Here is a 72,089-nt window from a genome sequence, read left to right as displayed (position 1 = left end):
TTTAACAAGGCCAGGTCACAGTGCATAAGTGTATGTGTGCATTGGACGTACATACTTTCCAAACATATTTCATGTCCCGACACACATTGTGAACATGCATTGTTTTGTTACATATATATTGTATGTGTGAATTGCACGAGTGTACATTCTAAGCCTGATGCATGTGTTTGTACAAGTAGTTTTCCTGTGTGTGTTTCAAGCAAGAATAAATGTATACATATTTCAAACATCTCATCTGTGGTTTTCAAGATGAAAAGCATAGTAAATATGCATATTGCTTGGTGTCTGTGCATATGTGCAATAACGTCATATGGTTTGTATTTATTCTGTGTTTCCCAATCATGTATATGCATACGCATGTTCTCGCCATGTAATCTGCACTTACCTGCTTTCCAAATGCAATGTAGTTGAGTATTGCATGTTGACTGTGGGTATTGCGACGAATCTGGACTTTTTGTCCATTGTCCACAGGAGGCAGCCACCACCTTTGAGGCTAGGGAGGGGAGCCCGCTCACCATGACCCTCCTTAGGGGTCTGAGAAAGTAGCACTCACTTGGAGTGACTCCCATGTTTGGGACAAGGACTCCCATTCTGGTAAGGAACTCTCAGTCCAGCGTACGTTATCTGCCTACGGGGCAATTGGAAAGACTGTTGGTACATGTGTTTTGAATGCAGCAAACATTGACATTTTCTTAAACTCTTTGGCTTCAGGTAAAGCTGAACCTCACCTGAACTCCACAGTCAAAGAGCTGGAACACACCTCTTTTGTTTAGGATGACGTTCATAAAACCAAGAGAAACTTTGCATTAGGGAATGAGAATCCACCGCAGAGGCAAGCCTCTGTTGGGGAGACGTCCTGTAGCGGCAGAGCTACGGTAAACCGCAGAGCCGGTGATAGCGTAGTGAGTGAACAAATCTTTAGCCAGAAGCAAAACACAGGTCGGGAGAGAGACTGAGACGCTGGAGCGGCCAACCCATCTGTTGGTCTGACCACAAGGAAGTCGTTGTGGCCTGAGGCGTGTTGACTAATGCTGATATCAGACTGCAGAGCAGACACTGGATCCCCAATCTCCACATGAGAAGGGTAACAACTGCCAAGCCGGGCAGCATAGGAGAATCATCCACTCACAAAGGGATAAAGCTGCTGAGAGGAGCAAGCTAGGGTTATGGGAACCAAGAAAACCCAAACTCTGTAAGAGGGCAGACACCTAACCAAGGTCCAATAAAAACAAACCTTGCCGATGGTGAAAAGGCATTGGAGAGCCCAAGAGAGTCAAGAGAAATGGATAGTAGAGTATGGGAAAGCCAGCATGGTTGCAGGAACCAAGAAAACATGCACGCTACATCCAGGCAGACGCCCCACCAAGGTCATGAAGGAAACCTACTAGAGAGCCGAGGTCTCCAGTGTTTAACAAGACAAGGACATTGTCAATCACAAAAAAAATGTGCTGTTGTTTTTCAGACTTGTTTATGTGAAGGAAACAGTATGAAGACTGAATGAAGACTAAAACTTGACCTACTGAGCCTGAAGAAAGACTGAGGACTGTAATGCAAGAAACTGGTGAACTTTGTATAGAGAAATACAGAATGTGATGAACCTTTAAATCATCTTTCTGGAAAAAAGGAAACAAGTGTTGGCCCAGGCAAAAAATAACGATAGAGATGATTGATCCAGCCTCCTTATTTTTGTTAAGTTTTCTAAAGTGGTAGGGCCAGTTAGTGATTAGGGTTTGGACAAAGGACTATTTTATTTTGTACTTGGGAGAGCCCCGTTTCTTTTCGTTTGTTAGATAGGGACCTCCCTCATAGCGATGGTGCTAGATAGGTGTTTTCTTCTTATTTTGAATAGTCTGACTCCTGCTTCTGGTTTGTCACAGTATGCATATTATGTGTTTATTGCGTGCATGTAATGTGCTTACAGTTATTCAGAGGATGTGTCATTTTGTCTGCATAGTCAGAGAGATACTTGTGTGTGATGTGTATGTGTCGGTGAGGCTATACGTTTATGTGAGGGAGTCGGAACATCTATCTAGTGTGCATTTTACGGGTGGGTGTACATATGTGGGTGTTGGAGCTTGTTTATGTAGATTGTATAAGTAGTGTGTGTGTTTGTGAGAGAGAGAGGATTTGTCATTCCATTCATTGTTTTTCCACTTGCATTGGTAATGCATGCTCTGGCATATTACCTATGCATGAATGCTTCCTGTGCTTAGAGTGCGCTCTTGGATAATGATGGCATTGGCAGTGCACAGATTTATTTTGAGGGAGCTGTTGGTGGTTTTTGTGAGGGTTTGTATGTTATGCCATCCATCCCTTTCAAAAAAAGTTAGAAATTTCACAGGAACCTTAAACCACGTGAATATTGCTGTTTTGCAATGGTTAGGTTGGACTACCAAAAGGAAGTGAATGTATTCTGAGGATATACATTTTCTCATTGTTCGAAGAATCTTCATGAGACTTTTCCAAAAAAGACCTGACTGATTTTTTAGGATGGTTTTACACGTGTTTAAAGTTATAGGTCCAGTCCAAAAACTTTGTTTTTCTTCCATTAATTTCCCATAGAAAACATTGTTTTAGCTCACCTACAGTAGGAACTGCTGTATGGATTGCTTTTAAACATTCACAAGGAATGGGTATCTGATCCCGAAAGCATGATTTTGCAAATTCTGCAGTTTCCTTTAAATCTGACAAAAAATGACCAAAAACAAATGTACTATATCTGGGTTAGATCAGAACATCCTGTCGACCCACATACTATTTTGATCTACCAGTTTCTCTTCAGGAGCACCCAGACTCGAGCGTGAAGACTAAACAAGTGACAACCAGATTGACAAATGAAAGAGATCGCTTGTGGTTGGTTGCATAGTAGGGCAAACCATTTGTGGTAGCAGACATGGTGACCTCTGGACTTCTGGCAGACTATGGCCAGAACTGCACTGTAAAAATTGAAAAATGGGATTATATTGGAGCCAGTTTTATTATTTATCCGACCCTCCAAGACTCAGATCTGAAGGGGCAAAGGAAGCTGCCTGCTAAGTGACGCAGCCCCTGGAGATGGTACATGAGGAATCCACCAGCGCCATTCTGTGAAGGAGAGCAATTTTGAATGGCGTAGGAGCACTGGCAACTTGAACCCTGCTACATTAGTATCCTGATCTTCAGCAACTGCTCTCCAGTGGCACAGAGGAGGATTAGAGGTTTAGAGGTCACAGGTGCCCTCTTGACAATGACAGCTAAGTAACTTCAGCACAAGGACTGCATTTTTCAAATAATCACCCCTGTTCCCAAAATACATAATTATAAGAATTCATCATTGTGGGGCAGTCATAATCTTTAAACATAAGCCATTATTGAGTTAGGGTATGTTGGATGGTATTTCATTTAATTATTAAATCCATATCCGATCATTATCATATTTGTCAGCCCCATGAGCCCAACCCAGCCATGGACATGCTAAGTGTGTTCTCCCTAGGCTGGATATCTTGCTGCACCCAGCAGAACAGGAGGCAATGGGAGTTGCCTCTCTTTTGAAAGACAGCCCCTCAGGAAGAGTTGCCCTGGGAAAAGGGAATCAAAGGGTACACCCTACACAACAAAATAACCTCACAGCAGGGTGCTGCATACCAAAGGACCTGAGATGCTATGCGTCTGAGAAGGGAAAGGGTGACTGTAGAGAGAGGGAGCTCCACACAGTTAGGACAGGGTTCCACCATCTTGTTTATCTCTATACCTCTCTTTCCTTCCTTTCCCCTCCAGTTCCTTTAGCACAAAACAATTTTGGTTATGATGCAAGAAGGCAAGACCCCTTTACCCCAAGGCAAGGATTGAACCCATTAAAGCATGGTTGCTTTTGTTGAGTCACCTGTGGACTTCTCCCTAAAAAGGAGGGGGGTCTCCCACTCCTTTTTGATTCACTTTTGGAACATCCAGGACATAATAAAGAAAACATTAATGTGGACCTCCTTTGAGAGAATCTGACCTTTCCAAAGCATTCAGCCATTGAGGTGAAGTAGGGTTCCAAGACAGAGGGAAGCCCTGCTGCCTATCCATTCCCAGGGTGACTCTTGATGCATACTTCAGTTGGCTTGGAGAACAGAGACTGAAAGGACTCACCTTGTCCAAGAGCCAAGCAGTGGGTTTCATATCCTCCTGAGATCCAGGGCAACCAGGATCCCTGTTTTCACCTTTGAACCGCCTCAAGAAACCTTTATGCCACCAAGCCAAAAGGAACCACCAGTGATGCCTTTGGCACTCACTCAACTTTGAACCACTGTACTCACACCTTCAAACCGGCTCAAAGTCATAGCACCCCAGAAGAGTCTCTGCACCTGGCCAGTTTGAGCACCTGTACACCACACACTCTACTTCGAATTGCCACAGCAGACACAGAATCAGAACAGGACTTTGCATTGCAGCTTGACTCGAAGTGCTGGACCATTGTGTCACTCCTCAATCCGAACCAGTGATACTCAACCAGTTCTGGGATCCATTTGACTTGCACTGCTTAACGCTACTCAAGAACGACATTGGAGCAACTGCTTGAACCGGACTCTAAACTGACTCACTGCCTGGATCAAGGAGACTCAATGCCTTCAAAGACAATTTGACCTGTAATCACAACGGCTTGAAGCCCGGCTCTGTGCCATCGATTGCCGAACAGTGGATTAAGGTACTTTGAGCTGACCCTTTACCTCAGTACATCCTTTGGGGACCTAGAGGCTGGCTTTTGCACCTTTTTACCACCAAGAACACACCCTTTTTAAATTCTGTATTACATTTCTTGCCTGATTTTCCTTCCTGCTGAATATCCAGAGTACTTCACCATTACATATTGCATATCTCTGTCTTTTTTTTATAGGTGTGGGTTTTGGTACACTGTTTTTTTATGGTTATTGGTACATTGGTGTGTTTAATTAAAGTATATTTATATTTGTATAGAACCTTGTTCGGGCCTTCCTTTAATTTTGGACTGGATTACTGTGCAGTTTGGGTTGCTACTGGATCACATTCAGAACCCGTCTGAGAATATAGCATTCCTTTAGCCCACATCACCACAAAAGGCAAAGGAGGATATCACTTGGCTCTGCCTGTTTTACTTTTATGATTGGTATCACTGTTGGTTGGGGCTGAGTAGGCAGCTCAGTTTGTCCTCATTCATGTACTGTATGAGAAGGGAAAATGAGAGTCCATTTGGGAAAACAACCTCAAGAAATTTAGCCAGTGAAGGTGTTACATTTAGTCATGGCACGTGATTGATTTGACATATTGTTTAGCTTCCATTCGCAGATCCATCTACAGAGAATGTTTGTGTTATCTAATATAAGGAAGTATTCTGTGATCTCTTTATCAGAATCCCGATTGAGAGGGACCACTTAATGCAATTTGTATCATAATTAAAATATTTAGCTTTGGGTATAAATTTACTCAGGAACACAAGCCTTATCATACCCATTATTCCACCTTTATACATTGTAAAACATGCAATCATCAGTGGAGGAAGACAATTAGGGAAAATGAAGATTACTGTTAAACATATTCCCAGGATTTGAAATGTATAATAACTGAATTGGAAAAATGAATGAGCAACTGCCTGCATTATTTATAAAAATGTTAGTTGGTGACTTATGACCTTAAGGAAATGAGACAAGAAATCGGTACACTGCCACAGAAAAAAATAAGGAAAATGCTATTGGTAGAATCCACTATGTGAAAGTTAGTGTTATGTTATGTGAACTTATACAGCACAAGGCAGGCCCAGTGGCATCTGTAGGATATTTTGTGTAAATTTGGGGTCTGGCTGTATTTTCTTACCCCCAAAAGAAGAGTGGTAGTTTAGAAATACTTATCCTTGTGTTTAGACTGGGTTTGTTCTCACATCATCCTATAGACCATACCTTATTATATTATATTTTTGAATCCAGTAATATGTATTGGTGGCGGTATTTGGTGGTAATAGATTTCTTAGTGGTGAGCATAATTTTCCTTCCCTCCATTATAGCCTCATCACACACAAAACTTTCCTTACTATTATAATACTCTTAGTGATCTATACAGGGCCTTGGACCTACATTCAGAGACACCACACTTTTACATAGAGTGCCACCTACAACCTGTGGCCGGTATCACTGATTTATTTACAACAGTGAACTATGCGTCCGTAGGCCTCATTACTGGTTCATAGACCCCCAGTAATCTGCATATTGTATTAGATTTCTCCAGACAACATGCACTGGGGAACACACGTATACACCTATTTATGACCGCTAAGTCTATCTGCATGAACAAATTGGCAGCTGTATTACCAAAGAACACGAATCTTCCCCACATCCGCATAGGCAAACCCAAAACAATGAAAACTCAGAAGCATATATATATATATATATATATATATATATATATATATATATATATATATATATATATATATATATTATATTGTAAACAATTTCAATGTCATGATACAGTTCTTACCATTTACATTTCAGCACTACCTGTAACAAAATGAGAAGAGAAAAACAAAACCACAGATGCAGTGCAAATAAATCCTTTTGAAACTAGGCGTCACATTTTATGATTCACCACATGACAAATAAAAATGCAAGGGATTTTCTTTTGCTTTGCTACTCTAACTGCCTGTTATTTTTAGATCACATTTGTCAAACAATCGCATCAGAATAACCTCACTTCGACTTGGATGCTCACCAAAGATTTGCTGTTCCCTCTCCCACACGATTTCCTTTTGTTCGCTTCAGAAGGACAAGCCCAGTCAGCATGGATTGCCTCTGTTATCTCGGATGTTTGAAGTGTGTGGTGAAAACAGAGAGTTCTCAAGCCAGCGCTAAGTAAGACTAGGCACGTCTGTCTGAGAGCCCAGTCATTATCTGAACTAACTCTCCCTCTGCCCTTGTTCCCCCAGCAAAGTTCTGCACCTTCCCATTTTGCTTATGTAGCAAAACTGCATATACACTGCTCCAATCAAATTCAAGTCAGCATCACCCTTCCTTTAGCACAATAGGCCAGTTACACAGTGTAATTGTATCTACTATCATTTCCTGGTATGCAGGCTCTCTGCTTACTGCAAACACAGAACAATAAGGGAGAGAAAAATAAATTCAGTGCGCGTTTGAAAAACGAATTTCAGAATTCGCACATAGAGATTACATTATAATGTTAATAAGTTAGCTCTAGTAATTAGTCATTGTTAATTAAGTCAGTTAGTTAGATGAATAATGTAGTCTCCTATGTATGAGGTATTTCAAAGAAGAGAGAAAAAAAAAAATCACTTTTAAACCTGCAGCTTCACATTGTGTTTTGCTGTCTTATAAATCCTGTCTCCAGCCACATACTCACATATTATGCTGGCAACATAGACTAGCTATATGTGTATGCCACATTATTGCTGGCAACAAAATGCCATTACATCCAGTGAGGCGCTATACACTCCAAGGCGCTATAAAGAGCTATTTTTTGCATTGAGTTACACACTCCAAGGTGCTATAAAGCGCTATATAGTACTACATTATCCCTCCTTTTCTGACAATTTGGCAGTGTTCCAAGCCACAATTGGAGGAAACCCAACTTGCACTCCTCCTTTTTCTTTCTATTATGGCAACTCAATAATAAAAATTCAAATTTTTCACAATAAATCACTGCTTAACCACCAAAAAACCAAATTTCATCTCAAATGAGTCCATCAGTTCTTACAAAATATTATACATATTTCTTCCCAACTGAAGAGTCCATAGTCCAATGTCCAATAGACATCCGTTTAAGTGTAGATCAACATTTTAAGTTCAATAACAAAATAATAAAATAAAATAATTAATTAAAACAAATTAACATAACTAATTAAAATAATTAAATAAAACAATATAGTTGTGGGACTCCATCGCCCATCCTTCCAGTATGCATCGTAAACAATGTATTCACAACGCTGCATGTTCAGTTCAATATTGTTTCATAAATAATGTCCACCTCTGAGACGTCCCGACCAGCAACATCACAACATCTGGTTCATTTGATGTATTCTTTCATTCTGGCACTCTTGGATGCTTTCTATAGGAGTCATCTCTTTTGGCGTCTCGGTTACTTTGTCTTCACCTCCATCCGGAGGCATTACTTGATCTTCATCCCGCGGACTCCAGGACTCCACCATCTTCCGTGTTCTCCGGTCCTGTGTTTTGCTGAGGACAAAAACTGAACTATTGTCCCATATTGCCCTAGGTAGTAATCCAGAAAAAATTACTTTCGCATTTGGAAGGATCTTCATTACGGCTTGAACCAAGCGTTCTAAATCAGCCAACAAAGTAGGGGCACTGACGTTGCCCAAATGGAAAGCACCATAGTGCAAAACTACCACATGCGGACTGTTCATCGTGGCCATATCCTCACAAACTTGTACAATTCCCTGTACATTGCAATCAGGCACAGTGCTCCACACCACCTCCACTCCTTTCACATCAAAGTTCTTTGCAACATGCCTGCATTCAGCGTACTGCTGTAAACCATGCACAAACATATCTCCGAGCACCAACACCCTGACTTTCTCCACTTCTGCCATCTTCACCATACACAGTCTCTTTCAACACAAATCCACAACCTCGACATCTGATTGGCTGATCCGTACAGTCTTCTTTCCATGTTGGATTTCCTGGAAAAACCTGGATGTAGCACACACTGTCCACGAACAGCCGCGGTGTCCGCGGACGGGTCCACTTTACTCTCTGTGCCATTCCCTCATTGCATACAGCTAAGCAATCACACAATACGAATAGCGTCCTCAGAACACCCCCATTTTGTGAATTTTCGAACATTTCAGGACAATTATCATTTCATTATTCAACATATTAACATTACAAATATTATACTTTCATCTTGTACTCTGCACACAATGCTATGTTTCTCCATTAGTAGCTCAGTATACTAGATAGAATCCCATAACACAATGCTATTTATATCAATGCATCGTTCAAAGCACTAATAACGGTATGATATTTATTGCAATATCCTTGACACTTTTTTCGCAACAATATAATAAAAATCCCTAGTACACAAATTCCATGAAAAGTACATACACATGTGATGTCATCAGTGATTTCATCAATGACATTTGCGATGTCATCTTTGAGGTCCTGGGTGTTAGTCTTAGCAGTGCACTGTGGTGTTGTGAGTTATTTTTCATAGCTTACCATAACTTGCGATTTTCAGGGGTCTTTCGGCTGTACTTAAAACCATAACGTCCTTTAAACAAACTTTTTTTAATATCACGCAAAAATTATACAAACATGGCATGCAAAAACCAACTTCTACAGATGGCTTTACACAGAATGTTGCAAAGTAAGAATTTATGCTCGTTTAGAGTGAAGGTCAGCTGCTTCCATTTTTTTCTCGGGCCCCGGAGAGGCTCACGAAGCGGACTATAAGGTTGTATTGTGTTTTGACCTTGACAGAGATTGTGATGAAAGACTTCTCTTGAAGGAGTGTTGCTAAAACGTAAGAGAAGATAAGGATGAAATTTATGAAACGAAACCACTTTTATATATTATATCACTATGCAAAAGATCGTTGGCACACGCGGAGTCGTATTTTGGGACTGCACCACTCGTAGACAATGGAAATTGCAATTGTACTGTAAGTAACCCTTTAGATTATTTTATACCAAATATAATTACAATAGCGTAGCATTAAAGACCGCTCAAGTTGAACTTGTTCGTTGAAAGTGGCATAATGTTTTCTACCGCGCACTATCACCGCCGAATTGATCCCCTGTTGTTTAGAGGGCTCTGAAAAAGGCAGACGACACAGGGTGGGTTAATACAAATAATTTAACCGGTCTATAGGCGGTCAAGCGCTCTACTCGCTGTGCCACTTCACTGTAGCCTGTCAAATGGCACAGCGAGTACAACGCTCGCTTTGACATCCGTGCACAGCTTGCTAACGTAAGTTCGAATCCCAGCAAGGCCAAACTCAGCCTTTCATCCTTCCGTGGTCGATAAATGAGCACCACACACCGTGGTTAATAATAAGCACTGCTTAGATACCTCACGGTTTTTAGCGCTATATGAATGGGAAAATATTATTATTTTATTATTAACATACTCCGTTGCACCATCTTCGATAACAAATAGTTTCACGCCCTAATAAATAAAATGATGATTTTTAATGAAGATCGGCTGATGAGACTAATTTATGTTTTTTAAAACAGGTATGTGGCCCCATTTTGCCTATGTCACGATTTACAGACTCCAACGGATGGGGTCTTCAACTGCCAGGTGCAGGTCCAAATATGCAACTTCATGACCCTCACCATTTTATGGGACAATCGCCAAGGACCAATATGCCCTTACGCAGTACTAGCGACTACAAACAACATACCAACCAATAGGGTGGTCTAATGGCTTGTTTTTGGAGCAACCTTCCGATTATCAGAGCGACCATTTACTGCTTTTATCATAAACGAACAGCCTATCTACCGCAAAGGAACAACGCGTGGCTCCAAATAAACTTTTGCTGATCGACAGCAGAGACAATAGCAAATCGCTGAATATTCACTAAACATTTCATGAGAAATAAATGTACTTTACCAAATGTACAATCCTGCTGTTTACTTTTAAACCACAGTTTCATATTCCGAATTGTGGCGCGCTGTGTTGTGACATAATATGTGTTGTACTATTAGCGGACAAAAGGAGTGGTCTTAAAACACTTTCACCCTGACAACGAACAATGCAAACAACGTTCTCAGAACACCCCCATTTTGTGTAATTGCAACCATTTCGGGACACCGCGAGTGTTCTTAGAACACATTCAACTAGACAGATTACAATACGGACAGCGTCCTGAGGACACCCCCAGTTTGTGTATTTACGAACAATTAAGTACACCGCGAGTGTTCATAGCTCATTTTTACCTTCCTTGCGAACAAAAATGACACATACTCCGTCCTCTAAACACCCCACCATTTAGTTTATTTACAAAATGTCAGAACAGCCGTGTTCTCTGCGGACAAATGGAACACAACAAAAACGTGTAGCACATAAAAAAACAAAACATTGAACCTATCTCATACTCCCACACCCTCCCCAAACACTCTTACACACCAACACAGGGCACTAAATACATTTTTTTATCCACGTTTCACCGCACTGTACGCGGTCGACGGCGAATACAAGATGGCGGGCGCCACAGAAAATCTGACGCGCTCCACGCCCCTCGCCATCCAATCAGCAAACACGTCACATGTCCGCGGACATGACGCAAGGCCATGGGCCAATCGGGGTGCTGTCCGCGGAGCGAACAGGGAAGTCCGTCCGCGAAGCGAACACAGATATCACTCATTTTTTTGCCTTACATTTTGGTCATTTTTTTAAAAACTACTGGACGGATTTACACCAAATTTGCAAAAGCACACTTTCAGGACCAGGCCGCCGCTCCTGCTGCAAATTTGGTGTAAATTCGTCCAGCGGTTCGCGCTGTAGCCGTGCGCAAAGTTTTTTCCCATTCAGTCTATGGGAAAAAAAAGTTTTGGGACCCCCCCTATAACTTTTCCACCCCTGGACGAATCCTCACCAAACTTTGCAAGTAAATTCAGAGTGGGCCATATACTTTTTATGCAAAGTTTGGTGAGGATTCGTCCAGAGGGAGCGAAGTTATAAGCCGCCCAAAAAGTGTTCTTCCTATGGATACACCCATTTAACCATAACTACATGGCCACTACCGTGACCATGTAATATATATATATTATATATATTCCAAAACATTTCACCCTTTTTCTTTGGTCTCTGAAAGTAAGCACGTGTTAGAGAGAAAACAAACATAACATCATTGAACATTAAACATATCTCAACCTTGCAATAAAACAATATCATTTACTTCAGTCCCCTTTTAATGATTATCACATATATTTTTATTTACATATATTCCATCACCACAATCATATCTATTTTATTTCTCTGCTATTGGGCCCTATAAATAGCCCCATGTGTTTTCGTCCATGTATTTAGGGCACTTGATCTATTTCTACTCGCTCAAGTCTCCTTACCTCATGTTTGGGATGCCAGGGATTAATTTGGTTAACATGAACAAATTGCTCTGTTACCGTTTCACCATCAGTTCTTAAAGTTTTATAAACCACTGGAGACACCTTATCTATAATTTGAAATGGCCCCTGCCAGGCTGCCAGAAATTTAGAATTTTTCGGTTTACCTTTTCCAAAATGAAATTTTTACACCTGATCCCCTACACTATACTCTTTCACAGATGTCTTTTTATCATAATATGATTTTGTACTGTCAGCAGCCCTTTCCAAATTCCGCTGCACAAAAGCAAATGCATGTTGTAAATGCTTCCTTAGTTCTTCCATATATTCATGAACTGTAGATGCGCTTACAAGTGTCTGCTCATGTGTCCTGTATAGCAGGCGTTGTGGTAACACCATTTTCCTACCTGTCAATACTTCATGGGAGCTGATCCCTGTTGCTTTGGCAGGAGTTGATCTGATTGGCATCAAAACCAGAGGTAAATGTAAATCCCAGCTGGAACCTGCCTCTGCTACAAACGTCTTTAATATATCCACAACAGACCTATTACAACGTTCAACACATCCAGAAGAGGTGGGTCTGTATGCAATATGAAGCTTTCTTTTCACCCACAGTATCTGCCACACCTTACTCATTAAAGTGCTTGTGAAATTACTTCCTCTGTCTGATTCTATTTTTTGTGGTAACCCAAATCTTGAAAATATATGATTAACAGTAATGTAGCTGCTGTTTATGCACTACAATCTGGTACAGGAATACACTCTATCCATTTTGACATTAAACAAATCACACTCAAAATATAACGGTTCCCTCTGCTCGACCTTTTTACAGGCCTTACATAGTCTATTTGCAAATCTGACCATGGAAGAGTTTCATCAGTGGGCCCTATGCATTGGTGAAGCACGTTTAACCTGGGCACATACTAGACATCCCCTAGTATATAATTCCACATTTTGGGACATATCTGGCCAGTAAGCATCATCTTTCAATATCTCTAATGTTTTTTGTGCACCACTGTGTCCTGCAGGTATTGCATCATGTGCATGGTGTAGCATTAGCCCAGTGAATGAAAGGGGTACCACCCACTGTATTTGTCCTGGTTTGGATTCCCTAATCATGAGCCCATACTGTAGTCTGATTCGCTTTTTATTTTTTAATAACACCCTCAACTCTTCTTTTCCCACACAGTAATTTTCTGTTAAAGGATTTTGTTCAGGGTCTATCAAATGATTATAATAGATTCCCAAAATTGGATCATCTTTTTGTGCCCTAATCAGGCCTTGATCTGGTGTACCATAACTCAATTGCACTACTGGTTGTTCTACCTCTTTTGGAGCTTTAGAGCGTGTCATTGCATTAATCTGTATGTCACTAAGTAAATGTTTAATAGGTAGCAACTCTCCCATCACAGCCCCAATTTTAGCTAAATGATCTGCCTTATCATTTCCCTCCTTATCCTCTCCTGGAGTTTTTAAATGTCCATGAATTTTCCTCCAGTATATTGTCAAATCATTCTCTGACACCAATTTGTCTATAGCCTGTATCATTTTTCCATGTTTGAGAGGCTTTTTATGTGGCAATAAGCCACGAGACTGCGGGCCAATACTGCCCCAGTTAACGTAGCCCCGGGGGCATTACCTCGGGCGGTATTGGCCCGCAGTCGAGGGGCTTATTGCGCTTAGTACCCCGGCCCATTAGACCGGGGTACTAATTGCTTTTTTTTCTGTTCCGAAACGTTTCGGAACAGAAACATTTTTTTTTAAAAATGGCCGCCGGGAAACCGAAAACATAGTCCGTTTTCCCTTTCCATGGCCGCCATCGGGAGCGGGCGCGCTGGGAACACTCTGTTCCCAGCGCGTCCGCTCACGAGAAAAGAAGAAAAAAGAAGAAAAAAGAAGGTAAGTGGGGTGGGGAAGAAAAAAAAATGTAAAAAATGTACCGCGGTCTCCGGCAGGGGACAATGGATGCCTCCAGCAGTGTGGAGGCTTGGAGCGGGGATGGCCCCGCTCCGAGTCTCCACACGGCTGGAGGTTTCCATCGTCCCCCACCGGAGACTGCGGTATAGAAGGTAAGTGGGGTGGGGTGGGAGGAGGATAGGGGAAACAAAAAAAAAATATTTCTTACCTGAGTCCCTAGCGGGGGACGAGGGAAGTCTCCAGCCATGGGGAGGCTCGGAGCGGGGATTGCCCCGTTTCGAGCCTCCTCATTGGCTGAGGGGCTGCCATGCCCCTCGTCGGGAACAGAGAACCCGGCATGCACGGCGTAAAAGGGAATACCGTGTGGTATGGTTCGCAAATGAGCCAATTACCACACTGTACTCCCGTTGCGCTGTGCGTGCCGGGTACCAATTGCATGTAATCATACCTCTTGCTTTCCAGCCAGGCAAATATTCCACAAAGCTATTTCGTGCAGAATCAGAATCAGTCACCAGGATAATTTCATTAAATTTATTATCAACTGCAGTAGTAACTGATTTATAAATGGCTGCCGATTCCGTTACTTGACTGCTCCTAGCCCCAATTCTCATCCCTACACTGGGAATGTCTTCACATTTCAACCAGACATTTCCTATTCCTGACACCAATTGTTTATTACTGTCATTTTCAATGTGAAAAGCACAACCGTCAACATATACAGTTGGCAAATCTTTGCATGTCTTTTCATCAAAAGCTTTGTGTGGTGATTGTCCAAACTCCTGTAAACTAGATTCCACTTCTACTTCATTTGATACATGTTCAGCTGCACAGTTATGTAGATCTGCCAAACCTTGAGCAACTGGGCTCTTTTTATTTTGGCCATACCTCACTTCTACAGAAATGCCTTGCAATGCCAGTGTCCATGAAGTAATTCTGGACTGTGCTAGGTTGCCTGACCTAATTCTTTTACTCTATAAAAACTGCAATGGTTGATGATTTGTCTCAATAATTACCTTTTCTCCCTGAACAATGGGGCGGAAATGCTGTAACGCCCACACAGTGGTCAAAAGGGCCTTTTCACATTCACTGAATTTAATTTCAACTTGGGAAAATGCCTTACTTGCATAAGCAATGGTTTTGTGATTCAAATCATGTTTTTGTGATAACACTGCTGACATACAACGTTCAGAGAAACCTATTTCTATATAGAAATCCCTATTCTTTATGGGATATGCCAAACATGGTGCCTTTATAAAACATTCCTTTAATTTAGCCACTGCCTCAGATTGCTCTTTTTCCCATTTCCAGGGTGTATTCTGCTTCAGTAGTTTAGTCAATGGCTGAGTAATTTCAGCATAATTTTCAATAAACTTTCTGTTATATCCTGTCATTCCTAATAAACTTTTAAAACCTTTCACACATCTAGGGTCATTTACTTTTTGTATGCCCTCTAGCTTCTTCTTTTGTGGGTTTAGACCATGTTCAGTCACTTCATGGCCTAGAAAATTCACCTTTTTCTTGCACCATTGTGCTTTTTGTAAAGATACTTTGGCACCACATGCTGGACTTGCAGAATCGGATGTTGACTATGCTGGATGACAACAAGTTGGGGATGTTGATGCTGCTAGACCTTAGCGCCGCATTTCATCTGGTGGATCACCCTCTCCTTATCAAGGCTCTCAGAGAGAATGTTGGTTGCTCGGAGGGGGCCATTGACTGGCTTCTGTCCTTTCTTGCCAACCGCCAAGCGAGAGTACACTGGGGTAACAGTTTCTCTGACCCTTGTGATATCCTATTCGGAGTACCCCAAGGGGCCAGCCTATCACCAATGTTGTTTAACATCTATATGCGCTCCTTGTGTAGCCTATTGGTGAAAGCCGGAGTGTCGTTTCCAAACTACGCAGATGACACCCAACTCATACTGGAGCTAGGGGGTAGGAATCACACCACAGACAGCGAAGTGATCACCAGGGTTTATAAGATCATTGACGACTGGATGCAGGCAAACTGGATGTGCTTGAATGACTCCAAAACTGAACTGATGTTGTTTGGCTCCAGTCGTCAGCTGGAAAAACTGGGGGTAGAGTATAACACATTCCAAATCAAGAACGCCACAATACAGGTGGTCCCTAAGGTAAAGACACTAGGGATGATGGTCGATGCTGCGGTCGACTCGCATGCCAGACCAGCTTCCTCCAGAAAAACACAGCCTACTATCTCAGGCTGATGAAAGCCATCAAACCATTGCTGAATGAGGGAAATAGGGCAACGATAGCCAGAGCCATCATCCTCTCTAGACTCGACTACGGGAATGCCCTGCTGTTGGGGGCCTCTTCCAAGGATCTCTCCAGCTGTCAGGTGATCCAAAACAAGGCGGTCAGGTTAGTAAAAAATTTGAAGAGGAAAGATCATGTTATGGAAGAGAGGCTCTCTTTACACTGGCTGAGAGTAGAAGAACGGATAAAGTTCAAGGCTCTCTGCCTGGTTCATAAGTGTCTCTATGGCTCAGCGCCCGCCTACCTGAAAACGAGTGTAGTACCCTACAATCCCAGGAGAAATCTACGATCAGGTGGCAAATGCCTATTGATCGTGCCCAAGTTTAAGCTGAAAACCGGGCTGGGAAGATCTTTTCATGTACTGGCTCCCAAATTGTGGAACAGCATCCCTGAACCCCTGAGGTTGGAAACTAATCACTCCACCTTTAGGAAGGTGCTCAAGACTCACCTTTTCAGATGAGAAATCGGGTGACGATGCCTCTTAGAGGCTTTCCGGTGGTTAGCAGACCCTTTAAATGTCGTATGTCACATAGTATCTGTTGCGTATGTTTAAGCGCCCTGATGCCCGCGGGCTACCGGCGCTCTACAAAAACTAAATATATACATACAAATACATACCTGCCTTTTGCAATTGGTCAAGAAAATGTCTAATTTCATCAAAATGGCTTTTTGAGCTCTCATTTTTTATCAGGACATCATCCACATAAACTGTGGTTCCTCTTTCCGCTGCATCAGGCATAGCCTTTCTCAGAAATATGTCAAATTCACTCCCACTATTGACTTACCCAAATGGAGTTCTAACCCATGCGTATTGGGTCTTATCAAATGAAAAAGAAAATAAATTCTGAATCTCCTCTGCCAATAGCACACACCAATATCCAGATGTGAGATTTAATGTAGTAAACACCTTTTAGCCATGCACCTGAGCTAAGCCTTGATCAACGAATGGCAGTGGCCATCTGGACACTGGCACTCTTTTATTTAATTCTCTCAAATCTGCACACAGACGCCATTGACCATTTGGCTTTAACACACCTAAAATAGGTGTGTTGGATGTGCTATGAATAGGCCAGATAATTCCCAGAGACTCCAAATTTTTTATTATTTCTGTCAGCGACTCTAAACATGCCAGTGGTAATCTGTACTGACGCACAAATATCGAATTGTCACTCCCTGCACCAATGTTCCAATCACATGACCCTAGTAATAGAGAGAATTACATTAGCCCTAGGTGCTTAGGGGACAGGCCCCGGGCATGATATCGACCTGATATTTCAGGTATGAACCATAACCTGAGGCAAAGCCAGGTTCAAAGAAATAATGGTCCCTATCAGTCATTGGGGACACAGAGCAGATTTGACCCTAACACCATGATATATGGTAATCAGGATAGACCGTGATATGTGGATCGATCTACTGATATTGGGAATCAACATAGGGGTAAGTATTCACAAAATGAGAGACAGGACATGAGGCAGAATATGAATTATGCTCCACGTCAATACAATGATTCACCACCACCAGGAGACTACAACCAAAGAATGGGTGCACCCCGCTCCCGTCCACATATGAATCAAGAGGTCAGGAACAATCCCAATAGAAGTCATTCCCCTGAGAGGTATCAGAATAGATTCAGTCAGGGGGAAAACAACCAATATTGACCTAGGCCATTGTTTGCCATCAACACCAATAAATGGTCTCTTAGATACAAAATTACACATTTTACATTTACAACATTTTCTGAAACCCATTTTGTTCTCTCCTAAGAGCCAACTTGACGATTCATTCTTAGTCACTACCATACTTGGCGCCAAGATGTTTTTTAGTGTGGGGGCTCTGCGTAAAGTAACACTCGGTCTTATCTCTAAGACTCTACACAGATCTCTATCGGTGGTCAGAATGTTCCAATGTTTTTGCATTATGACTCTTATTTGTTGGGCTTGTTGGTTGAAGCCTGTTATGAACCTGATTTTCTCATCTTTAGGTTTAATTTTGGGTTTGAACAGAATACTTCTAGAAAGTTTGTCTGCTTTTTCAAAGCATTCTGTCACTGTATTTTTAGAGTATCCTCTGCTTACGAACCTTCTGCCGATATTTTTGGCTTCTTCCTGGAAATCTTTCTCCTGACTACAGACACGTTTGGCTCTCAAGAATTCTCCATATGGTATGGATTTTTTGAGTGATGTGGGATGATGACTGTTGGCATGGAGGGTAGAGTTGGAACTAGTTTCCTTTCTATAGAGTGTAGATTTTATCATGTTTTCTTCTATTTTAAACAACACATCTAAGAAGACCAATTATTTTCTGCTGACAGTAATAGCCAATTCCAGATTATATGGGTTGCAATTCAAAATAGAGATGTATTTTTCTAATTCATTTTCAGTACCGTCCCATATTAGAAACAAATCATCAATGAAACGATACCACATCACTATGTGTTTGGTGAATTCTTCCATCTCCTCACTCCATGCCACTGTCGTTTCCCACCATCCCATATACAGATTTGCATAGGTTGGTGCCATGCATGACCCCATGGCCGTGCCTTGTATTTGTCTATAGATAGCATTATCATACAGGAAGTAATTGTGTTCCAAGCAGAATCTCAACATGTCTAATAGCATGAGATTGTGTTGGCGATAGCTCACAGATCTACTCGCTAAAAAGTGCTTACATGCATTTAACCCATACTGATGATGTATCGAAATGTAAAGAGAGACTACATCTAGGGAAACCAAAAGAAAATTAGATTCCCAATTAACATCATTAAGCTTTGTTAGCAAGTCAGAAGTGTCTCGAATATATGAGTTCAAACTCAATACAAAAGGTTGGAGAAAATGGTCTAAAAATCTCGAGGTGTTCTCCAAAAGGCTGCCTATCGAGGATACAATAGGACGTCCAGGGGGATCTATAAGACTCTTGTGAATTTTGGGATTAAAATAAATGAGAGGAGTAGTGGGATGGACGTTCTTCAAATAGAAATACTTATCCTCATTTATTAAATCCTGCTCTTTCCAAATATGTAACAGAGTGTGGAATTCCTGATTAGTGGTATTAAGGATAGATCTGTCAACTTTTTCATAGCATGATGTATTGCTCAGTTGTCTGATGGCTTCCTTGTTATAGTTGATACTGTCCATGATAACTATGCTACCCCCTTTATCCGATGGTCGAATAACAATATTATGGTCTTTACACAGTGTTTCCAAGGCGCTGACTTGTGATGTTTTCAGATTCTTAAATTTCATAGCATCAGAATTGAGGGTTGACAATTCTTTCAAATCCTTAATTACCAGTTTTTCAAAGATATCAATTGGACTACATGCAATGTTCGGACAAAAGACCGATTTGGGTCTAAAGTTGCTGAAACAGCTCACATTAGCGTTGATTCCAAACTGTTCGGCCAATGTATCATTGTCTACAGTATCTGTATATCCAGTGCATATATCAGTATTCCCTTGTAGTTCATCTAAACATAGCAGGGTACCCAAATCGCTCTCTGACAAAATTGATGCAGTTTCTTTATCTTGATCCTTTTTATGTCTGGTATATATATATATATATATTATATTGTAAACAATTATAATATCATGATACAGTTCTTACCATTTACATTTCAGCACTACCTGTAACAAAATGAGAAGAGAAAAACAAAACCACAGATGCAGTTTAAATAAATCCTTTTCAAACTAGGTGTCATATTTTATGATTAAACACATGACACATAAAAATGCAAGGGATTTTCTTTTTCTTTGCTACTCTAACTGCCTGTTATTTTTAGATCACATTCATCAAACAATCGCATCAGAATAACCTCACTTTGACTTGGATGCTCACCAAAGATTTGCTGTTCCCTCTCTCCCCAATCTCCTTTCGCTCGCTTCAGAAGGGCAAGCTCAGTCAGCATGGATTGCCTCTGTTATCTCGGATGTTTGAAGTGTGTGGCGAAAACATAGAGTTCTCAAGCCAGCACTAAGTAACACTAGGCACGTCTGTCTGAGAGCCCAGTCATTATCCAAACTAACTCTCCCTCTGCCCTTGCTCCCCCAGCAAAGTTCTGCACCTTCTCATTTTGCTTATGTAGCAAAACTGCAGATACACTGCTCCAATCAAATTGAAGTCAGCATCACCCTTCCTTTAGTACAATAGGGCAGTTACACAGTGTAATTGTATCTAATATAATTTCCTGGTATGCAGGCAACACTCTCTACTTACTGCAAACACAGAACAATAAGGGAGAGAAGACACAAAATTCAGTGCACGTTTGAAAAACGGATTTCAGAAAATGTTTTTTCACCCCATTTTGCACATAGAGATTACATTATAATGTTAATAAGTTAGCTCTAGTAATTAGTAATTGTTAATTAAGTCAGTTAGTTAGATGAATAATGTAGTCTCCTATGTATGAGGTATTTCAAAGAAGAGAGAAAAACAAATTTCTGGTGCACGTTTAAACCTGCAGCTTCACATTGCTTTTTGCTGTATTATAAATCATGTCTCCAGCCACATACTCACATATTATGCTGGCAACATACACTGGCTATATGTTTATGCCACATTATTGCTGGTGACAAAATGCCATCAAATCCAGTGAGGCGCTATAGACTCCAAGGCGCTATAAAGCGCTATTTTTTGCATTCAGTGAAGTGCTGCACACTCCAAGGCGCTATAAAGCGCTATAAACTACTACACAACTTGGTGCTAGCAGCAAACACGGAGGAAGAGAGATCAGAAGGAAGCCAAAAGCGGGTTAAAATTAATAGTTCTTTAAAGACCTGCTAAATGACTGATGCTTCTCCGTAGAGCAAAGTGTCAAAAGGAATGTGTTTCAAAGTTTATCAACGACAAAAGAGAATGCACAGCCTCCAATATGCAATTATTTAAATGCGTGAGATCGGAACCAGACAGGCATCAGCAGGACGAAGGGCCTGGGCGAAATTTGGCTTGCAAATATTCAGAACCAAGGCCATAAAACGCACAATGGACCAGGCACAGAGTTGTAAATTGAATGTGCTTAGCCACAGGGAGCCAGTGCAGGTTACGCACTATAAGGGAAATGTGAACATGTCTAGGCATCCACATAGCAACTCTAGCCACTGAATTCTGCAGAACCTAAAGACACCAAATCACATAGGCAGGCTGTGCCAAATAGAGAGTGTAACAATAGTCCAATAAGGACAGAACTAAAGAAGCAACCAACGGGGCCCTAAACTGGGCCGGAATGAATGAGAGAGAAAAGCAGAGATTTTAACCCCAAGTTGCTTCACAACCAATACCACGGTGGGAAAGGGGCCCAATGAAGAGGGCCAGAATAGAGGCGTCCACAGGGCCATCAATGAAGGAGGGCCCACCACTAACACCTCGATCTAGTCACCATTCGGCTTGAGCTAATTATTGCACATACACTCACCCACGGCCACCTGGCAGTCTTACAACCTGTACACAGTTTCAGACAAATATAGATCAAGACATACAATGGTTTGTGTATCGTCTGCGTAAGAGTAACAGGAAGCCATTGGAGTGGATGAGCTTTGTCAGAGGCTGAATGTAGATATTAAACAAAAAAGAAATTGGGAAGAAGTTACTCAAATGCGACAACCTTTCTTCAATAATATGGACGGTGAGTCATTCAATTTGTGTCAAAACAAATTCCACTTTAATTCGATAAAAGAAAAAAGTTTCCAAATCGATAATGTTGATAGTCTTCAAAATGTTTATTGTTTTAATTTTTTTGTTTGCTATCTGATGTTAACTTCACACCTTATATTCTTGCATCAAAGAACATGTGTAGATTCTTACTTCACTTCAAATTGTGTATCTTTAACTCTCTCTATCTTTAACTCTCGACACGTGTTTCCCCATTGAAATTATCAATGGTTCATCAGGAGAAGAGATACTTTCTAAAAAAACAAACAAAAATGATATACTTGTAAAGGCTAAACAATACTAATAAAAGTGTTTACACATTCAAATCAATAATTAGTTCCATTTGCAGTTTAAACAATAAACATTATGTATGACTCGCCCTGTTGTTTATACTGATTTTTCCAGAGTCAATTTCCAAATGATTAATGTTGCATCAAGTAAATGGTGAATGGCTGTTATGTCCTAATCCTTCTTTAATTAAAGTTTGCAGGGATTGCCTTCTAATCAATATATGATTTCTAAAGATCAGGAGCACTAAAAGTGTAAGAGAAAGAGTAATGATATAATGTCAGCTATGGAACGCTTGGAGAAAGGAAGTTTGTATTTATTTAGTAATCTATTAAACAAGACTCGGGAAAGAGTGGACTCTTGAGAGACTCCACGAAACAGATGCAGGGGCAGAACGAAAAGGAGGAAGGTAAAGACAGATAGGATCGAACCCAGGATAACATGGTTCCAGAAATGCCTGCACCCGCAAAACGCTCAAGAAGGATGTTGTGATCAACAGTATCAAAGGCGGCAGAGAGGTGAAATCAATGCTCCCATGCCACCCTGATCCTGCAAGTGCATCAGATCATGAACAACAGAAACAAACACTCCCTCTGGTCCATGGCCTGGATGAAAACCGGACTGCGACAGTGTTGGTATTTCTGCATGGATTCTACATGGGATGGCATCTCAACAAAGACATATTCATGATTGAGCGTTATGGCAAGCAGAAAATGCTTTAAAAAAGCACACGTTTCTGCCATATCATCTATCAATATTCCACGGTATCGTGAGCAGCATATATGTGTTGATAATAATTGTGCTTCAGATCCGAGGACGAAAGTGAGGCTGAGTAGAGGAAAGCAGATGGGTATGTTCCTATGGAACTTGCATGGAGAGAAGTGAGGGATCCTAAGCATAGTCTGGAGTTGCGCAGGGGACTGTCCTAACCCAGGAGAATGACATATGGCCTAGGAATAGCTTTGCTGCAGGGTGCCAGTGGCAGAGCTGGGGGGAGGAGGGGTTGATTTTCCCTCCTAGCCCCCCCTACATTCTTTGTACATTCCCCATGCTACCCACAAGGCTGGCCCTCAATGACGACTGGCACTGAGCACCAGCCCTGAAAATAAAAAAAACACCCTGCAAGTGGCACACGAAGGAGTGCAGAGCAGCTCGCCAATCGCATATTTTCAGCGCCTGCCCTGATTGTATTAATTAAAATAAAAATGTTTTCTGATGTGTGCGATTCAGTAGGTTGCCGTGGCTATATGCGTGGCAACAAAGTGACCCGAAAGGCCCTCGGCATGCAGTGCACCTGAATGTTTGAAGTGTGCTACCTGGCTACTTCAAATCACATGCATGAAGCTGCTGCCACAACCTATGTATGCAGTAATCGTCCCTTCAAATCACATGCATGAAGCTGCTGCCACAACCTATGTATGCAGTAATCGTCCCTTCAAATCACATGCATGAAGCTGCTGCCACAACCTATGTATGCAGTAATTGTCCCTTCAAATCACATGCATGAAGCTGCTGCCACAACCTATGTATGCAGTAATCGTCCCTTCAAATCACATGCATGAAGCTGCTGCCACAACCTATGTATGCAGTAATCGTCCCTTCAAATCACATGCATGAAGCTGCTGCCACAACCTATGTATGCAGTAATCGTCCCTTCAAATCACATGCATGAAGCTGCTGCCACAACCTATGTATGCAGTAATCGTCCCTTCAAATCACATGCATGAAGCTGCTGCCACAACCTATGTATGCAGTAATCGTCCCTTTAAATCACATGCATGAAGCTGCTGCCACAACCTATGTATGCAGTAATCGTCCCTTTAAATCACATGCATGAAGCTGCTGCCACAACCTATGTATGCAGTAATCGTCTCTTTAAATCACATGCATGAAGCTGCTGCCACAACCTATGTACGCAGTAATCGTCCCTTTAAATCACATGCATGAAGCGCTTCAGCATTCATGCATGTGATTTAAAATTACCATTACGGGCATAGATAGATTGTCTTATCTGTGTCAGTTATGGTCACTTAAAAATCACATGCATGAAGCTGCTGCCACAACCTATGTATGCAGTAATCGTCCCTTCAAATCACATGCATGAAGCTGCTGCCACAACCTATGTATGCAGTAATCGTCCCTTCAAATCACATGCATGAAGCTGCTGCCACAACCTATGTATGCAGTAATCGTCCCTTCAAATCACATGCATGAAGCTGCTGCCACAACCTATGTATGCAGTAATCGTCCCTTCAAATCACATGCATGAAGCTGCTGCCACAACCTATGTATGCAGTAATCGTCCCTTCAAATCACATGCATGAAGCTGCTGCCACAACCTATGTATGCAGTAATCGTCCCTTTAAATCACATGCATGAAGCTGCTGCCACAACCTATGTATGCAGTAATCGTCCCTTCAAATCACATGCATGAAGCTGCTGCCACAACCTATGTATGCAGTAATCGTCCCTTTAAATCACATGCATGAAGCGCTTCAGCATTCATGCATGTGATTTAAAAATACCATTACGGGCATAGATAGATTGTCTTATCTGTGTCAGTTATGGTCACTTAAAAATCACATGCATGAAGCTACTGCCACAACCTATGTATGCAATAATCGTCCCTTCAAATCACATGCATGAAGCTGCTGCCACAACCTATGTATGCAGTAATCGTCCCTTTAAATTACATGCATGAAGCTGCTGCCACAACCTATGTATGCAGCAATCGTCCCTTCAAATCACATGCATGAAGCTGCTGCCACAACCTATGTATGCAGTAATCGTCCCTTCAAATCACATGCATGAAGCTGCTGCCACAACCTATGTATGCTGTAATCGTCCCTTCAAATCACATGCATGAAGCTGCTGCCACAACCTATGTATGCAGTAATCGTCCCTTTAAATCACATGCATGAAGCTGCTGCCACAACCTATGTATGCAGTAATCGTCCCTTTAAATCACATGCATGAAGCTGCTGCCACAACCTATGTATGCAGTAATCGTCCCTTTAAATCACATGCATGAAGCGCTTCAGCATTCATGCATGTGATTTAAAATTACCATTACGGGCATAGATAGATTGTCTTATCTGTGTCAGTTATGGTCACTTAAAAATCACATGCATGAAGCTGCTGCCACAACCTATGTATGCAGTAATCGTCCCTTCAAATCACATGCATGAAGCTGCTGCCACAACCTATGTATGCAGTAATCGTCCCTTCAAATCACATGCATGAAGCTGCTGCCACAACCTATGTATGCAGTAATCGTCCCTTCAAATCACATGCATGAAGCTGCTGCCACAACCTACGTATGCAGTAATCGTCCCTTCAAATCACATGCATGAAGCTGCTGCCACAACCTACGTATGCAGTAATCGTCCCTTCAAATCACATGCATGAAGCTGCTGCCACAACCTATGTATGCAGTAATCGTCCCTTCAAATCACATGCATGAAGCTGCTGCCACAACCTATGTATGCAGTAATCGTCCCTTCAAATCACATGCATGAAGCTGCTGCCACAACCTATGTATGCAGTAATCGTCCCTTCAAATCACATGCATGAAGCTGCTGCCACAACCTATGTATGCAGCAATCGTCCCTTCAAATCACATGCATGAAGCTGCTGCCACAACCTATGTATGCAGCAATCGTCCCTTTAAATCACATGCATGAAGCGCTTCAGCATCCATGCATGTGATTTAAAATTACCATTACGGGCATAGATAGATTGTCTTATCTGTGTCAGTTATAGTCACTTAAAAATCACATGCATGAAGCTAATGCCACAAAATATCTATGCCAGCAATGGTCACTTTAAATCATATACATGAAGCGCTACATGCATAAGATTTATAGTGTCTATCACTGGCATAGATAGGTTTGTGTAGCAGCTTCATGCATGTGATTTAAAGTGACCATTACTTACATAGATGGGTTGTAGCAGCAACCAATGAAAATAATACAAAAAAGTGCTGTTATTTAATGTACTGTTGGTGGCATGGCATTTCCAAGGTTTTCATGTGTCACCCTAGAGAACCAATTCTAAATTGTGGGACTTTTACCCAGAAATGGTGCTTTAACATGCATTATTTCAGCATTATTTTAAAAAAACTTTCCCCAATTCTGGACTCCCTGGCTATGCTCGATCGCTTGTGCTAATTTCAGGAAATATTTAGGCCACTCCACTCAAAATATTCAGCAGGCATGACAGCCCATGAATTATGAAATGTACTGGATATATGTGTTGTTTCCATAGAGAAACGAATATAAATTGTATGTCTTTTCATCCCATTCTTCCTAAAAATTGTGCTGCAAAATGCATTATTTCGGCACATTATTTTAAAATAATTTCTTGGGTGTGGGGGCCAAACCTCGCAATTCCTGCTTAATTATTTAGGGCCCCTTCTATAGGCTTGCTCGATCGGGCTAATTTGAGGAAAAATGTAGCACCCTTCACTGGAAACATTCACCTCCCAATGGGGGCTAGCCCATGAATTGTTTAGAACCTTGGTTCCCCTTCAGGAGCTATCTGTACCGCCTGGCATAAACAGCTACCTCCATCACTGTGTGGTGCCTTACATTTAAGGGAATGGGGTGTGCAGCAGGGGGGGTCCGAGATGGAGGTATAAGGGATCCTGAGTGAGACCCCTGGGAAAGAGAACACCAGCTGTAAGGCAAACATGCAAACATGTTCATGGGGCTACGAATGCTGAACAAGCAAACCCAAAGCCAGTGTTTGACAGTGCAGATTCAGGGCCATGAGTAACATTCATTAAGTAACTGCTAGCATCAAAACGGGGATCACATTCCTAAATTGGTAACTCGTGCACCTGCACTAATGATGCATTGAACATGTTGAATGTGTTGCGAAAGAAGTCTGGGAAATTCAAGTGGGAGAATTCATAGCATTACAAGTAGAAATGCCAATAATGGTCACTTTAAATTACATGCATGAACCGGCGGTCACACAATATTTATGCAAGCAATGGTCCCTTTACATCACATACATGAAGGACTTGATGCATGTGATTATAGGGCATCCTACTAGCATAGATAGGTTTTGGTGGCAAAATCATGCAAGTGATTTAAAATGACAATTACTGGCATGGATAGGTTGGAGCAGCAGCCTGCTCTGGCATAGATCCACATACCCACTTTGTATCTGTCCCAAAATCAATGAGCAAGGTACAAGACTGACGAAAAAGTATGATTCATCGGGTTGGCTTAGGGTGTAAAAGTGTGAGTATAATTTTATAAGAATTTGATTTGCAAATGAAACTGCAATTTATTGAGTAGACATGGAAGGATGTGCAGGAACTAATTCGTTTCAAGAGGTGCTGTAATTGTCACAACATTACGGCAAATCTTGACATTAATTAGTACATGAGCAAGAGAGGCCTCAGCTGTGGGAAAATATATACAAAGGGTTCAGATTACCTCCGTCAATTCCTATTCCTTCCTATCCACTATGCTCCAAAGAAAAGCTGTGTGCTTGAAGCACAACTCACTAATAGATAAATAAACAAACACACATTAAAAAAAAGAAATAATCCAAGAATTAAAGATGACGACGCTCATGTGACAAAAAAAACATACAGTTTCGCTATGGTAGATGCACAACGGTACCACCTTGTTTATGAACAACTGTGTTAAACATCTCAGCTTCTGAGCCTGATCATATTGAAACCTTGAACCTCATACCTGAATGTACTATTAGTACATGATCCTACCTGTTCATCCAATGCCTAGTACATGAAGGATTCTAACCTCATGGAAGATGGAAGTTAACTATTTTGTCCTCAACAAAACGCAACTGGTGTAAATTATCTATCCCGCCTTCACTCCTTCACTGCATTCAACAGCACAAACAACACCTTGTTCTCTGGGTCCCCTTGACTGACTGGGCAAATGTGCTAGGAGGCGTCTGGGGCCAACTTCAAACTTAAAACATTGAAGTGAACAATCGGATGAACTGAATCGCCTCACCTTTGAAATGAACAGGATGTCTGCCACTTATGGCAGAGTCAGCCGAGGCTCCCACCACGGAGCACACAGACTACAATGAAGACGTCATTGTACGTCTTCATTTTAGCCAGATGAGTAAGGTAAAACACAAACCTCATAATTGTATTTGTTCCATAAATTCCTTTCTCAGGGCATGTACTTCCATTTCCCATACTGGGGACAAATCTATAAGTCAAATATATGTGTACACATCTGTGCCTATTCCCTTACATCTACTGTTACTTTTTTCATACTGGTGCTCATTATGGACAGTAGTGGGCATATTGCATCTTTCATTACCTTTGTAAAAAGGTGACCTGGCTCCATATAACTATGACCGATCAGTGACGTCTGTTCTAGTTCTAGTCGAAAGGACTGAATATGGACACATTGCACCAATCCTAGCAAGCACCTCCACATAGCCCCCTCCTCCGAATGTAACCATTTTAAATGATGCGTGTACATAGCTTTGAGCCCATAGATGATAGCAGGGACTATACGTTGCCTAGAAACAGTAATAACTAATTTCAAGCTATATCCTGCCATATTATCAGCACATTATTTTGCACTTGCAGTTAGGGCATAGGCATTATTCGCTTTCACATTCTGCATATTCATGACCGTTTTTACCTTGCCTCTGGTGTATACCTAACTATTTATAGCTATTCACCAATTCGATTTGGGAGCATCCTGTAAACATATCGACTTGTTTCTTAATGGGTTTCCCAATGCACATATACTTGGTTGTTTCACAGTTAACAATCAGATCATTCTCACAGGCATACAGCATTAGCTCATTAGCACTACAAGTTAATTCCACCAATGTGTGGTCGATCAAGACCACATCGTCATCATACGAAATCCATACGACATGCTCTTCCCCAGCCTTAGGTTGGAAATGTCAAGCTCTAGTCAAGTACTCGGGGAGATCCGCAAGATATAGGTTGAATAACATGGGCGGCACCACCCACCCCTGTTTTAATCCCTTTGGAGTTTGTATTCTTTTAGTGCAAGTGCCCATGCTATCCAACCTAATCTGTACAATCTTCCCCATAAGGAACTGTCTCAGAATTCGCAAATGGTCCTGCGGAATCCCACATTTCTCTAATTTGATCCATAATCTGTTTCTGTTAACTTTGTTGGAGGCCGATTTAAAATCTACAAACATCAGATGAAGCAGAGGATGATTTCTCTTATGGGCCTTATTCATCAAAACATTTAACAATAACAAGTTGTGCACTGTGCTAGAACCAGCCCTGAAGCCTGTCTGAAATTGCCCTAAGATTATTTTATCTTCAACCCAGTTTTTCATTTTCTCTATTGCCCCAAATATCTTCCTAGGCAGGAACATCTAGCATGGATAATAACTATTTAGTGGCTGGCACTGTGCACTTTCTTTTTTGTATTTTTATAAATGGGGATGAGTCTGGCCTTTCTCCATGTTTCAGTAATTCGCCCCTCCTCACAGACTCTCTTAAATAAACACATTATAATGTCCCCTGAAATGTCTGGATTGCTAATCAACACAACGTTGGCTAGGCCGTCCGGGCCCAGTGCCCTGGATCATTCAAATTTCTTTATTTTCAATGAGATATCTATTTTATCGAATAGTAATTTGAATGGTGATCTCTCATTAACAGTTATATCTTCACAATTTATGTTTGGATCGCTGAATATATTTTTTTACATATTCAATCTAAGTCGTTTTGTCTATGTGGTTAATGATCAAGCCTGGGTTTGTTCCTCTTAACTTATCTTAGGACCCTCCACATGCTCTTAGTTATCAGACGTCATTATTATTTTAAACATGTTCTTCTATTGAGCATTCCTTGCTGAGTATCGCCATCATTTTATCCAATTATTATAATTATTCTTTTCTTTCTTGATCTAAATGATAGCTGCCTGCATATCTGTAAATTGCCCCTTAATTTGTCTGATACGCTTCCTACGGAGTCATTTCACTTGTTTGAAAACTTTAGTTTTCTTTTCACTTTGTCTATAGACATATCTCTTTCCAGCTGGTATCGCTTCTGCCATTAGATGCTTATACCTGTTTATTATATCTATTGCTGAGCTGTCCAGCCTCCAACTCCCTCAGGGTCAGTCGAGTTGGTGGCAGATCACTCTCTTCGGTGGGGGCCCCTCTCTGGAACAGCCTTCCTGCCTCCCTGAAACTCGAGGAGAACCATCTCCGGTTCCGGAAGCACCTCAAAACCTTCCTCTTTGCTTCTGCTTTCTCTCCTCCCCTCCCCTGCTGAATTCCTGACTGAAATTGCACTGGTTACCTGGCCACCCTTTCTGATCTCTGGCCCAGGCCCCGTCAATTGCCCACCTGCACTGCCTCCCTGGCAACCCCTGCACCTGGGGACCGTTTTTCTGTATCCCTACAGTCCCCCTACCAGCACTTATGTCTGCACTTCCTTGCACTTGCCACTAGCTGGCTGTTTTATTTGTTTTATTTATCTTATTTATTCCACTTTCCCATGTACTGCACTTTCCCCTCTCCCGTACCCCCTCACACTTTCCTTTCCCCCCTTCCCATGCACTTGCGCGATCTGAATAACACCTGGCCTAGTAGAATCGTTGTTTGTCCTCCCTTTGCATCGTCACGCCTTAAAACACTTGTGTATAGGCGCATTATAAATTCCATATCATATCATATAGCATATCATGTAAACTAGCAGTATCCTCCATACCTTGTTTGACACATACATTTATCAATAACATGTGTTTTACATCGCCTTTCCCATCCAAAGTGACCTCAACAACAAGGACATTTAGTTTATCTGCCACCTTAATTTCTCTGGCCACACAGACTGTAGTGAGACCAATAATCAAGCCGCCATAGGACTTCCATGAGACCCCTTAACAGCAGTTAAACCATCCATCATTAATTCCTGTGTAAGCCAATTTTCTTGTGGAAAAATAATATCGTATTCGTACAGTAATTCATGGACACAGGTTCCACTCATAAAATGACTTTGCCCGGGCGTGGTGTATGATAGGATGTTTACCAATAAGGGACGGTGAAGAGCATTTACTGGCAAAAATCCTGTGAGCCAAGTCCATTCTTGGTGGCCTGATTTAGCCTTTTCAACACTTTTCTCAGAGATTACCGTACTTCCTTCCTTAGTTGTAGTAATGGTCAATCCTTCCCTGCCAACACTGGAGTCCTGTTTGCCTTTTTGGGGGGTGGTAATAATTTGACTGATTGTACTTTTTGGTAAAGGGCCCTGATGACCATCCCAACCTCCTCGCACAGTTTAGTCAGACAGGCTCCCAGTGGCAGGTTTGATTACTTGGACATCATACTCCATATTCACTAAGCTGTAAGTATGTTGACAAACTAGGTCAAATATCTCTTGAGAGTAACAATGTACATTTGAAATCACGTTAGTATCATTTACTTGTCTACATATTCAATATCATTCAATGTCAATATGTGCAACGCTTGTATGGCATTTAAAACTTGCAGAATGCCCTGACTATTAAGCCACTCCTCTGTATCGCTAGGGGACATGTTACAGATGGAGAGGTACCTACTAACCACACGCATTGTGTTATCTCTTTTTCCCATAGCCGATTTCTTGGATTTAAAACTGCTGGATCTTTTAGCAAAACACGCTTCACAGGCTTGATTGTCGAGCCTTCTCCAATGTTCAATGATCCTTGTTCAATAGTACTATCCCCACAGTAGGTCTCAGTTTCTTCCCCTCTTTGTTCGATAGGCGTTTTGACTAGCCAGCTCGTCAAAGTCCCATTCTTTTTGTTAGCACTTTTGTTTGCTCGTTTCTGCGCCTTTCCTGTATTAGCTGGGCCAGGGTCTGTCAGATCTGTAGGCTGTTCTTCTTGGGTGCAGCTTTTCGAATATGATCGTTTTTAGATTTTTGCACTGCCTGCCTTTTTAGTCGTCCTCCCTCTCACCGGGAAAGATAAATGCTGTTGTCATTATTACTGTTGGAGTCGGCATTGTTCGTCTCATGTGTTCTTTTGCCACTTTCAGCATTTCCTGTGATTCTACTACAAGACCAATATTCTGCCTCTCCTCACGTTGAGGCACTGATGAATTAGCCAGACTGGACGGGCTTTCGTTTCCCATATTTATATGCATATTTTCAATCCGTGTTATAGCAGCCCACTGATTACATATGTTGTCAGGTATTCTATTGTAGAGCTTTGGCAATATTTTAATAGCAAACTTCATTGTGTCAACTGTCGTGCTTTCAACGTGTGCGCCTTGCCGCTCTCCGATTCTGTTTCCTCACTTGGTTTGGCAACAAACGTCATTGATGCTTGCTCATAGGCTTGATTGGCCTCTTCTGCTAATTGTGGGATTTGCTATAATTGCCTTTTTCTTTTTGTCTTGTTCGTAGGTTGTAGGCTGTCAGTTGTCCCTTTAGGTGCAGTGGGATTGCTAGGGTGTGAAGTACAATGCTTTTTCACTGGCTTTAATTCACACTGCAAGTCTATATATTCGCAGCCTAATTAGTATGCTTAACAGTGTCATTTCACAATAGTCCAGCATTGCCCAAGGTTAATGTCCCGCTCCCTGCCAGACTGCCCGACTGCACCTGCACTTGTGAATGCACTTGACATATGCTCACTACCCAAAGTGTCTGGGTTTACAAAGCCTCAATTTTTTCGCCAGGTGAGTATGATACTCGCTGAGGCTCCTGCCAGAAAAATGGAATGAAAATGTCCAAAGTCAGAAAGTCCCAAGACAAAGAGCATGTTCCAATCCTCCCGTGCTGCCTGACTGCAGCTGCGCTTGTGAACGCACCTGACACGCATGCGCTATGTGCTGTGTTTGGGTTTTTAAAGGCTCCTTCTCGTCAGGTGAGTATGGTGCGCGCAGAGGCAACTGCCAGAAAAAATGAGTGCAAATGTCCAAAGTCAGAAAGTCCCAAAACACAGAGCACCTTCCAATCCTTCCGTTCTGCCTGACTGCAGCTGCACTTGTGAATGCACTTGACACACTACACTTGTACAACACAATTCGATTGCACAAACACATTTAGATAGCACAGCCCCTGCCATCCATTTTAGCACTGTGACCACATGAGGTATTTTTCCGAGACACAAATGCCTTGGTGCTCTTGACACAAAACACCTACAAACTAACTTACATGCAGGGTTCAGGTTACTAACGTTCTGAACTCATCATCAGAAGAGCAAAAATGTCTTACATATCCCCACTAATCAAACCTACACAGTCTATTTCAGATCCACTAGAGCACTGGAAGACTATGTGCATGGCACTGGCCCATTGTATAACTACTAATAACCAAATTAAAAATAACAGTCCTCATTCTGTCTGTTTGTGTCACTCTGCAGGCAATTAGCTTCTCCACATCCTGACCCTAAAATGCTAGGTCATTACTAATAATGTGGATATGTCTGACTCTAAAATGGCTTCCCTACAAGACACAACAGTGGAGCCAACAACCAGCATGATCTACATCTGCCTCAATATTCCAGTCCTGTTTTTCCATATAGCAATGTTTTTAGATGAAACTAGGTGGCACTTTGAAACAAAAAGGACCCTAAAACAGGCAAAGCTCATAATGACCAATCTCTCTATTTGATAACTTGGCATAGGCTTTCTCCATGCATTAACTGCTGGAGTGGGTGGAACATACAATGATTCCTTATGGAAATTCATGACGAACATACACAGACTTAGCACTTAAAGGTTAACATATTCACCTCATTCAAATTGTCAATGTAATTTGAGGTAAAGAGGTGGTAAAGTATTACTGCTAAAATGTTACTCTCTCTTAGGCTGTTATCCACCTTTATCAGCTGAGATAAACTCCCATCATCCAGTTATCAGGATGGAGCTTTTATCTTGTCAAGGCTGTAGAGCAGCCTACAGCTCCTATGCATAGTTCCTGTTAAGGCCTCCTAGTATATTTTCTACAGAAATTAGACAGCATATACACGTGTCAATGTGTTGATTTGCACTTTACAAAACCTACTTGGAAGAAAGGCACTGTGGTGTTAGTCTTGGATACATTTTCCAATGTACCTCTTGGCACCAAGGTTATGAATTGTTTGTTTGTTTATTGAAAATATATAATGTGTTTGCCTAAGCGCTTTACATATTATAAAAACAGTACAATTAATTACATCTGACAAAGCAATAGCTATTGATAACAGAGAGTATTCTTTCAGAAGGGAGTGAAAGATAACAAAAGAAAGAGTAGAGCGGACAAGCGAAGAAAAACATTACAAAGTTTGGGTTCGAGTAAAGGAAAAAGACAAACGCGAGGTTGGGCTCAGCTGGATGAGGGATAGTGAAAGAAAACAAGGGGAGAAGGAAGAGACATGGGTAGACAACATAGAGAAAATGAAATAGCAGCAGAAATTATACAGGGCCTATGAAGTGAAGCAATTGAAGAAGAACCTAGCAATCTCGTGATAGAAGAGAAGACAGATAGAAGAATTAATTATTGAGAGAATAGGAGACCACCAAGAAGAGTGGAACAATGTTTAAGTTGTAAACAGATAAGGCTAGAAATTATGAGTTTAAAAGACTGGGAGGAAACAGTCAGACTTTGTAAACATAAAGTTGAAATTGATAAATGCGAGCAGTATGAGGGATACCGAGGTATAAAGAAAGAGAGGTGTCAAATATGACTGTGGTTATGGACTGGCATACACAAAGGGAGACAAGAAGGTGGAAAAACTAAAAAGGGAGAGATGGGGAGGGGAGATGGGGAATACAAGAACTTCAGTCTTACAAGGATTCATGTTTGTACTGTGTTAATATTGTAGGCCTATTGTGACTCCTGACCACCACAAAACATGTTTGTGAGCGGGAAATGTATCAGTCCTCTGCCTCTTCCACACAACAAATTGGATTCAGGCAGCAACACCATTGGTTCTAAAACATGTTTGATAGATAGTGGTTATTCCAGAATGTGCATTGTTATGCAGGGAGAATTGAATTCCAAATTTCATGAACCATTTAAGATGCTACTAATTTACTCAGGTACTTTGTTTAAGCTGTGACAAATCATGGGAGCACGTCACTTCTCCCCAGGGGGGGGGGCTTCCATGTGAGGCTAGGGAGTGAGCCTGCTTTGCCTCATTCCACATAGGGGGGCCAGAAAGCGGACCTCACAAGGAGAGACTCCCTTCATGGAGACAAGGACTCCCATTCTGTGATTGAACTTCCGAACCCTCATGAGATCTCTAAAGTATGCTGAGAAACCATCTGAAAGCACTACTGTATGTTATTGCAGTACTCCCTCCTTTCTTCCTGTAATTGTTGATACCACCAAGATAAGGAAGACTAAAATGGACATACAGTCTGCTCTCAAGTCATGCTCTCAAACTCACTGTCTCCAGAGCTCTGGTTCTCTCCAGGCTGGACTATTGCAACAGCCTCTTTGTAAATCTACCTGCTTCTACTCTCTGCCCTCTGCAACTCATCCAGAACAGAACTGCAAGACTTGTTTTTGGCCTCAAGCCCAGGGATCGTATCTCTCCAGGATTGAAATCCCTGCACTGGCCCCCAGTGGCTGCAAGAATTAAGTACAAAACCCTCTGCATTGTCCACAAGTCCTTCTGGGGCCTGGGGCCTCAATACCTTCAACTCTCTCTTCCTAAATATCTTCCGTCTCGAGCTCTTCGCTCTTTCCCCTCCAACTCCCTCAGAGTCAGTCGCTTCTCTAAGCAACGAGTTGGTGGTAGATCTCTTTCTTCTGCTGGGGCCTCCCTCTGGAACAGCCTCCCTGCCTCCCTGAAACTTGAGGAGAACCATCTCCAATTCCGGAAGCACCTTAAAACATTTCTCTTTGCTTCTGTGTTTTTTCTCTTCCTTTCCCCTGATGAGCTCCTGGCTGAATCTGAAACTGCAATGGTTACCTGACCACCCTCTGATCTCGGGCCCAGTCCCTCCCCCGCCAGTCACACACACCTGTAATGCCTTCCTGGCAACCCCCGCACTTGGAGACTGTTTTCTGTATCCTTACAGTCCCTACCAGCACTTGACACCTGATGACCTGATGTCAGCACTTACCCATGCACTTGCCACCTGCTGGCCGTACTTTTACCTATTGCTATTTATTCTATTATCCCATGCACTGCACTTTCCCCCTTCCCCCTTCCCATGTGCTTGCATGATCTGAATGACACCTGGCCTAGTAGGATCGTTGTCTGCTTCCCCCTGTTCCCCCTCCCTTGTCTTGTCGTGCCTTGAAACACTTGTGTATAGGCGCGTTATAAATGCCATGTCATATCATATCATATCTTCAAGGAATACTGTGAAGAAGAAGATGGATTGAGTTATACAAATTACTCTTTTGGCAAATACGGAAGGTACTGAGAGGAGGTGGCCTCAATAATACCCAATGGACACAAACAAAGGACTGTGATACTCTGCTGGGGAGGAACCAGCTGAATGGAATTAAAATATAGAAATGACTCAATGAGAGGGGAAGTGGGCGTAGCGGGAAAAGCAGGCATGAAGCCTAGCAGACCTGAGAAGTTCAAACCTGGGATCAAGAAGTTGCGTTCTGGAAGCGAACCTTCAGTCGAGAGGACGCTGACAGCAGATTTGCTTTTGCTCTGTGCGGTCCCCATCCAGATGGTATCAGTGCAGTTAATGGATTGCTCGGCCCACTTCCACGAGGTCATGCCACCATTGGTGGATTTCAGGCCGCCCAGAGCACGCCTGACTGGAAGCTTCAAACGGACTGAGGTTGGCGTGACCTTGAAGAGGTGGACCAGGCAGTCCATTAACTGCGCTGACACCATCTGGACGGGGACCCCGCTGAGCCAATCACGGCAGAGGGAGGCAGGGGAAGCAGATAGAAAGTTCCATGGGAACGCACCACGCCAACTCCTTGGGAAGAACTGCCGACGTGGTTCCAACAAACAAGAGAAAATGGGTGTCATGCGAGACCCGGTAGCGGGTTGGGGAAGGGTGCTGAAGCTCAAGAAGACGTCTGGAGTAATCTCCCTCATCACAGGAACTGTATCAAGAATATCTAATGGGAAGGAAGCGCCAGGAGAAATCTCCCTCGTCTCAGTAATTTTCTCAAAAGTATCAAAGTTAAAGAAGGCACCAGGAGTAATCTCCCCAGTCTCAGTACTGGTACCAGAATTACAGAGTGGGAAGAAGATATCATGAGTAATCTCCCTCATCTCAGCAATTGTATCAAGAGTATTGAAAAGAAAGAAAGCCTCAGGGGTAATCTTCTGCATCTCAGTCATTGTATCAAGAGTATTGGAAAGAAAGAAAGCTATGCGAGTATTCTCCCTCGCCTCAGTAAATATATCAAGAGTATTGAAAAGAAATAAAGCATCAGGAGTAATCTCCCTCGTCTCAGTAATTGTATCAAGAGTATTGAAAATAAATAAAGCCTCTGGAGTAATATCCCTCATCTAAGTAATTGTATCAAAAGTATTGGAATGAAGCAAAGCCTCAAGAGTAATCTCCCTCGTCTCTAGAGTTGGGACAGAAGTATCAAGTGTGCCTAGTACATCACTAGTGATCTCCCTCACCTAATTTGTGTTAAAGATACTGAAAGAAAGAACATATCAGGAGTACTCTCCCTCAATACTATATCATCAAAAGAGACATTCAGGCTAGAGAGTGCAGTGAGAATAATCTCCTTTATCAGAGTGTTGGAAGAAGTCAAGGACACTATGGGAACCGTTCCCCTTGTTTTCAGCAACAGGAGGAGGGAAATGAAAGAAGAGAAAGAAGTGTCTGTTGGAAACAACAGGAGTGCTTGACAGTTAAACAAGCCTTAAGGGGAGCCTGGAAAGAAATGCAGAAGTTGATCAAAACTGTTGCAGGAAACTATCCAGAACTAGCGATCGGCTGATCCCACTGAACCAGGAGAAGGTAGTCATTCTCCAGGTTCTTTCCCCTAAATTGTTGAATCACAAACTAAGGCAAAAGGTTACTAAACAGCAGCTTGAAGGCTGACTAAATCGACCAGAATAAGATAACAGCTGTTGAATTGTGGGACCAGGAGAAATGAGTCATTCTCCTGGTTTTCTTAACAAGTACAGAACTTGAACTATAGTCAGAGATATGCCCCCAGGGCTGATCCCATTGCACCCGGATAGGGGAGTCATTCTCCTGGAGCTGTTAATTTTATTATCTTTTTGTTAGTGGTAGGGCTAGAGTAGTTTAGTTCAGACGGAGGAGGGACATTTTGAGTTCGACAACCACCCTGACGACGAGCATCCAAGTTCTTCTTTAGTTAGTTAGGGAAAACCTTTTAATGATAGGGAACAATAAGCCTTTTTCATTATTATTTAAATAAAGATTGATGTAAGCATGCCACTCCTTTGTCCGACGTCTTACTCCAACATGTCACAAGCCACAGGATGGTGAAGGCTCAGTCTTTTGGATACGTTTAAAGGAGTGTTAAACCAATCATCAGTGAAATTGTGTTAATTAGATGGTAACTGAAATGTGTTTACTTTGTAAGACAATATACTCTCCAGGGCAAACAGTGTTTACATTTTAAAAATGTTCTTTACTCTTAATTTGGAAAGCAAACACACTCAACCTCTTCATGCTTCACTTATTGGAATATTTTCATCCTTACTGCATTCATCACCACCAATAGTGCACTAAACAGGTACAAAGCGTGAGGCCCTCTGTTTCCGTAGAGATCCAAAGGTAGCTAAAGAGTGATCTGCTATTCCAGAAGTTGCTCACATTTTGGAGTATTCGCCAGGATTAGTTGCCATGAAAAACAATCAACACTTGAAGATTTGACAAAGGATGTTGAAAAGCTTAGCAAAATGTGCTTCACCAATCCTATTACAGCAGCACTTTCTCAGCACTGTGGAAAAGAAGAAATGACTAGCACCATTCTGCACCACTTGATGCTCGCTACTTCTCCACTACAACCCCCTCCCACGCCCCACTGTGGTATTCCTCCATACCCGGCATTTCATTCTTTGCTTTTAGGTGGTGCTGTAAGTCCTGGTTATAAACCAAAACTATTTTCTGGGAAGTGAAGTACATGGCATGTGACGCGGGAGACACGGGCTGGGGTGTTGTTTGGAGTTTACCCACCCATTCACCATCCATGACTATGCTAGTCCCTTTGACGATTCTCATCTACTGCCCAACCCACACGCACAGGGATGTCTTTGTTTTAGCTCTGTGCTTTCTCAACAGTCTAAAGTAATGACTTAATTTCAAATACCAGTGTAACAAACAGTGTGCCTTCGGGCACTCGATTTATAAGCAGTATATGTCTCCTGTACACTGAATTATTGTTAGAAACAAGAATTGGAAAAGCCAACAGTTGTGGCTCTTTTTTAGACATTTTTCAGGCACTGCCATACTATGTCCAGGTACTGATACAATATGTCAAATGTTGTCATTTTATAACTTGGTAGCCCCATCATGGCAGTGTTCATGCTTATACCGAAGCCAAAAGCCAATGCTTGTTTCTCTCACCAAGGATCATTCACCCCGGGCAGAGGAACACCACGTTTGACAGCTCCCCTCTCTTTTTTTAGCGTGAAGTTATAATGAGCGTGGTGGGGGTCTTTGCCTATCAGCCACTCACTTGCGCCTACTCACACATCTTATTTGAAAGTCCTTGAGAGCACAACTTCCTTAAGAGTGTATTGGTATGCTATGCGTTAGCCTGGTCTCTGTGTAGCTACAGTGTTGGTGTTTCCCATTGGGAATTTGCACAACCTCAACTTTTTAATCAACATCCATGCTGACTAAAACTGGTTGCAGGGGACGTGTGCAATGGGAGATGCTGCATTTTCAAACATGGAAAAAATAAGCATAAACGTTGGGGGTGACACACAGCGTTAACTGCACCCATGCTCTAAGTGGACACCTGCATAGGTTTCCTCCTGATTAGAACGCAGTGTCCTGTGTTTTGTTAAAATCTCAGGAACTCTTATCCTACTGTTTTTCCCTTCACACACAATGTGACAATTACCATATATAAGCCAAATATTTTAAACGTGCACGGTCAGCAAATGCGCGAGTTCATTAGTTTATAATAAGCCACACATTCTTGCACTCGCTTTCAATTATTCTTGAATAGTTTGACAAGTCCTGCTTGCCGACAGGGGGTAAGATGAAACACTTTCCTCAATAGTGAATTCGTGCGAGGGCCTCATGGAATTGACGTCTGCAGATACTATACGGCCATGATACCTTTCTGCGAAAACAGCTGACTTTGCAGAACTGCATGAAGCAGGAAACGCAGCCACCTGGTTACAATTTGCCACCATTTTCTTTGGCAAGACGCAGCCTTTAGCCTTGTGATCTTGCGTTGCTCCAGGACTTTCGCTGATTAACTTTTTCAAACATGCTATTATATTGCATTTTAGAGGAGAAAACAATTAAACACATCTCTTCTATTCGCATATTATAACGGCGATGTTTTAAACATGTAATCCGCACAGCACTGCCCAGAATATTTCTCTCGGATCAGATGTGCCTTCGTTTGTGCCAATGAACAGTTTGATTATTGTGGTTTCTGTGGCTCAAGGTGATTGCTTTGCACTATCGACGTGAACTCTTGAGGTGGCCACTTTGAAAGGAAATTTCATTTTAGTTGTTTTCCACTAAATGTCAGAAAACACATTTGCGTGGCTATGTTTGCATAGCTGAACGATCCGCGGTCGTTTGCATTAGGTTAGATTTTGATAATTTCATATTACAACAAACTTCTGATATGCAATTTTTGTTTTGCTGTGCTTACATTATGCGGACAACATATCTTTAGTTTCGTAAAATCCTACTGTGCACATTTCATTACATTTCATATCAAGACCTAAGCATATTGGATTTCTTTTATTTATTTATTTTAATTTTTATAAAGCGCCACACGCCCGTGGGCCTCAGAGCGCACAAAAAGACAAGCCAAGACAGACACCACCGAGGTAGGCAGCAAGAAGATCAGAAGGGGTCAGGGGGTGTGAATTGTTATAACAAGCCAAAGCATGTAGACTGTTTAACTACAGCAATCCTCTGACGGCCCAACCTTGCCTTTTCTCTCTCTGACTGGCTTTAGGTGAGCATGTTCAGTACAAGAGTCTATTGCTGGTCTTCATTCTGCCGCCCTGTTTCACTCCGTCCACCAACCCTCCGCCAGTATTTGAACTCATATTCATCGGTAGACATTGTGAGGAAGCATCCTTGTTTCTGCCACTGAACTGCAATTCTTATGTACCCGCAGGGCCGAGCTAGTAGGGGCTACATGCTTGTCACCTATGGAAGCCTAGAAATAAAGACTTAGGCAGCAGAAAACAAAGGAATTTAATTTCCCTGCCTAAGAATGGGTTGGGAAAGGGAGAAACAAATACAGTGCGGATTTGAGAGCAAAGGGCAGTTGAAAAAAGACAGAGAAAGGAGCAGAAAAAAGAGAAGAAGTGTAGAGAGCGAGAAGCCAAATCAAATAACTCCCTGGGAGAAAGGTGGGGGGGGGGCGCTGCTTCAAAAAAGAGAAAGTATTAAAGTTTGTATGAATAAAGAGGGGTCCCCGTAGGGATATTTATACAATCTACTCTGGTCTCTGTGTCCATTAGTCATCTAAGAAGTCATGGTATACCCCATCTCCTGTTATCAGCAATTTTATTTATGGGTGCAACACCCCTCCCTACCCGGTGGGCTGGTGGTGTTCATGGGGAGTTTCCCTGCTCTGTGGAAATTAAGATTACACCGTTGCATAGACCAGGGACGAAAATAAAGAGCTACCTTAGCTTTTAACGGGGTCCATTCATAATAGAAAGTTATTTTTAGGGATTCTGGTGAAACTGGAAGTAGAAGGAGCAGGTGCAGCCTGGGACTGGACAGACAGGTTGAAGAGAGAGGAGGATCATGAAGTTCAAGAGAGAGCGTACAGAGAGATTTAGACTGCAAGGTAGTGGCGTGGCAGTCTGTAGACAGATTTGTAGATGAGGATTGGGAATTTTAAGAGAGAGGATTTGTCATGGAGAGACATCTAGCATAGTGAGTTGATGTGCAGGTGGGAGTGTCTAGGTACATTCTAGCGGGTGTGTTTATAGCAAAGATAAAAAGCTTTAAGTGGCGAGAAAGAGTACAGGTGAAGAGGAATAAGTAGGTGTGAAAAATAATGAAGTTGGCTGAACACAAGGGTAGAGATTATAGTTTTGGTTGAATGAAGGGCAAGCTGGAGGTGAATTTTTCTCAATATGCAAAGGATACTGATCCGAGCAGCAGCAGCAATTGATACATTAAACTGCTAGAGTCTGAGGTTGAAATGAAAATGGAAATCAATATTTCAAGTCTTGAGTGAAGGAATGAAGGAATCAGGAGGGGAGGAAATTGGAAATGGGGGGGTGGGATGAGCGTTGGAGGCACAAAGAAAGAGGATTACCGTCTTGTAGTAGTATGTCATCAAACAGCATGGAGTCCTTCAATGATGGTAATTTTTTGGTATCAGGTAATATTATCGCCACCAATAATATCGCCATATATATGGTCGTGGAGTAAGGACATTAGCAATATTATTGGTGGGGATAATTTATGGGCTAAATGGGACTGGGGTTGCGGGAGTGTCTCGCGCTCTCTTTAAAAAAATATGGGGGTTGCAGGGGTGTCCCCTGCAGGATCCATGATTTAATATTGTCACAAAAATATGGCGATATTTTTGTGTGGGGATATTAACACATGGAACCAATGTTTTCAGAGATGGTAGGGGTGAAGGAGGGAAAGGAGATCAAATATAGATGTCAATTGTAAAGAGGTGTGTCAATGTAAATGGAGAACAAGAATGGTTCCCTAAAAAAAAATAGAACTGCGCTGCTCCATTTAAGTGTGAAGCAGATGGTCTAATTTAAGGATATTTAAAGGCCAATAAATGCTTCATTCCAGGTATGTTTACCCTCTTACTTGTTGCCACAACAAGGGTGTACCTGAGGGATGCTCGTAATCACCCATGCACAAGAGAGATAACACTAGACAAATTGGGCCTTTGTGTACATTCCACCCAAAGGCTGGGCTGTTACCAACGTCAAGTGAAAACAGAGATGCAGAATGCACCAGTCTGAAATGGAACTTTATTTTTAAAAGTGCAAAGAGACCCGTAACTGTCAAAAATATAATCCTTTTAACTGGAGAATACAGAATATGTACAGACATTTTAAAGTGATAGAATTCCAGTAGCAGGATGTTGTCAAGTGTTTCAGAATTGCATGAACATGCATTTCCTACTGTACATCAAATGAAGGAAAGGCATCATCAGTACTTCCAGGACTTTTAAAGTAATTTTTAATTTCACCAATGACTGTCAGATTATTGTACGAAGCTTATAATAGTATAAAGGACTTAAATAACATTATAAAGCGTAACTATGTAGAAATGCAATGATTCTTTTGTGTAGTTTGAAAATCATGTGTGTTTTATTCAGCCTGATAATGTTCTGACTTCAAGTTGATATGACTATGTAGACATGCAATGATTCTTTTGTGTAGTTTGAAAACATGTGTGTTTTATTCAGCCTGATAATGTTCTGACTTCAAGTTGATATGAGTTTCTACCCTGAGCAAAATGATTCTCCCACTTTTCGGAATAATCTAGGGGAGAGTGTTAGTAAGATATTCTAATATACATGGAAAATTGAATTCCCAGTCCATGTAGATATTGACTTCTTCTGGTAAAAATCTGTTAATTTGTTTGGCCATCTTCAAACACTTTCATTGCACTTAATATGACACGTTGAAGCATCCAGCATCATAAACCCCCGTGTGTGGTCTAATGTGAGCAAAACAAAAGGACCTTGTGAACTGAACCAGATTAATCATTAACCAGGGTCTCACAAAGAGATTTCTTTTTTAACTTGTGTACTGACCATCAGACTCCAAAATGAGTCACAGGGCCTGTCTAGTTGTGTACATTTCATTTGGTGCAAACAACACTTGTTATTTACCATTGATTCTATATTATTCATAATTCTGGAACTAAAAGACCTAGGAACAATAACCTAGGTTTGTTTCATACATTTTAAAAGCAATATACCAAATATGCATGTCACATATTCAACCATAAATCTAAAAGTACAGATTAAAATAATATCAGTTTCTTTGAGTTTGTATATTACTATCACTAAATATATTACAGCAAATTGTTTTATCATGTAAAGTTTGTAGGAGTAGTTATGGACCCCAACATATCTTCATCACAAGTATAGAAATATAATCATCCAATGAAGATTGTGGGGTATTTAATAGGAGTGTCTATCTATGAGGTAGGCCAATCAAAGTATTTTGCCAATCACATAGTATGAAATAATGATTTCATAAGATGGGTATTTTGGAAACGTTAAATATAATGGGAAGAAATGCTGGAAAGAACATCACCTGTTCCTGTTGGATGAATTAAGGTAAGCGACCATCTTAGTGGCTGCAGGGGGGAAGGCTCCTGTTCCACTGGATGATACCTGTCCATATGGGAATTTACAGTAGGAAACCTCATGATGACTGAAAATCCCCTGAGAACACTTGATGGTTTCTCCTTGTCTTCTCGCATCATGCCTCTAAACACTAATCAAAGGTGATCATGATATTTCCCCCAAAAAATTGATATATGCTCTCTATATCTTTTTTTCCGCTGAGTCCCAAAAAGGGGGTGGTTTGGGAAGGTGTTGTCAAAATACATATATTTAAATGGGAAATAAACAGTTCAATATCCCTGTATGTAATATTACATGCAATGGCAATTCAATTCCACTTAAAATACCATTCTGAGTTGTATGTGCAATGTTATAGATCGGAAGGCACTTCTGTGCATTTGGTGCGCCACTCTTTGAAAATTATAATCTCATTGAATTGTACCCTAAGTGCTATCACAGATATTGAGGACATTAGACCATGGGTTTAGAGCCCCATACCATGGCCTAATGAAGACATGTTTGATACTGTACATCATTTGAAGGCCATATGTGTTTAATAAAGAATGGGGGATTAGAGCAAGTTTAAAGGAGTCATTTCTGTTCCCTTAAAAATAGTGCAAATGTAACTCCCATGCTACCCCCATTCCGAAATTGCACAGTGAGATGCATATGTGATCGGAAAGGGGAGGGTTAGTTAAATCTGTTGAATACAATCTAAAACTGTTCCTCTAGGTTGGATGGCGAAATGGAAAATGATGTGTTTTCTGAACCAATAACACAATTTACATGAAGCAAAACCTTCTGAATGCTAATGCAAGTTATTGTAAGCCTATTTAAACTGCACACAAGTTAGCAGCCCACAGCACCGGACTTACATTGGAAGTGGGAGACATGCAACAGTTATATGATTCTATATGTTGTTGGTGTTATTGAGGAAAGTAAAGTTTTTGATTCAAATTCAAATGTTATTGGAGACCTTTTTGCAAAGTCAAGGATTTTGATATTCTGACCGACAAGCAGTGTAACTAGAATGTCTAGTTTTATGCAGAACTTAATATATATATAGAGAGAGAATTGATCTTGGAAATGGATGCATACATGTGAGAAATAATGAGATTCATGCCAGCAGGTTAATTTTGTTTTCTGTAGACAAGCTGTCTGTTATTGTGTAACTTTGTGGTGAATTTCCCTGCATAATGTCTGGGAACCAACTTGAAATCCCTATTTTAAAAAATACACATTTTGAAAAGGCTTCCCTTTTTTTGCTTAACATTTTGAGGGGGTATGAAATCTGAGTGCCCACTTAATTGGAAACTCAAATATCAACATATGCATCAAATTATATCTCATGAGTACTAGTACAAGCAAAGCAATCACAAGGGGCTTGCACTGGGAGGAGGTGCAGAGCATTGGGTTTGGGCTCAGGGGGCATCACCAGCAACTTCAACTTGAAGGAGTGGGGAGAAGGAGCTGATAGAATTAAATCTGAGGGAGAAACAGTGTCACGAAAATCGAAGGTGAGCCAATTGGGAATGGCATATGTGAGGCCAAGAGAGGAGAAGGTTTGTGGTAGTGAACAATGGTCCACTGTGTTGAAGGCTGCAGAGAGATCAAGGAAGATGAACATTGTGGAGATGTGACAGTGGTGAGCAGTTGGTAGAAAGCTGGAGTCATGAGTGAGAGCAGTTTGAGTGGAGTGTTTGTACTGGAAGTCTATTTGGAGGCAGTCACAGAGTGGATGTTCTTCAAGGTATTTGACAATGCTGTTAAAAATGACTTGCTCAATTAATTTGCAGTTGTGGGGCAGGAAATAGAAAGTCCTGTAGGAAGGAGGATGGAAGGGAAGATGCCCGTGTAGAGAAAATCAAAAAGGGATGAGAGGTGATTAGGGGTATCAGTTCATGATCTTTATTTTCTTATGTGAGTGATACGTGCACCAGACTGGATAGCTGATTGGAGGATAGATAGGATTTCAGTGTATCAAGGCGCAACATACTTTTGGAAGGCAAAATAATCAGCTGAGAGAGAACGATAGCATATTTAGGGGGAAGTGTAACCTGGAGCATCATAGAAAATGTGTAAGTATGTAAGCAGAGAGAGAACAAATAAGGTCACCAAGAGGAACAGTAATGAAGATAAGGTCTTTATAATCAGTGAAACAAGTGGGAGAGCAATCCTTATGCCATTGGCATAGGTGAAGATGCAGGGATGTATTCAAACGTAGGATGGGGCATGAAGGTGTCAAGCAGTAAGTAGGATAATGACAGTCAAATGAGGTTGCAAGTGTGTTATTGAACTCAGTAAAGGTGAGTTCAATGGAGTAGGTAAGCATAGGCGAGAGGGCTTAAAGTGAAGACTTAACATTGGCCAAATTAGGGTGCAGAAAGTCATGTTTAAACTTCTTTTGGTGAAAGGTGAAGGGTGCATATGTGTGTATACATGTGGGTGTGTGGTTGTGTTTGTAGGCGTGTGTGTGTGTGTGTGTGTGGGTGTGTGGTTGTGTTTGTAAGTGTGTGTGTGTGTGTGTGTGTGTGGGTGTGTGGTTGTGTTTGTAGGTGTGTGTGTGTGTGTGTGTGCAAGAGGAACAGAGATGGCGAGGTAAATAAATAATTGTAGCAGCATGGTGAATAGAAAGAATGGAAAGTCGACTATAGGCAGAGTAGATCAAGCAGGTGTCTACAAGCTTGAGACAGAAAATATGTATGTTGACCAGAGAGTGGTTTGCGAGAGTAGCGCCAAGTTGTAACTTGCGGGACTTAATGATTTAGAGAAAGCTGAGGTCACCCAATATAACCATGCAGGAATCAGTTGGGAATGTCATAGGTAGTAGTTAGTTCGGAGAATAAGAGATGAAGGGTACAGGGTTTAATGATAGATGGCGAGGATGATAAGATGGCTATGAGCAAGACGTTGTACAGAGAAGATCCTGGCAAATGATGAACGAAATTGCAAACTGATGAACACTAGTATCCTACTACCACTTAAAACAAAAAGATGTCAAAAAGGTAATGGATAATATACTGATTCAATCAATATGTTTTAGTGAGTGGTGAGGTAACAATTTATATCTACAGGTATCTGTCAGACCCTATTTTACACTTTTAATCACACATCTGTGTTGGTGTGCATCCATTCATTAGGGTGTTGCCTTTTCAGTAGTCACTTTAGGAAGTAATTGCAGTGTTCTCCTGTTCACCCATTATTAACCATTTCTCATTTCCACCTTTTTTGATCTACTTAGAGAAATGAATGACAGTAGCATCATCTACAAAAGGAACACCATTTATAATGCAATACTAAAATGGATTTAGATGCCAAGCGATCAATAGCCATCAGACCAATCCTCAATCTTTGCCATGTGTCTTTGGTTATGATTACAAAATCTGGCAAAGAAAAGCAGGTGCTTGGAATAAAACATTCAGACCCAGACCACTGAACAGGTATGTCATGTATGGCCTTAATGGCTGAAAACAGTAGCTCTCTGTAGCAGGTTTGATCTATATGGACGCGGAAAGTAAGCAGCATTAACCGAGTAGCGATTTTGAAGAATTGGTGCACTGCCCTATCCACCTGTGGGATAGTGAGGTTCATGGAGAAGAGCAGATTTATTTCTGTCTATGGAATGCCATTCCCAACACCTCTCCAAGCTCTAAATTTCATGAGCAAATTCTAAAATGCAAATGAAAATGGACCTGTGGGTTCAAACCTCACACAAACTCACAAACTATTCATGCTTTTTGCAGCTAAACATAAAAATAATAATTGCCATGACGTTTTGTATGGCAAATGGTGTGTTATTTGTACTTACATTATGCTGCATTCTGAACAAAATCGCTGCAATTGAGCACCATGCTTTTAATGTTTGTTTGAGAGGCTTCATTAAGATTCCCTGCTGAATAAAGGACCCAGCAGGGGATAACCCTGATTCCCAATCAACTGGAGGTACACAAGACAGGAATACAACCTCAGGTACACCGACATGTTAGAGAATGATGGGAGCCTGATCACCTATGTGCTTCAAAGTATATGTAGATCACACTTTCCACCTTTTTACACTATGGCCATCAGTGTTTGTGGCCAGGATATGCAGATGCTTTGACCCTTGTTGGCATGGACACAAGTGGCAACATGTAAAAATGTCAGATGTTGTCTTTGAAAGATTTGCTGGGCGTGAATTGAAGGGAAATTTGGTTTTAATAATTGGTGACATTTGTTGGTGAGATGGCTGTTTCAGATGATATGCATGAATGTCTCGCGAAAGTACAGACAATGGTGATTAAGGCCTGAATTACGCACATCTCTTCTTCTGATGAATTGCCACCTGGTAAGGGTGTGAAAGCCCTGATTTAAAAAAAAAAATAATAATTAATACAATGATTCAGGTAATTCCATCTTTGAAAGGGTAATCTGCTGATCAGATTCCCCTTGCATAAGCTCCATGCCAAAAGCATAATGTGTATCTCTGCCCTGCTGCATCGGTATCCTAATTTGCAGCACCTGCTGTACTAGTGGCACAGAGCAGGTTCAGAGGTCACAGTTGTTCATATGACAGCTGCAGTGACAGCCAAGTGCCTGCAGCTCAAGCTCTGCATTTAAGATATGCAATCCTGTATCAACACTATGATGATCTACGTGGCCCATGTTAAGCTATGTCTAGGTTAAGGCATTGTGCATGGCATGGCAATATTTGTAATCATTGCAGACATAGCTAATTTGATATTACATGTGTTTCAGCTCCTGCCAGGCGCCTCACCTGTCGAAGCTGATGTGTCTTCTGCCAAATGACAGCACAGACACCTGAATGGCCATGCCTCTTATTTGTGAGGGTATTTATTTATTTATTAGTATTTATAGAGCGCACAGCAACCCTGAGTCATCGTGGCACTGTTACAATGAGGCTTGCTGGTTACATACGGATGCAAACTTAGTTACAGGTGGTTACAGCGGTATACATACTTGGTTACAGGAGGTTACAGAGCATACATACTTGGTCATGTGAGAGACAACAGTGTTGAAGGACAAGAGGAGAGAAGGAGACATAGGTAACACCCTCCTCCGCAGACAGCTTCACAACAGGCAGCTGTCCTGGACCCAGGCCTCAAATGAGCTCGCCCATGAAAATGGAGTAGCCTCACATCAGTGGGCTGCATTTCTAAAGACTTTTGGTCTGAGCAAGAAGGGAAGGAAGCAGGGTTAGTGTAGACAGGAGATATCAGTACAATGGAGGAAGACTTCCACCATCTTGTTTGTCTATACCGCTCTCTCTCTCTCGTCACTTGCTATAGATCAAAGCACTTTGGATGTGATCTCAGAAGGGCAAAATCCACTTCTTATAAAAACAGGATCTAGACAATTAAGGCATTCTAGTGTAAAGAAGCCCCTCAGTGCTCACACCAGAAAAAATACAACCCACTAGGGAAAAAAGCCCAGCACACCGCTTGCAAGAAAAACAATGTTTTATTTCAACAAGAATAGAAATGCGCCAGCAAAGACCTCGGCCACCATGGAACGTTCTGGCAGAACCAGCGTAAACAACACTTTATGAGGGTAAACAGCGTCAACAGTGAGGTAACTTATATACAGTGCATGCCTGCATGGCTGGTTGGTCAAGACCCTATTCATAGGCTACCTGCTCAATAAGGGATGCCAGGCCATTAGTCCCAGTCCCTTCTGTCTGTCTTCTACTACGTGGGTTCCTCTTTTCGTGTCATTGGGTGTGAAGCTACCACAGATTGGCAATTATGTGAAGAAAAACAATACAAGCTCTGTCTCTAACCTGATTTGCACCTGGCACTGCAGATATGGTCTACAAGGATACTTCAAGGCCATTGCTTCTACCAAACAAATTATAGCTGGATTCCAGACACATTGGTGCCCAACCAAAGGTCCCCACCCTTGATTTAACTAAGTTGTTTTACCCCTCTCAGCACCTCGCAGTACAAATCATGCAGCCTATGGTGAAGGTAGATGATCCCTGTTTCCAGATCTTTTCAGACAAGGGCTAGTAGTGTTATGGTTGTTCGTCTGGGAATAACTGGTACCTTGGAATGCTGAGGGTCTAGAGACAGGGGCTTTCAGGTGCTATTATTTAGTACAAGGACAGGGAAGGTCGGAGGCTCCTGTCCTCCTTCTTGTCGGATTGCTTTTCTCAGTGAGCTCAGAAACCCCTCGTGGCCTTGCAGGGTGCATTCCTTCTGGCATATGAATTGTTTGCAACATGAGACAATGAAGGGTCTATGAATCTATGCAGTTCTGCCCTGCCTCATCGGTGCCCAAGCTACAACATATTCCCGCCTGCATACACTCTATTTCTATGCATTTGACTCATGCCTGTGGCTCTAGCTTCAGCGCAAAACTAGGCTTTGATTCCAATATGGATGCTATTATTTAGATGGTGTTTTGATTTCCTGTGCATTACTAGAGGAAGACATGCACCCCCTCCAGCTTTTCCTAAAAAACACCCCTCTCCCTCTGTAACCTTCCTTAGCCTCTACTGCACCTTCCAGGGCTTCTGTTTCATACAAAAGTGCTGGGGGTTTTGGCTGGTTTTCGGGATGATCGTCCCTTCTTTTCAACATTCCCTCCTTTTGTTAATACTACATTAACAAACTCCCACGCCAACCCCTCATCCTTTTTACCTGTTATTTCTCTCCGCAGTATCTCAGCTTCCAAATATGGAGGTGACCCTTTCTTGGGTACCAATGCTCTACATACTGACTGTAAACTTTCTCCCATCTGTGCATATTGCTCATGGGTGCATGTCATAAATACATCCTCTATCCCCTTCTAAGTCAACCCAGTGTTGTGTTTAGTTTGTGGGGCAGGTAGGGGAACTGTGATGGAGCCTGGGTGATGAAGACGTTGTGTGGCTTATGTGGATCATCAGTCTGAACTGCACTTTCTTTTGTACCACGATGTGCCTCTTGTACCCCAATTGAAACCATAATCATTGCACTGCTAGGCACTGCATTGGCATAACACTGAAGTCCCAGCTGGCAAGTGCAGAATATCACCAACATGAACACGATTACGGGAACCAACATCTTCCTGATCGACCCATTCAGGATGCTATGGTGCCCAAGAAAAAAATCCATCAAACGAATCAGTCTATTGTATGCCTGCTTCTGTTTGCATATGAGTGCTGAGAAAGTGCACGGCCTCTATTATATTGGCAAGGGACCTGTTTTCCATGTCGTTATGAGGTAGGTAGGTTCAGCATGAATCACCAAGTTGTTTGCAGACCCAAGACATACCTATTCTGCAGCTTAATTGCACGCATTTCCATCTTGATCATGTTGAGGCCTTGCACTGTGTCATTGACCAGCTATATCACTCCCCACTGCACAATCTGGATCCACTTGAAATTTGCGGCAGTCTGCTCCCCCCGGTAGCAACAGTGATGTAAAAAATGTCTCTTTGCTATACACCAGGTACTGATCTGGTATTTCCTTCAGTAATTGTGAGGAATCTTGCGATAGGTAATTCAATCTTTTCCCCCTCTGTAATCTTTCTCTTTTTTCCTTTGCCGCCAGGATGTGAAAAGTATTTTCCTGCAGTGGCACTGTGGTGGGGGTGTCAAACTTTGGTGTGGTTGTTGGTACTGACAAACCCCTTGGTCCCACTATTAAATGTTCTTCAGGGCCCACCACCATGATGGCAGTAGGTGCATAAACACCTGCTGCCCACACACCCACTAGTTGTCCATAACAGCAACTGTGCCCTTTCCTTTTGAGATCTGGGATGTACAATGTGCTCCACTTAATATTGACCCCCACGAGGACACTCCTTTTGGTCTAAAAACACGGTCCATATTCTTCCCGCTTTTGCACTTTTACAGGTTTTTCTATTACCTCGATCCATTTGAGCTTTGCCACTTGCTCATTCCAGTACCTGCCGCAAACACTGTTCACTTTATCTATTACTTCTTCTCTGAACCCTATTAGTCCTACTGCCATACAGCTCATGGTTGTTTCTTGCCATCTATTCGCCACAAACTTGACACCTTCCAGTTTTAGGTATGGCCTTTGCAAACACTGCACACTTATGGTGTTTTGGGCACATTGCAGTTGATCAGGTTCCACAAATTCTAGTCGTACACTTCGTGCATGGAAAGTTCTTCGCAGCATACACAATGTCAGATGCAGTAAGCATTGGGTCTCCACAATTGGAATCTCTTGTGGCATTAACACTTTAGGGGCTCCTGATGCGTGTGGACTCAAGGAGCTCACGTAACAACTTCCGTTCATTTCATTTTACCCACTGAGTACATGTCTGCATACCAACTATTGCTGAACTCTGGATGGTGCACATCTTCTATTGTATCTTACCCAAGTCCTTAGTATCGGACATATTTTTTTAATTTATTTTTATTTTTTAATGGTATGTTTGGTGAACCAAACTTTTCATTATATTGCTCTCTTGAAGGATCCTTCAGAAAATTGCCATGGGTTGATGTCCCTTTTTTTTTCTTTGGGGGTTTTTCGTATACTTTTCGATTTCGATCCAAAATTTGATGGCCGTTAGGATTAGATGTTTATCATTGCCTTTTTGTAGTTGGTTCCAGCGTTCTTTTGTGGTCATCTGTTTTTTTGATATTCTGAAGGATTCTTGGAATACATTGTAGTCCTCTGCAAATCATAATGATATGGAACAATGTCTCTTTGGTTGCCTCATTCTGGCAGAAACGGCAATCTGCAGATTTAATTTCTGTCTGTTGTGTGATACTCTGATAGTCTTGAGTTGGTAGGATGTTCAATCGAACCTTAAGAAGAGATCTCGGGTCTGTCGATCTGGAAAGCAGGTCAGGTATGGAGGAAGTTCATGTAGGGCTCTTATGTCTATTTAGCATACTTGGTGGTGTTTATAGTTAGTCTGGTCTTCGAGGGTTTTTATCCAGTCATTCCTCTGAAGTGTTAGTTTTGCATGTTGTGGCCTGTTTATTAGTGTTTCTTCGGTAATGCCTTCGGCGTCCATTTTAGAGTTGATTTTATTGGTCCATTGTTGGAGAACCGTTGCGTTCAGTGCGTTGTTTTTGCTTTTCAATATTTCGATGGCTGGGATCTTTTCGTGGCTTATTATTTTTCTGTAAAGATCCATCTGTTTCCATAGTATTATGGATTGTAATGATTGCATTGCCAATTCGAATCGGATCCTTGTCATGGGGAAGCTTTTCGGTAATGCCAGTGTTTTTCTCCAGAATATTGCTTCGAAGAGGTGCCATGTCAGTCCTTGGGTGCTTGCTAGGGTTTCACCAGCGTAAGTCAATATGGGAACATCTTTTTGTTCATAGAAAGTGATTGTTGATTTGAAGGAATATGTCCCAAATTTGCAGTGGTAGAACCGACCCAATCTGGCTAGGGATCTAGCTTTGTCTTCGATGTGCATTTTCCACTGTTGTTCCGTGGATGACGCATTTATCATTACCCCTAAATATTTGATGAGATTTGTTGTTTCAATTTCTTTGCCTTCGAGGTAGAACTTTGGGTTTTTTCGGTTCTTCTTTGTTCTTTGAGTTGTTAGGTTCATTACTTTGGTTTTGTTTATATTGATCTGAAGTTCGTTAGCTTTCATGTAAGTTACTACTTTGTCCAGAGTTTTCTGTAGAACTGATGGGGTTTTATTCATGACTGTGATGTCATCAGCGTATATTAATGATAGAAATGATTCATTATTAAGTTTCGGTGGATTTGCAAGTGGATCTTTGATTGAGTTGATAAAGTCATAAGTGTATAAATTATAGAGGCAGGCAGCTAACAGACATCCTTGTTAAGACCGATGGAAGTATTGATCGGTTGTGTAAGTTTACCATGTTTTGTTAGCCTGACTCGGACTGAGGTGTTGGTGTATAGTTGCTTGATCGGATGAAGACTTGCTGGTGGACAGCACCATGTTGTTAATTTAGTCCATAGTTTTATTCTATTTACTGAGTCGAATGCCATTTTTAGGTCGATAAAAACTGCATGTACCTGTTGATTTCTTAGTGAAGCTTCGTATTTAAGAAGGCTCAGTATTATCAAGATGACGTTGGTTCCAATTATGACTACAAATCCGGTTCGCCTTTTTTCTAGTTTCCCTTTATTTGCTGCCCAATCGGTAAGTTTTTTCAATAGAAAGTTTGCAAAAAGCTTTCCTAGCGGGTCAAGTAAGGCTATGGGTCTGTAGCTATGTGGGTTTTTTCTGTCACCAGTTTTGAAAATTGGGATCAAGATGGCTAATGTCCAGCTAGTTTGGATTTTTTGAGTTTTTTCTATGATAAGGAGCAGATGGGAAAAGAGACTAGCCCAGGTTTCCGGTGCTTCCTTCAGAATTGCGTTTGACAGTCCATCTGGGCCTGGTGCTCTTGATGGATTTAGAGTTCTGATGGCTTGAATGATGTCCTCATTTTCCCATTTCAGATTCCACGGAGGACAGATGGGTTCTTGTTGGATGGTCTGTACAGGTGTACTGCTGTTATATAAAGTGTTGAAATGTGCAGTCCATGCTTCGGGATCGACTTCTTGGATCATATTTATTGTTCTGTTGTTTCCGTTTAGGAGGGACCATAATTGCCTCATATTTTTCCCTTTGATTGCCGCTAGAATAGCTTCAGCGTCCGCTTGTAGCAGTAATCCCTTGGATGATTTGACTAAGTTAGAGTAGTTCTGTTTTTCTTTTTTTATGGTGATGTTTGCTGCTGTTCTGTTTAGTTTTTTCAGTTGGCGTATTTTCTTTGATGTCCGTATTGAATGCGTGTTTAGCGCTCGTGGAGCGAACAAATTACTCATGTTCTTTTGGAAGAATTATTCTTAACAGTGGAGTTGGTACTTTTCAGGGTCTGGTAATCTCTGAGTACCCATTCATAGTTGAGTTTTTCATGGTCAGGCATCAATGATCTTTCAAATTTAGATACTAGTTCGGCCGTTTGGTGCTGTTTTATTCTTAGTTTCGTTAGACCGTTGTTTATTTCTAGATCTGGGAGGTTGAGGGAGAGATTCTCAATTTGTTCTGTCTGCCATGTTATTGAAATTTGACAATGGTCGCTGTTAGATTGTGTGGAGTTTTCTGTGGTAATAAGGTTGTTCTTTATTCCTTCAGAGATGTAAATATAGTCAATAATCGATTTTAATTTCCTGCTGCACCATGTTGGCGGCATTTGACCTTGTATGTTTAGCGGTTGTTCTGTTAGTATTAGTTTTCGGATCTCAATCTCTTTGGTCCATTTTCTTGCTCTTGGGGATATTTTCTGGATATCTAAATGGATTCCTTCCGAGTTGTAAAGGTGGAAGTTTAGATCACCGGCGACTACAAACTCAGTTTGCACGAAAGAGTTTGCTATTTTGTCGAACTCGTTGTAGATGGAGTCTATGAACTTATTGTTAGTCATTGCTATTGCGTTCCAGTAAATGTTGAAGATTGTTAAGTGTGTTCTGTTTGGAGGTTGCTCTGGTTTGGATGACGGGGTCAAAATACAGTTGGCAATGTATTGGGCCCATGGGTGGATGTTTTTCTTTTTAACAATTGACCAGTTGGGGTCTATCTTAGTCAAGATTATCATACCGGATGATGGTCGCCTTGTTGTATGCTGATTGCTGGGTTCATATACGTAGTAAACCCATCGCAGACAACTTCTGTCGATAGCCGAGTCTCTTGGAGGCATATTATAGCCATTTCTTTTTGGTTTGTAGCTCCCTCTGAGAGGAGATGTTTGAACCCTCTTGTGTTCCATGAAGATAAAGTTATTTCAGTTGTCGGATTTCCCTTTGGGGTTGGTTGTTATAGAAAGGTTTTCCTTTGTGTGCTTCAGTGTTCGCTTCTGGTTGATGAATTTCTGTTGGAGTACATTGGGGAGAATATCTCCCTTGGTACTTCTGTCGTTCTGTTTTTCTGGTATGAATTTGTTTGCCTAAACAGGTTGTCGTTTCCTGTTAGGTATGGTTCTTCAGTTGTTCGTGGTCTACTTGAAGATTGTTCTTGGCCGTATTTGCGTTGGATCAGAGCAGCTTGAGTTCTGGTGCCAGTATCCAATTTCTTTTCTTTGAGAGCCATAAATCATGTTACTTGGATTTGTTCTATGATGAAGCCCCATTTGGCCAGTTGTTTTTTGTTAGACATAACTAGTTGGATCGTTTGGTTGTTATGGAAGTCAATGTGGACTGTTTCCATCTTTTTCTTGTTCGGAAAATGTATAACGTTGATGTCTTCAGTCGTGATCTTCGACAGTATCAGGATAGCGGTAAGCAGGCAAAGAATGTTTACTCTGTTCAAGATTAGTTTTTCGTCTGGCCTTAAATCTGAAGCAGTTAGCGAGAGTCTAAATATGTTTGGTTCCTGACGCGGATCTATAAATTTTGGTCTGATTAAAGATGTGTTTGTTTCAATTGGTCTACTTTCTGTGGTGTCAGCAAGGGCGCCAGGTTCTGACGAGAACCAGGATTCTTCAGTTGATATAGATGAGTACACAAGCGACATGTTTGTTGTTGATTCATCAATGTTCGTGTACATCGAAGTTGCGGAGATCTCACAGTATTCATCTGTTGTGATCATTGAGTCTTCTTGGGAGTCATGTTCCCTATTGCTAGTTTGAAGTGTGGATGTGAAGTCGACGTTAGATTTTGTGCATCTGCTGTCGTTGGTGTTTTAGACTCAGAGTCATGGTCGATGGCTTCCAGTAATGCGTCTATTGGCTCTTGTTCTTCAATTGAGATCAATTCTTCTTGTGGTTGGGGTTTCAGTTTTTTTTGTTCTTTGTATTTGTCTTTGTCGTTTCCTTGGCCAAAGGATTAGCACTCTCTTCAATTTTTTCGTTGATGAGATTCCTTATTGTTGTGGGGCAGGGTTGAGATTTCTGCTCTGGATTGAGTTGCAATTTTCGCAGCAAAGCTCGTGAGCCCGTTTGACGTTTTTTTTTGTTGTTTCTTTTGTAGTTGTTGCTTTGCTCAGCTGGCAGCATTTGGTTAGGTCAAAGATGTCAAACGGAGTACATGTTGGGGGTTCTGTGTTAGGAATATTGAATTGAGTTGGTAAATTGTGCGTTTGAAGTTCATATTGGGTTGTTTGGTCTTTATTAGAATTGCCTTTTTTTGAGGGATGTTCTGTATAAGGACACATTGTGCCTTGATCTTGGGGCATGGTCGCTTGTAGGTTTCTTTATGCTTTGTCATCCATGGTTTTGGTGGTAAATGTTGTCAATGTTTCTATAAGAGTTTGCTTGTCCAGTCGATCGGTTCTTGCTATTTCAGCTAGGCGGTTCTGCCATATTCTTGTGGATTCTGCTTCATGATTCAGTCGATCTTCAATTGAAGTTATGAAACAGTCTATGGTTGTTTGTTTTGTTAGGATCATTGCAAGCAAAGTGGCTTGGTCTTTAGTGGCATTGACTGTTGCTTCTTGGATCTTTAGGAAGGGGACCATCGCTAATGATAGAACAGCCACTAACGTATTTTGGAGATCTAGCATGGTCGTTGGGATTCTTTTGCTGGATTCTGAATTAATCAGTGTTTTTTTGGTTTTTTGGGTAAGGTAGTCTGAGTCTTGTTGGTTTAGGGCGGCCGTCGTTGCATTCAATAGGTTCTCTTCTGGGAATGTTTTAGGGAAGAACACGTTTTCTTTGGTGGGGAGTGATGTCGATGTACTAGATATAACGTTTGTGTTTCCCTTGTGTTCGTCTGTGAGGTCTTTCGTTTTCTTCTGTTCCTGGAAGTCCATGATGGCATCTATTTCTGTGATGTCAAGTGAAGGTCGCGATGCTCGGTTTCGAGGTTTAGAGCAGTTGTCTTGGGAGGGATCTGTAAGATGGTAAATTGACTGCCACTGTTGTTTGGCTATGAGCGCTCTTTGTCGTAGTGTTAGGTTCAGCGTTGAGTCTTTCAATTTTTTGGTCACATGGGTGTGAAGCTGGAGGTCAGATTGGAGTGCCGAAGTGGAAGCTCTTTTTCCGAAAACTATTGGGGTTTCAGAGGTCGTTTCTGGTATTTGATTGGTTGTTATTTTCTGGCTTCTGTCGTTCTTCAGTGTTTTGACTGTAATTGTGGATTTGAGGTATTTCTGTTTTTCAGCCGCTTGATTGGGGAAGCATGGTGAAGTGCTTGATGGAGCAGTAGTGGAGGTAGATGACGAGTCTTGATTCATAGGATTCAGAGATACGAGTTGCTCTTTGTTGTGATTGGGGATTTGTGGGGGAATTTTGAGGGTAAGAGGCTTCGGTTTGCTTGTGGTGTTGCTAGGTTCTTTATGTGTAGTGGTTTGTAAGTTCAACGTTGAGGTATGTTTTGGAGGATTTTGAACAGTTTCTTCTAGCTTCTCTTGGAGGCGTGTTCAAGGTTTGGTGCTCTCCATATCTATTTTTTTTATTTTTTTTATTTATTTTTTTTCCTCTCTCCCTTTTGGGTATGTAGGGTCGTAAAAGCAGCAGGCTCTCTCTTGATTACTGCGTATCCAGCGTAAACAGCGGGAAACAGCAGACAACGGCACCCTTGTCACTGCGACAGGCTTAATGCCGCAAGGGTGGCTGGGTCTTTCTTTTAAGGCTGCTTCCTGGGGGCGGAGCTTCAGTCCGCTCACGTGACTTAGATCACGTGACCTCACGGCAACAAAAAAAAATACAGCACCGTAGTCGCTTTAAACTGCTGTGCAGGGGGCACAGGCTTAAGCGAATCGGAGCGGGATGAGTGCAGGTAAGGAGAGAGTCAATTTCTTCTATTTTGCAGCTCACAACTTGATGCTCACAGCGGGAAACAGCAGACAACGATGACCTTGTCACTGCGACGGGCTTAATGCCACAAGGACGGCTGGGTCTTTCTTTTAAGCCTGCTTCCTGTGGGTGGAGCTTCAGTCCGCTCACGTGACTTAGATCACGTGACCTCACGGTGAAAAAAAAAATACAGCACCGCGCACGCTTCAAACTGTTGTGCACCGCTTACGCGAATCGAAGCGGGATGTGTGCAGGTAAAGAGAGAGTCAATTTCTTCTATTTCAGCTCACAACTTGTGCCTTGATGCTCACAGCGGGAAACAGCAGACAACGACGCCCTTGTCACCGCGACGGGCTTAACATATTTAATCCTTCTAATGTGTCTCTTAAGACTTTTTGATCCAATAGAAATGAAAGTGACAAAAGTATTGTTTAGAGCTATGTCAAACTTTTCATCAAGAACTGTGGGCGCAGTGTTACTTGTGTCATTTGTATTTACAATTGCATTTGTAGCATTGTCATACGATAGATATCCCACAGAGCCCTTAGTAAATGATCCATTATCACCAGCTGCATTTCCTGTCACTCCCTTTTTATATCACTACTGCATATAAAACTCCATCCTCCATATACATATTCATAAACCAAACAAAGAAATAGCAACATATACTAGCTACCAAATGCAATACACATAAGTACATTGGGGAAAACACATTTAAAAGAGGAATTTGCTGAAAACGAAAACGTTTCTTGTTATATCAATGGAGTTATCGGACCTATGCAAATGCATTGTAAGGTAAACAAATGAAGACAAAAAACAAAAGAGATAGGGAGAGAAAGAGAGAGAGAGGCAGAGAGAGAGAGACAGAGCGAGAGAGAGAGAGAGAATACGCTCTCAGTGGAAAGAATGCATAGCAGCATTTTTATTTATCATAGAGGTATGCTTGTGGTATATATTGTTTGTTTTTTTAGGAAGTAAAATTATCTTTCAATCTGCAGTTGACTAGTAATTCATAGTATTTCCACTTGGGGCGGGCTATTATTTGGTGGACACTTAACATGCACCATTCAGTACTTTATAGATTGTGGGTAGGAGGTGTGTTGCGAGTTGCTTTTCAAACATCAGATAAATTCACCCAGTACCATAACTCATGCACTTTTACTGCAAGAGGGGTAGAATAGACCTCCTCAAAAGGGCTGTTATAGCTGGGTTTGTTCCATCGGCGGACATTTTTAATAAAAAGGTGGTCACCAGGAAAAAACTGAAGAGGAGGCATCATGGGTGGAGGATCAGATGCAGCATTGGTTGTTTCTTCAGCACTCGGCGGTGCAATCTTTTGAGATATAAATTTAATGGCTGTGGTTAGGGCACACACGTAGCTACGAAATTTGTCTCATTGAATGGACGCAAGCCTGTGAGCATCAGATGCTCTTCTGGTTGGAGATAGAGGAGTGGGCATACGATGCCCCTTTATCACCTTGTGGGGTGATAAATGGTGATCCTTACAGGGCTGCGTACACATGCTGAACAGAGCGAGAGGCAAGCAATGCCTCCAATTCTTTTTCAGGGTGGTGCAAAGCTTGGAAAGCTTGCTCTTGAGAGGACTAATGATCCTATCAACAACTTTGTTGGCCTGGGAGTGGTAAATTGTACACATCCGATGCTTGATGGCCAATGATGCAGTAATTTCCTTAATTTGCAAATTGAAAAAATGCGTGTCATTGTCTGACCTTAAAACTTTGCACATGGCAAAACCTCTGTCATAAAAAATCACGGCGTGCACAAGGACCAGCCTCCACCCACCGTGAGAGGGACCTTGAGAGGGACACACAACTATTATCTGATTATCAGATAGCAGGATCCATTACACCCTTCACCCATGTCTGCAAAGTCAATGTGCAACTCACTAAATAGCCCAGTAGGGTGGAGCAGGGTACCTTGGATAGTTCGTAAAGTGAGACCAGGACTATAACTCTGACTTGTGGTACAGTTGACTACCATTATTAATTGCCTCTTGCAGATTGGGGACAAACCAGTCCTCCCTTATATCTGCGGCAATGTGTTTTTTTAACACATGGGTAGGGTGATGAAGTTGGTTAAACGTGACCCTCTGCAACTCATTTGGCATAATTGCTTTGCCAGATGTGGCTTGGCACCACAATAAATCTGTTGGGGACTGCTTATTTCCTCTTTTTAACCACAATTCTTTCTCTTCCTTTGGGTTTTGGCCCTGCAATTCAATCCGTTGGGTAATCGTCAGGGAATTGTAGGAGTCTGGCAATTGCTCCCTGCTCTGCGCTACCACTGAGTAGTCTGGGACACTCAGCACTGGCATTAACACTGCTTGCTTGGCAGCCGCATCCGCAGCGGTGTTGCCGTGTGAGACCTCATCTGTATTGTTAGTATGGGCCATGCATTTCACCACTGTGGTCAAGAATGGCTGCGATAATGCATCAATTAGTTCATCCAACAGTGCCACATGTTTTACGAGGGACCCGTCAGCTCTCCTAAACCCCCTCCTCTTCCACTGCGCCATGCCGGCATGCATGATAGTGGTGAAGTAAGCCAAATCAGAATAGATGGTGACACAGCACCCTTGAGACTCTAGAAGTGTCTCAATGAGTGCTATATGTTCTGCTGCTTGTGCCGAATAGTGTGTAGGTAATCTTTTCTGCACCAATACCTCACATACTCTGTCCACTAGGCATACCACTGCCACCCCAGTATGCCTCAGACCTGAACTTTGGTCAATAGTTGTTGACCCATCAACAAAAAGCACTTCCCCCCCCTCAAGAGGGCTATCCCTTGGCTTCGGGATATCCTCTTCCTCCCCAACAAATGACCCACAATCATGTACTACCAGATCTTCATTGGTGCACTGCTCTATTAAGAAGGTGGCAGGATTTACAGTTTTACACCTCGTGATATGAATTTTGGGGCTGGAAAAGATGATTTCATATGCCTACACCTGCTGCGTTGTCAATGTAGATTTGGATTGCTCTAAAATTGTGAATACTGCATGCTCCACGCACAGTTTTAGAGAGCCCCCCATGACAATTGTGGAGTTTTTCTCTACTGCGAATGTATCTGCAGCAGGTGCCTGTTTGCATGGGAACATGCCCTGCATTACGCATTGTAGCAGTCCATTGTAATAGGCCAATGGCTTGTGGCCCATCATGTTTTTTTGTGTTAGATCTGCAGTCATCAATTAGCCATTTGAATGGGAAAAGAGATAGAACTCTTGTGTGTGATCATGGGTGGCCAGCACTGGGGCTGTGTAAATAACTTCTTTCAGTGTTGATATTGGTGAGCATGTCCTCCGTCCATGCAATTTTGTGGTTATTCTTTTGAGCTTCTTTGAGGCCCTGGAGCAGGAGCTTTGTGTACACTGCATAGTCTAGGATCCACACCCTACAGTAATTACACAACCATAAAAATGTCTTTATCTCTTTGACAGTCTTCAGCTGTGGAGTGCTGCACACTGAAGTAGCGTGATCAGGTATAATTATCTTTCCATACATAGATAGTAGCTGGCCCAAATAGAGCACTTCCTGGAGAAAGTATTGCAGCTTTGGCTGATCTACCTTGTACCCCTTATATGCCAGTTTCTGTAGGAGGGAGATGGAATCCTTCCTGCAGTGCTGTTCACTGTTGCTGCACAACAGCACATTGTCAAACTACTGCATGATGGGCGATGAAGGGTGGACAAGGGGAGTCTCTGCCCAGAATCACTGGAGTGATTGTACCTGTGGAGGAGGGTCTGATTGGCTGGACCTGACCTTGCACTCAAAGTCTACACAGAATGGTGAATCCGCAGTGAAGAAGAGCGGACAAGGGCAATCTGCAATATGCAGGGCTATGGGCTGTAGACAATCAGTTCACCCAGTTTATACTTTCTGAAGGTGAATACATGGTGGTAATCATAAATACCTATTGACTGGGGCCCTTAAACTGACAGAGACTAGTCAGCATCCGCAGTGAGTATGGGCAGCAGTGCATTTTGTATTAGCATGTATGGTGTTCTTGCTTCCATTTTGACCACACTACATCTCAAGGAAGTTTTTTTCCCCTGACATATGTTTACCAAGCTGTGACCTTTGTGACCTACTATTTAAGCTTCTCCTGCTCCGCTTGGTATTTGAGATGAGGTGGCTGATAAGAGTGGCTTCAGTGATTAAGCTGGGAAGTGGGAAGAACAGTGGTGCGGCCAAATATGGGGAGCAGTATTGACTGACTCTGATTCCTTCGATTCCTAGGATTCCCAGGATCTTTGAGTGCTGAAGCTGCTTGTGGTAGACAAGAGAGGCAAAGGAGGCTCCTCTCTTTGCTGTCTTTTGCTGCACTTCTACCGATTCTTTTGCTAAGCTATTACATTTTCTGCCGCATTAACTCTGTTCTTCTCCTCACTGTTTTAGAAGTGAAACCCCTGGGAAATGTGGAAGCTTAAGGGTCTCGGCAGCATGTTATATTGTTTGTCTGTTTTATTATGGCCTGTGTTGCAAGCTGTTTTTAAAGTTTAGCCTTGCCCAGAGGGCAGGGAGACGGACTAAGGCAGACCCATTAGCCAATCGGGCACTCCTCTTGGGTGGTGCAAATTCTTGGATTGGTTGCAGTTCCCAGTGCCTTAATATTGAACCTTAATTGATGGATCTTGGGCACTTTGAGATTGATACAAGCATTGACTAACAAGATCTGTGACCCTGTCACTTTAATACTTAATACTTAGGTTATGGGGTATTATTTCTTTTTATAAGCATTGTATTGTACTAATTGCACAGGTTTATTCAATTCTTTTATCTTTTTTCAGTGGTACACTGTCACTCTGGGTTTTTACCATTTATTTTAGACTGGATTTTTTTATTTTTAGAGTTTTATAAAAAATCTGTTTTTAGCAGTCCATTTATGACATAACAGCTGGCCACAAGCGTTTGACTGTCCACTTATTTAACATATTTGTTCTTTTAATACACTATCTGCCATAGAGGCTATAGGTGGTCTAGGCACTATCTATTTGTTGTTTTTAAGAGCATGGTCAAATGAAAGGCAAAGAATGAGCAAGCTGTGGATAGGGAAACTAAGAAGGGCAAAGAAACCCCAAATACTCAGGGAACATCAAATAGTGCCATTACATCAAAGCCAACATTGAATTCCTGTCTTAAACAGATAGCAGGGGAGGTAGTGGAGCACATAATGAACACTGAAAGGATTATAGAGCAGTAGTCAGTAGAAATGGAATGGCTTTCCTTAATGATGATGGGTGGGGGGCAGCCATTGAGTATGAGGTAGAGGGGTTCTCTGAAAAGGTGTAACTCCATAACTAACAGTCCACCAAAGTCCAATGGTTTTCAGGCAGAGGATGATGAGTTTAAGGGGACAGACGGCAGTAGCGATCCTCTTTCTATTCATTGGGATTCTAGCTTGGTTTCAGGTGATGGTGATATCAACCTCCTTGAAGAGATGTTGGAGAGGAAACAATGCCATATTTTAGCAGGAATTGACTCAATTAAAAACAAAGTCAATACTGCATTTACCATAATGGATGATTACATCAGTGGCATAAAAAAGATCGTTGAGATCTAAAAAAGGTAATCCTTGAAGCAGGCCCAATAGCAATACAACCGGATAATGGGCATAGGACTATGGCCATACAGGATGGGGCAGGAAAGGAGGCAATTGCAAATATAGGATCGAATACTCTAAATGGTATAGTTCAATTAGACATGGGCAAGGATAAGGAGATGCTCCCCAATGGCTACCCAGTAAGCAGAACTCACTGGCATTGTCAGGTAATAAGGCAGTACTTTATTTGCCACCAGCTGAATTGCTGTTGTTTGGGTTAATATTCAATGTGCCGGTGTTAGAGGGTGGGATGGAAGAGCCAGCAATCTCACTAATTAACAAATATAGACATTGGATCAATACACATTTAGCTCGTCCCAAAAGTAACCCATGTAGCATTATCATGGCAAGACGAGAAGCCTTGGTTGGCAAAACACCAAAAAGATTGAGGGGTGACAGTGTGATAGTCACATTTACTAATCCAGCTACTCGGAATTATTTGATGTCTGTATTGGAACTAAATCATATGAAGAGCAATACCCAGGATATGTGGAGTGAATTTCTGCCACTTACCTTTTTCTATTACCTTTTTGTATGACTCTACAACCCCCTTGCACAAGCAGAAGACAGACTGAGGACACTGAACTGCTTAAGGAACTGGGATAAATGGTGGATGGATGGCACTAACAACAACATCCACCCAATTAATAGACAGGCCAACTCCAATGCTGGTGGGGTGGTGTTAACAACCAATCGGTTTGATGCCCTATCAGCAATTATGATATGATATGATATTTTATTTGTAGCGTGCCTCTACACAGGTGTTATAAGGCGCGACTAGGCAGGGCAGGGGAACAGGAGGGACAAGCCAATGTTCTTACTAGGCCCAGTGACATTGAGATTGCACAAATGCAGGGGAGAGGAAAGGGGAAAAGTGCTGGTGAAAGAGAAGGAGGAGCAACTGCAGGATATAGGATTGAGACATCGAAAAACAAACGAAGTGTGTCCAGCAGGTGGCAGTGCAGGGGTTAAATGCAGACAGCAAGTGCAGGAAGGGGAACTGTAGGGTGGCACATACAGCCACCATGTTCAGGGTTGCCAGGAGGCGGTGCAGGTGTGCAACTGGGAGGGCAGGGACATGGGTCCATTGTTCAGAGAGTAGCAAGCTAACCAGTGCAGTATCAGACAGGAGATCAGCAGGGAAGTGGAAGAACTGGATTGAATGGTGACTCTACCCCCAGTAAAACTGGCCCAAGTAGCTGTGCTAACAAATGACCCAGTAGCATTACAGGAGTCTATCCTAGTGGATGCACGCTTCCTATTTATATCCTCAATATCCACAGTAAAATCAGCCCAAGCAGAAGAGATTATGCATGGCTCAATAGCATCTCAGGAGCTCATCTTAGTGGATGCACATTCACTAGCCATATTTATTTGGAACATTGCAGGGACCAGCTCCAAATTTAGGGATCCTGACATTCTGTCACATATGAAAACCCAAAATGCCATTTACTTTAGGAAACCTAGGCAATGGAGGGTCTAGTGATTGATGGTTATACCTTATTTTTAATACATGCAAATAAAAACAGAGAGGCGTTGCTATGGCGATATCGTGATATTGATCAAGGCATCAATGTCGTATCGAAGGGAGGTTATACACACAAAAGCAAACTGTATCCAACATGTTATGACCTACACTCAAGGAGACAGACTACTAATTGTCAATTTGTAAAATAGCCCACACACATCAGAACTGAATCGGGTCGAAAAAATGTATGGAGATTTTCATTGTCCCAGAATTAGACAATCAGACGGTTCTGGTGTTAGGCAGAGATTTGCATATTAAATTAAGTATGAGGATCTTGGAAGATATGTATGATGACACTGAGGATTTTGCCTATGGCATTCCACATCCACAAATGCTGGACAAAAGGACCTGTGCCAAAGGCCCAAAGGTAGGCCAATGGTTATTGGAGTGGGGTTTACAGTCCACAAATGGTTGAGTAACACCAGATGTACCAGGAGATCCAACATTCAGAAATACACAGGGGTGGACCACATTAGATTTTTTTTTATGCATGTTCTGCATAGGAATATGATAAAAACATTTGAGGTGAAATTTGCAGTGACCATTTTCCACTGAGGCTCAGTATACAATGGAAGCGCACTCAGACAACCACACTAGCCTTCCCTCAGTTAAATCAATTTGAGGTTAATCCTCACTGTAAATGAAGACTGAAATGGGCTAGACTTGATCCTGGGACTATACAGTATTAATTTGTGCATCCTAATGCACACCAAAATGTGTCCAATCTTGGCACTGTTTAGCTCCCAGGACAGGTGATAAAAATGTATGAGGAGTTGATATGATCCCTCACTAATATCTTGCAATACAACTTTAAAAAGGACCACTTTTCGGCTCTGTATGGGGGTGCAGTAGAGAGATCTATTGCTGGGTCAAAGGGTACAATGATCCCGTTCTCTCTAAGGGAAGTTGTGAAAACGATCTGCAAACATGCACATAATAGATTGCCTGGTCCAGATGTGGTTCCCGCACATTTTTACACGGGGGAGATCGACTTATGGGCCGCTTTGTCGAATACACGTTTGTGATGCTGGAAATGCACTGGAGGGACATGGCCTCCATGTCTTTGTCCTGTACTCCTTTTATCATATTTTCTGCACATGAGTCCACGTGGGACTCCTGTCAGTGCAGCTCTTCATCTTTTTGGTTGTGGTGAACAGACCCTTGGGATACCCTTATGGCACCCATGGGTGGTGGTACAACCCTGTACCCCTAGTGTATGTTTTTGGGCACCTGTGTGTAGCCCAAAGAGCAGGGTATGGGTTGGTGGCAGCTCCATGCTGGATTTGACAGGTGCTCTGAGTATCCTCCTTTTTGGGATACCCAGGCCATGTCATTGGAATCAGTTGATTCCTGATAGGAGACAAGATGGCCCCTGTGGGCTCTTGCTTTCTGTCACCTGTTACCTTGTTTTCCCAAAAGTCCTGGGAAGCCCTGACTCTGTCCTTTCCCCTGACTGACTGCTCGGTGGAAGTTCCATATATGGTATTGTGGGGAAGTCCAGGCCAGACTGACAGAAGCCTTCCCAATGATTGTATGTTTTGGGTACACCCTTGGGGTGGGACCTGGGTGAATGGAGTGTGTGACCAATATGCTGAAAACTATGGGTTGGGAAGGTATGTCGCGCTCTTCTACGCCAAAAAATTGTTTTCTTCAAAAGTCCAGCAATGTTAGACAGTTATTTGTCACTACATTAGTTCTGATAGTGTTAATTGAATGTATTCTTTACTTTGTTAACAGCCGACACGTGTAAAATATTGAAAATCAAACAAATAAGAAAAAAATGCTAATTTCAATTGCAATTTCCAATATCGAGTGTAAATATTGATGGTGTAATACAATCCATTCATAGAAAATTTAGAACCAACATACCATGTAGTTGCACACGTCAGGTCAACAGACTGACTCAGCACTGCCACAAGATTCAATGTATTGTAATGTGAGGGTCATGCCAGACCTGGAAATCACACCACTACTCAAACGAGGGATTGGACCCTATTTTCATTAGTGTGGTAAGCTTGTCATGACTAACCACACAATTAGTATCACTGTACAAGCAAAATATGTATTAATAACCATGAGGGAGTGAGTACATATAAGTATACACATCATTTTGGGTTTCACTTATGCACAAGGACTTATTCACTTTGATCACTTTGGGCTGGACAGAGTGGTTTCACTGTTATATGGAATAACGGGATGTTTGACCTGTGGTATGATTAACATCAGTTTGGATACAATAGCTCCAATGAGGAGAAATTCTAATAATCATAGTACTATAATAACCATTAGTATGGGACAAGTATTAAAATCAGTGTTCTTCTTTCTCATTTCCCGTGAATTTCTCTGTACCTTCATATATCTTACCACAATCCGACTCCTACCCTCTATCTACGCGTGCAACTACATAGTATGTTTGCTCTAAGAATGGAATGTATTACACCATCAATATTTACACTCAATATTGGAAATTGTAATTGAAATTTGCATTTATTTCTTATTTTTTTGATTTTCATGGTCTCACTTATCAACCGTTTTATTTACAAATCTGAATCACATAATGTAATGTGAATACTCCACTGTATGATTTGCTGTTTGAATTTTGAATATGATTCATTTGTATTTAATGTTCTAATATGATTCACAGCTTTGAGGAAGACCGGAAGGGTTGAAACACGTGTCGGCTGTTCACAAAGCGAAGAATAAATTCAATTAACACTATCAGAACTAATGTAGTGACAAATAACTGTATAACATTACTGGACTTTTGAACAGAACCATTTTTTGGGGGTTCAAGAGCGCGAGATACCTTCCCAACCCGTGGTTTTCATTGTTTGAATAGTTCAAGCTTTGTGGGAGGTTTGAGGGATTTAGGTTAACTCGCTGACACCTGTAACTTGAATTGTATGTTGACTGTATTGGAATTTATATGGGAATATTTAGAGTGGTAAATAGCGCACAACCAAATAGACCAATCCCACAGCCTAATCACACTGTGACCAATATGCATTTTATGTTATGGGTGTATGGTTTCTGTTATGTGACACAAAGACTGAGACAGCCCTGCCCGAAACTGGTTTGAATGCAGTGTGGAGTGCTGAATGGCTGGGTACTTGTCCCAATCCGCATTCCTTGTTGTGAGTGTCTGGAGGGAGAAGAATGGCCTGAATGCACTGTCAGTCTGCCTGAATGCCCTTCTGAATGATTAGTTGCCTGAGTGTGACCCAGAAGAGTGAATGAGAGACAAAACAGTATATCTGGGAATCGTTCAGAAGCTGAAGTCAAAACTTGATGCTTGATCTCGAAGCCGAGCCGAAAGAAGAAGGTAAACTGCTGTTTCCCTTTGACGCAATCTGGAAGCTGCTGTGCCTTCAAGAAACTGGTCCAAGAGAGGACTTGGCTAGGAGACCTCTTCCCGAGCTACAAGGGAACATCGTGCAGACCGCTAACCTTCGCCGAAGTGCCCTGGAAGCTAGCCTTCGAAAGACTGTGGACCGGAGACTTGGACCGCTGAGGAAACTGAAGAGAAGCACCACGACTTTGAGGCCATTGAAGTCCATTACCATCATCCAGGGTTCTGAGGATTGCCATAACCACTGGAGGCCCTTCGAAGCCGTGTTGCCCAGAAGCGGGGACTACTTGATGTTATCTCACCGACGACCGCAGCCGCAATGCTCCATTGCCTAAGAATACTTTGAATGAAGGACTCCCTTGCTCATCACCATCGGCCGCTTTTTCCCGTCGGAGAAAGTCAAGGTCGCTGTCGAACTGAGGAGAATCCGATGGTGGGATTCCCATGACCCGAACACCACAACGACACTGATGACCCAACGCCCTTGCTGGGCCAAAGTTCTTCATTGACTCTTTGCGTCAATGAACTATCATCCTCGAGGTGCACTGCACGCCTCATCTTCGCACAACGTCCATGACCGATCGTCGATGAGCACAGCCAGGACCGAAGTTGCTGCTTCAATGCCATTGTTCACCCTTTTCCTCGGGGGATCACGACCATCTGTGGCTCCTGCCTTAAAGGGAGTTCACTCAAGAAGGATCCATCGACAACCCGAAGTCGAACTCTACTAAGCCAGGTACATTGGGATGGTAGAAGAATTTTAGAAGGAGATAAGACTCTGAAAAGGAATATATGGCCTGGGCTTGTTTATTATCTTTTTGCAGGTTGCCCAGTTGGGGGAGTCCTCACACAGAACTGTGACTTAGTAGCTAGAGTACTATTCTGCCAATTGCTTAACCAGTTTGTTTTCCTCCTCAAGTCTATTGTTGGTTCACTTTATTAATTGATGTGTATGCCATTTTGAAACTGTCTACAGTTGATGCATTTTAATGGAATACAAGAAGTAATTGTGGAATCACGTGGCGACTGTACATACTTACCATTTTAGAATTGCCTGAGCACAAAGTGTATTATGGTATGTGTACATAGAACATCGAATTTAGGCATTGTATTTTGTTGAACTACTACCTATTATGCCCTGCCACCATTTAGCCTCTGCCTGCCCCACTTAGAAAATCGAATTTAGGCATTGTATTTTGATGAACTGCTACCTATTATGCCCTGCCTCTGAACTACCTAGCACTAGTCGCACGATCCCCCTGTCATTTCTGTCACATACCATCAGCACACACCAGCTGCACACACACACACACACACACAGCCACTCTCCATGATCATGATGCCCATGAATGCACCTCCCAATCATAGCATAGTTTCACTCTCATGCACTCTCCCTGCCACACTCCGCTCAGCCAGCCTAACAGCCATCCTTATAGCCCTCACTATAATGGCCTCTATGCCTCCCCACATATTCCCAGCACACCTCACCCAGCGCCCGGCACTAAATTCACATGCCGCAGCACCAGACTACAACATCACACAGTCTCGGCCACCTAGCCTAGCAACCAGACTCCGCAATCTCAGAAATAAATCACTTCCTAGGTATGTACTCTGCTCAGCCACACCCATCACGACTAGAAACACCATATTAGGCACCAGCACTGCACCACTACCCCATACTAAGATGAGCATAGGCACTGCCCCTCTCCCTCCACCACCTCAACATGCCTCTACACTACTTCACACTAAGCTCCTCACTACCACACACCACAACAAGCACACTTCACCGCATACTAGTACAAACAAAAACATCAAAGGCACACAACACCCACCTCTTAAATGTGCACTACTGAACGCACGCTCCCTACCTGCACATGCCCTTGAGATAAATGATCTACTATCCACACTTAATCTGGATTTACTTTGCATCACCGAATCCTGGCTCAATTATGCCTCCTGCCCAGCCATCGCACTAGCCCTACCCACAGGCTACACCATCCTTAGGCAAGATAGATGTGATAAGATTGGAGGGGGAGTCGCCCTTATCCACAAAGACTCACTATCCATCATATTAGCAGACCATAGTAAATGGGGTGGTAATGCTGATATCCTATCAGCCAAGTTTACGCTCTCCCCCAATAATCTAATCAACATCCACATCCTATACAGACCTCCCGGTCTCCCAGCTGACTTCCAAGAGCACCTCTCCCATAGACACAGCAACAACATTAAAAAGTCCTCCAAAATCCTTCTATTAGGAGACTTAAATTTAGGATACAATGATCCTAAGGATAAATCCGCCGCAACCCTAGCTAAAGAACTCGCAGACTTAGGTTTCTCCCAAAGAGTCCTCACCCCTACTCACTCCAAAGGCCGCACTCTTGAC

This window comes from Ambystoma mexicanum, chromosome 5q, assembly GCF_040938575.1.
Source record: "Ambystoma mexicanum isolate Mex_15411 chromosome 5q, UKY_AmexF1_1, whole genome shotgun sequence".
NCBI lineage: Eukaryota > Metazoa > Chordata > Amphibia > Caudata > Ambystomatidae > Ambystoma > Ambystoma mexicanum.
The sequence above is the reverse complement of the archived record's forward strand: the minus strand, read 5'-3'. Positions refer to the sequence as shown.